Consider the following 72,089-nt stretch of genomic DNA (forward strand, 5'->3'; position numbering starts at 1 on the left):
ATCGGTCATGCTGCTGATCGCAAACTGGAACCATTTGCTAGTATTTTTTTTTCGTTTTTCAAGCAAAGAATGAAAACGTAATTTTATTTCAGCCTGGTATTCCTTACAGTTAATTTTTTTTTTATTGAGAAAGAAAACTATCTATCAGATCGATGATACAAAAGCATCATGAAGTAAACGCCTGAAAGTTTACTTCCTCACGAGCGTACTTGCATGATCGCACTTAAAAGACTTGAAAGATACATTGAAGCTGCCGGTACGTGGTCACTTGACTTGATACCAGTGCAGTGGTGCCCAAAATCATTTGGAAACTATTCGTTTATTTTTAAAAGGTTTCTTTTCGCCAATTAAAAAATTTTAAAAAAAATTAAGATGATTTGATATTTAAAGTGATCAACGTGTTTATTTTTTTTTCTTTCTTACGTTACAAAGAGTAACAACCAATGAAAAATTATGTGTTTCATTTCAAAATGGGGTGGAATGATCGATATAAATCAGCCAAAGTGTGAGGGATTATTTTGAATGATTCTGTTTCGATTGTAAAAGTGTGTGTACATTATTTTCTCAGATAACCAGATTTTGTTTTCAATAATCTGTAACGCCGTTTACTGGACGGGATCAAAGCAGTCAGCGATAAAGATCAAAGTATTCAAGATCGTAAAATTAATCGAAAATTGATCAAGTAATTTCAAATTTTGTCAAGAAGATTGAAGGAATGCGAGAATTTGTTGGTGCTACATCGTTGAAAGGCTTGATTAACAATACTAAGCAAAGTGGAATCCAAATAACCGCCAAAAATGTCCTACTAGAAGAGATAAAAAATAATGAGACTTATTTGGGAAGCAAAACGTTTAAACCATGACCAACTTGGTGTGGCCCGCGAATCTCTTTTAGAGAAAACCATTTTTTGAACGATTTTGTTGGTCTGCATGTATCGTTTGGATAAATGTCTCTGAATCTACACTAACTAAATTCAAAACAAAGATCTGAAAATCTCCTTGAATTTATATAAGTAAAAGGGGTAAGGGTGTATAAAACCTCATTTCTAGAGAACACGCTTTTAATTTGTTGTGTTTGGTTATTTTCTATACATTTTTCGAACATTTGAAATTTCCTTTCGAACGTAAAAGTATGGGAATATAATTTAAAAAATCTGAAAAAAATCACCAAATGTAATTTGAAATATGGAGAATTGTTTGGCATTATTGACTCAAAATCGATCTTTTTTGCTTTTATAACCCTTGGCTCTGAGGGCCTTAAATATAAAACAATTATAATTGAATTATGATAATCCTAATAAAAGTTTGAATATTGAGGAGTTTGGATAGCCTCAGAAAGATAGTAAGACCGTATCAAAATCGTTTGAAAATCGTAAAAAAAATCATCGAATCATATCAACATCACAATTAAAATTATACTTTTACAACAACCTCAACCATTTGTAGCTTGAATTCTATTTCAAAAACTTCGTTCATCCATCAAAATTTTATTACTTTTGTAAATTATGTAAAATATAGAAAGATGTAAATTTTCTCAATTTGTTACTTTTTGCTAAGGTTTAAAAGGAAAGGGTATTTTTATGGAAATTAAACTAAATCCAAGTATATAATAACAACAATAACAAAAATGATTTATCTAACTAAACATTAAGATTTCTTGATTTAATGTATCAAATTTGAGCATCTCAGCGAAGCGCGCTCATGTCATGCGAAAAAACGAGATATATTTTTTATAGCGGTTTGAAAAATCTGTTATCATTTGTTACCACAGTTATCATTGAATAAGGGAGATAAGAGCATAACGAGCACCCCTTTTTTTTACAAAAGTACGTATTTTCTTAAACAAATTTTCATGAGGATTTGCTTCGTACTACCTATAGTATTAATTTTTCACCAAAAAAGAAATATCCTTTTCATCTTTTCAGAAATATTAAATAATAACCAGCTAGGTTCTCAAGTGACGAAAATATTATAATTTTTGAGCACCACCCAATAAGCTCATCTTGATCTGAAATGTACGCACTGCAACATGATTTACACCTTGCACGCTAACTTTTGGCTACCCCTTAAAGGCGTAAAAATGACCCGTTATTGAGAACCCCCATGATCTGTCAAATAACGGGTTATTTTATCGGATCAATATTACCCCTTATTTAGAAAAGCTCGATTCCCTTCAAAAAGGGTTGTTTTAGATGCGTTACATTAAAATCGTTGAATTTGGCATGCGAGAGAGGTTGTGGTAAGTTGTAATTGCAAAAATTGTTTGAATTGTATTCTTCCAGAATACATTCATTTTATTTCAGAAGCCCAGCAAACTTCCGGACGAACACCAAAAAAAAAATAAAAGAAAACACGCACCGCGGCGGACTTACATTGGAGGTAAGGTTGATGGTTTTTGTGAAAAGAAATTTAAAAAATAAATTAAAATGTAACTCTTTGTTTGTTTTATTTCAGGATTCACCTTAAGATGATAATTTAGGGGATGAATAACGCGACAGCGTTAAAATCCTAGAAAAAAAGAATTATAAACTTAAGATGATAATAGAATTCAAGCGGGGAAACCGGAATACTCGGAATATAGGAAGAAAAATATAAAAAAAAATAATGAAAGTTTATCCAAATCCAAAAATTATTGGGATTTCAATAAACAAAATAAAACAAAACGTTTAGTTTTGATTTATTTTTCAGGAAACAAATTTTCTATAAGCAGTAAACCTTAATTTCCACCATACGGAAGCTTTTGAAATAAGGGGTAATTTCTGCTAAAAGCGTTTGAAATAAGGGGTAATTTTCATCCGCTGCAAGCGTTATCAAGCCGAGTACCCCTTAAAGGGTACAGCGGCTGTATCCTTTAAAAGGAGTTCTCCCAGTCTTATTGAATAACGGGTCAAAAGTATTCGTTAAGGGGTAGCCAAAAGTTAGCGTGTGTTTCTCAATTTTCACCATCATAAAATTTTTGATTTTCACTTTAATCAATTTTAAAACGCGTTTTTACTTAAATTTGTTGTCCTGAGGCGGACAGAGCACAATTAATCAGGGCAATTCGATGAAGTTAACTGAATAATAGAGCTACAGCTTGACATGTTTCATCTGTCGATTTGGCCTATTTGTAAGGTGCCGGAGGGGTAATCAGTAGACTCGAGTCGAGTTCGATTCCTGTGGCCATTGTGCCCTTATCTCCCCTACTCTAGAACAATTTTTTTTTTGGCCCACCAGCCAATCTCATTTCAGTAATTTGGCCAGTCTGGTGAAAATGTTGGCCATCCATGTTCTAAAAAGTTAAGATGGTTCCTCGGAAGATAAGTTAGAGAAAGCTAGTGAACACGTTTTGTTAGAATCTGCAGAGTTGATGTGTTTGATAAGTTAGCCTCCTCGGTGGCCAACCGGGTTAAGGGAACGTTTCCGTCAACTTAAGCCAAAACTATTCACGCGCCAAGCTATTTTAGAAGGACCGTTTCTAGCGTTTGCTAGAACAAAATTTACAAAACCCACCACGAGATGGCACTTTTTCATCGCGCTACTTGTATTTAAATGATCCGTTTGGATACTTTAAATAGACCGTTACAGTAAGGTCGGTCTCACGTCGTGTTTGCACAACGGAGATGATCTGGCTGGGGCGTCCCCGTCCAGGGACACGATTTAGTGTCATACTAATGCCTTGTCCTCCGGTCCGATCCGATTGACATGATACGGCCTCCTCCGTGGTCCGATATTGCAAACATGACGTGATTCTGTGTCTTTGGTTACCCTAGCTCCTTTCTTACCATTCGAACTCAACAACCAGGAGCTTCCAATTCTATCGCCGAGTACAACATGACAGCTGGAAACTGAATCGGGCGAAGTTTGGAGAGTAGCAGGCTGAAAAGGAAAAGTAAGAAAGGTAGTCGGCATTCAGTGCTGAACGCTCGAACAAAGGAGTCGCCTCGAATGAAAAAGAGCAATGCGTATAGATCCGGAGTTTTTTAGCTCAAGGTCTGTACCGTCTATACTCGCAACTTTTCCAGTCTAACCGAATTCCTTTTCTGGCCAAGACTTCGGATGCCAGCCAACCAGGAGGAACATCGAAAAGACGTTTCCAAAACCAAGCTTTCTCGAAGAAAGCACGTGGCCGGAAGGACTACCGGGTAATCTATATTACTTCGAGTCGGAAAGTTCGTTCTGGAAGCAGTCTGCAAGAGTTGATCGATTATGGTCAGCACTGTCAAGACCCTCTGACAAACCTCAGGGTCAGCCCTCCACTCTCTATCGCGTCAGTAGCCAAGAAAACACATAAATTTCCCCCAATCAAACTTCCCACCTAGCAAGTCTCTAGTGAAAGTTCGTCAACAATGTGCCTCACTAGTTAATTGCCCCACACGTCCCAGCCACGTTCACATACAAATTCACCTACCTCAAGTCTCGGATACACTGCTCGCTGATGATGTTGTAGATATCGAAGATGACGACGATATCGTTGGTCATAGCAGGAGGGCCTTCCGATGAGTGTACGCCGAGTGACGCGTGATGTGACACCGGAACTATGGTATTGCTTATATTAAGCCAAAGATCGAGGGGTCCTATCGACGTTGGGAGCAACAAAATGGAGGGTTACCACTTGGAATTTTCCTTGATACGGTTGATACGGAGTGCACGGTAGATAGTATTGTCATACCTGGATCTCTTTGTGCAGCTTTATCAATGTGATCAGCACTCTACGGGTTGGGATTCACTGCTGCGAATATGATCTTATCCGACAGCCTTATTCACAATATCACACGTCCACGGCACCCTTAACAATGGCGATTTAGGGTTTTGTCCTCTGCTAAGAACCTCCGCTAGTCACTTTCTCTCCATTTTGCTCCCTTTGTGATAACTCATAATCTAGCGGCGATGAGCAAATAGCGCCGGCGAATTGTGGTGAATATTGCTTAGTGCGTCTCGCATCTAAGCTTGCATCGCATTTGTAGGTTGGCTAGCAATACGTAACTGTGGTACCGTGGTCGATTGTGTTAAGTCTTTAAGTTGGTTCAACTATCCTCTTGGCATCATAGGGTGTTTATCGAATGATACTGCGAAGATCTTACCAATCTTGACCACTGATCGATCTTGCTCGTTACAAGTCGTGGACCGTTTGAGGACGTCAAGGGGGCGAAAAAGGGACACTACGAGCAACCGAGCCATTTGTACGGCCCTTTCGGGCTCTGGACAACCAGGATTTCAACACGTGGCATAAAAGGAAGACAGTTAAAATTGACAAACATTTTATGATGTGTGGCTCCGCTCGTAATTAGGCCACCCTCCCCCCTCCACGTCATCAATCGGTCAGCAAACCACCATCAAACTATTCCGTTTGCCAAAACAAATTTCTTTATGCCCAGACAATGATTTCTTTATGCTCCAGAACACCGTCTTCAACCATCTCAAGATTTATGCCTGTCTTTAAGCAACGCAAGCCCTCTGCCGGTCTTCAATACCTAACCTCAAACTACTACAGCCGAAATCATGGGAATCCTCTCCGGGACCAGTAACAAGGTTGCCGAAATCACAGAAAAATCTGTAATTTCACAGAATTTTGAGCAAATTTTCATCACAGAATCTGTGTCACAGAACACAGAATTTTGAAAAATTCACAGATTTTACAGAATTTTTCTGATTCTGATTTTTTAGCCAATAGAAAATTTAGATTTTTTTTTACTTTGAATTAAAAAAGTATTATGGGATATGTAATTTTATTTGATTTTGCCACACTTAAATGTAAAAAAGACTCAATTTATCATGAATTTTCTTTGAAAATAAAGGAAAAGGCATCACAGAAAACCATCACAGAATTTTTGGGTAAAATCACAGAAATTCAAATTCTTTTTCTCAAAAACACAGAATTTTTTTCGGCAACCTTGACCAGTACATCAACGGCCGCAACGCACTCTAATTCCTTATGTTGTGATGTCTTGTGACTAGTTTCTCTGGGACTCCTCGTCACCTTGGAGCAGCCCAGATGTTTTCGTGGTCCAGTCGTTCGAATGTTTATTTCAAAATCAATGAACAACAGCAGAAAAAAGTCCTGAAATTCGTTGATTTGTACCAGTATGATTCGTAGCGTTGTGATGTGGTCCACACATGATCGTCCGGATCGGAATCCAGCTTGTTGCCGTCGGAGTGTAGCGTCGATTTTCTCCTGAATCCTGTTCAGGATTACTTTGCAGAGTACTTTGAGAGTTGTACAGATCAACGTTTTGCCACGCCAGTTACCGCACTTCGTCAGGTCTCCTTTCTTCGGGACCTTTACGAGGATACCCTGCATCCAGTCGGCCGGGAATGATGCAGTATCCCAAATGTCAGCGAAAAAAACGGTGCAACATTTGTGCTGACAGGATAGGGTCGGCTTTGAGCATCTCAGCAGGAATGCAATCGAATACAGGCGCTTTGTTGGACTTTATGTCTTTGACATCCGCTTCTATTCCGAGTTTACGCCATTTATGCGATACTGTTGGCGCTTCGAGCTGCGGGATCTGTTGGCGTTCGCTATCTGTGACTCGGAAGAGTTGTTCAAAATACTCAGTCCAACGCTTGAGCTGATCTGTTCAATCTGTCAACAACTGACCTGCTCGGTCTTTCAGCGGCATTCTTGGATTGGTTCTTGCGCCACTAAGGCGTCGAAAAATGTCATATAGTAAACAAATATCTCCATTTTACATTAGTGCAAATGGGATGTAGCTATAGTTCCATCCAACTTTTGACAGTTCTAAAGGGTTTTTCTTGAGGAGAGAAAGAATAACTTTTCGCTTCCATCTCCCATGGCTCTTTCTTCCTCTTCGGCTAGGGAGTATGTCCAGGCTCTGTCTCGTCTACAAACTCTTTTAACTGCCATTTCCAGCTCTGCATATCGTAAGCGGGTGGCTGCTTTGGCTGACCCGGTACATGCCTGCTCAATTTCGGCTTTTGCCTTTCTTCGATCATCAACCAACCTTCTTGCCATCTCGGGATACCTAATTGACCTTATTTGCTGGTCGATGGAGGAAGAGCGATCGATCTATCACCATGGTTTTGTTGCCACAAAACTCTACATGCAGCTCTCCGTTTTCGTTCATCTGTCCTAGACCATGGCGCCCCATGATGCGCTGAAGGTCCTGATTGTCGGAGTCACCTAAGTGGATTTGAATGTCACCCTTCGGAATTTTCTCTACCACGCTGTTCAGTTGACTGTAAAACTGCTCTTTCTCCTGCAAATCGGCAACGTCTAAGGTTTCCAACCCGTGTTCTAAATCTGGATACGCTTATTCTTTCGTTTATCGGTTCCCATCTTATGAGGGCTGTATGGACCTCCGGGCTTAACAGGAAACCAACTCTTCGTTCCCGAGAAGCGTGTTTTCCTCTTATGTCAGAGTAAAGCTTAAATTATCCATCCCACGATGGGGCTGCTATTTTGGATTTCATAAATTCAGCCGCTCGCTGCGAGACAGACGCTGTTTGAACTGCCTTTGATTTGGAGAACAGGCGCTCGGTTGATGTAGCACGCCGCTCCTGACCTGGAGAACGGACCACCTTTTCAGTCATCATGCGACCAAGGCGTCAACCGGGGTTGGGTACCTGATCTCCGCTAAGGTTACTTGCATCCCAGCCGGCACCACGGGGAGGTTGAGATAGGAGTTGTGAATAAGAGCTGAGATGATATGACGTCTAGAGGGCCTCGTTTTTCCGCATTAACTATCATTCGCCATCCGATAAGGGATCGAGCTTGTGTGAAAATGTCATGAAACCTTATAAACTGCGATAGAAATGGCAGCGTGTTAACATTGGAAGGATATTCATGACTGCGCCAGATTTCATTCTTTCATGAACGCTATTGTTATTTCTAATACGCTTAAAGGACCTTAATTTTTGGAATTAAAAGTCTCGTTAACAAGATTTCAACACGCTGAGGACCGCTGACACCATAACGCGTAACATGAGTAAACAGTTCAACAAAATCATCTTGAGGGCACACGCGCCACAAGAAACGAAGAGCGTCTGATCATACAGTCCTTAACATGAGCCAAACGAACAGGTTGCACACTCGAAAGCAATTGATTGTCACCACTCGAGCCAGACACCCTCGCCTGGCTCCTTTGACTTCGGTTGTCCGGATCCGGATTTATAGCGCTTATTTTTAGCTTGCACCACCAAAATATAATTCTGTTTGAGGCACACACCAGTTCTGATTGGCTGCGGACTCAATTCCTCTTCAATACAAACAATGTATTGAAGCTTCAAGAAGCTTCTAAGGCCCCTCAAGGCTTATTCAACTTGAAGTTTATTTTTAAATTTTTGATTTTTTTAATAGTCCTGGAGAAAAGTAACAAAATGACTTGATTTTACTCACTGGAACAGTGGGATGCTGTTGAATTCTTGTTTTTAGAGCGGATCTTGTTTGGGAACAGCGTCGTTTATGATATGTCGTTGAGCTTGATTTTTTTCCTCTCAATCGGGGCGGCGCGCGATTTATGGCGTATGCCGGCATCGAGGCAGACACACTGGTAGCTCTAGCTTTCATCCCCCGGTGTGGTTTTGTTTATTTTTATTTTTGCTGTTTGGAGTGCGTCGCGCAGCAGGCGTCTCGGGAACCTAACGGCGACGCCTTGCGCTTTGCGACGCCTGTGTCGCGTGGCGGCGGCATTCCCCCCATTCTTATAAAAGATGCCCGGTTGCACAATCTTGCAAACAGTCAGCGTTCGTCGGTTTGTCGGCCAAGAATATTTGAAATCTCGAAGAAGTGGCGGTTGAGGAAACCTGTCCAGTCCAGAAAAATAAAAGAACATCGATCCTGAAGAAAGGACCTTTCGGTGTCTGTTTGTGAAAAGTGAAGATTGTTCTCTCGAGACGACATAGCATAATCTGTGCTCAGGTGAAGAGGTGCTGAAAGAAGAAGTTAATTAACCTTTGCCAAGGATAGCGATAAACCGGTTCGAAGAAAGTGAAGCCCACAGCTGTCGAACCCTTTCGAGCAGGAAGTGCACATTTGAAATTTCTCAGTGTTTAAGTGCGAGAGATACACCGGAAGACCAACCCAGTTCAAGTTCATGGTCAACTGTAATTGATCGTGAAAGTTGCAGGAACGATTAAATTCACTGAAAAGAAAGAAAAGAAACGTGATAAATCGCTTAGAAAAGATTTAACAATGAAATCAATCACCGCCTTTCTGATTTTCGTTGTTATCCTCAGGATAGATAGCACATTCAGTGCATTACGTAAGTATATTATCTTGGAGCAGAAAAATAAATATTTCTTTTAAAGACTTGTTTTGAGCTTTGAAATTTCAAAATTTGAAATTTTTTAAAATATTCAATACCCTAAAATTGGATCCTTTACATCATTTTACAAATTTTGCGATGAATTTATGAATGAAAAGGTAGAACAAAAAATATATACCTATATTTCAATAAATTTAACCTGAATATTAAAAGTAACAAAAAAACGGATTCGGATGAGGTATTTGGACCTGTTATTGCCTGTTTGATGTTGAATTTGGAGATCCCACTTCGTACGCCTGAATATGGAAGTGTTATAAATATACTTACTTTAATTCTATTTTGGAAACGGCTTTCTGAAGTTTTCAAGAGCCATTTGATGATTTGTGCTCAATGTATGGCTTGTTTTTTAAGTGAAAGTAGCAGATAATTCTCGTATTCAATCAAACTGTTTAGAGCATTCGAAAACATGAAGTTTTTTTTGTTTTATTTTCGTAATTCACTAGAACTCGATCATTTTCAAATTTATACATTTGCATCATCCGCCAAACAAAGCACCAGAAACATCATGTATGAGTTTTGCTTAGACACGAATGCCACAAAATGGTAAAGTGTCATGAATGAACCAAAATAAAGTATGAGTGTGTGTGTTGTTATTGCTTTGTTTGATGGATCTTCGAATCACCGTTTAAGGCAAAATGCATGGATCAAGAATGGTAAATGAAAAAAAAAAATCGCCTCGATCCGGAGTCGAACTCGAGTCTTCTGATTATCTCTCCGACACCTTATCAATAGGCCAAAGCTGTAGCTCTATCATTCTGTTGACTTCATCCATTTGAATTCGCTGCGAGATTCTACGGCAGAAAACGCTAATCTTCCCTATGTAGAAAAAAGATTTTGTAAACGTAAAAACCTTATCACACAGTTAATACAATAAGTATTTTATTACAGGATACGATACTCAACGTTCTTATTCTCGAAAGAGGAGGGAAGAAGTATCTATAGCATCGAGGCGTTGGGGCGTTGTTTTTTTACTGGTCAAAACTTTACTGAGTTAACAAACAGACAGGACACTTAATTTTCATAATGATAGCCTTCTGTTTTTTTCGTTTTTATTTATCTTCCCGTGACAACCAAAAAAGGCTTTAAAAACATTTTTTTTTACTAAGGAACGATTTGCTATCTTCAAAAAAGTTTGAAAATTATCTTTAAGCACGGATAAACAAATGTACAACTTAGCCAGGAAAAGTGTGTTAAGTAAAAGCGGCCATTTTGAAACAATTTGATGTTTTTTTGTTACGCCACCAGATTTCTCCAAGGACATTGGAGAGAACTGTCTAAAAGAAAGGGCACAGTGAACAACACAAAATTACAAAAATCATGTCAGTTTTGAATGGGTCGTATTACTATTCGACTAGTATCGAGTAAATTGATGTTGAAGTTTCGACACAAATTTGCGATTTGCATAATGAAAATATTTTTAGCTTAAAGCAGTTATTCTAATTGCTTCTAACAAGCATTAAGCACTATATAGAAACAAATATGATTCGTGAAAATACCCGCTTAAAGAAGCCTTGAATCGGTATTGCTGCGAGGGATCTTAAATTTAAAATCCAACTGGATAAAATAACTGGTTCTCCTGGCTTGCCTTCAGGGTTGCCGAAATCACAGAAAAATCTATAATTCCACAGAATTTTGAGCAAATTTTCATCGCACATTCTGTGTCACAGTACTTAGAATTTTGGAAATATTCACAGATTTCACAGATTTTTTGAATTTTGTACATTTGTCAATAATTATATTATTTTAAAAATATTCATTCGTTTGAAATATCATGATAATATAGTTTATTTTAATTTATTTTTCTCAAGTAAATTGTAAAAAAAAAACCAACATTACATGAATTTTCAATTAAATTAATGCCTTCTCCATCACAGAAAACCATCACAGAATTTCTGGGTTGAATCACAGAAAATCAGATTTTTTTTGGCAAAAACACAGAATTTTTTTCGGCAACCTTGCTTGTCTTAAGTTGTTAGTTAGCTCCTATAGTAAAAAAAATGGAGGTAACATAAACCAGATAAGTTTACTAACGCAAAAAATTTAATAAATTGCAGCAGTCTTTTCGACTACAATGTTTATTTATTTATGTTTGAGAAATATACAAGTGCGCCCTTGCGAGTATGAGGTACTGGTAACGAGTATGAGGTAACTATTGTAATTGAGCTTGTTTAGAAAATAAATAAAAGTAGATTTGTTCTAAAATAGTATATGTACAAGTACAACTACACAAAATTTGGTTGAAAAATATTGTTTTTTGAAAAAATTATAAGACAAATAAAATTGGCCCATTCTTACCCCTTAGTGGGGATGGCTAGGGGCCACGTTTGTAATAGTTGTCTGTTTGAAAAAAATGTGTTACCAAAAATTTAAAAAAAATACATGTGTTTAAATGAAGAATGATCCCGTAGAGAGTAAAAATTTTATCTGTCATGAATTTTGGCTTACAGTTTCATGTAATGATGATCAATACATATTAAATAGTCAGTTCCTTCACTTCAACCGAGGTTATTCATTCAACAGGAGCAGATAAGATTATTTTACGTTCTCTATGCCATATTGTGCCGTTGTATTTTTATATTAATTGCTGGTAAACATGTGCTTCCTGTTATAATTTGTTATCGTGGTAAATGGATGGCCCTTTTTAATGTTCTCTCACGCTGGTCCTTGCTAAATTTTTTATTAAAAAAAACAATTTTTTTGAAAAATAAATGTTATTGGAATTTACCATAATCTTATAAAAAGGCTGGTAGTTGAAAAACGTTCATAATTATTTGGATTTTCGTTTTTTCTTTGGTTTTATTGTTTTTTCTATCACTGATTGCAATTTTCTCGGCTATAATGCTGGTTCCGGCTCAAACAGCTCGTTTTGTATGTATGTATGTATGTATGTATGGGCCCCCCATCGGTAGCAAGGTCCTGCCTATGTCTGTGTGGTTGGCCCAAAGGCTTCCACGGCCGATGGTTCGTCGAGAGAAGGCATCCAACCTTCAGAAACCTACAATGGTTGGCTATCACTCCGCTTGTAAAAGTTTCTTCAGGTTATCCCCAGATGCATTCTCTCTAGAAAATATATAACAATATTGAATACAATGATCAAATAAAACGATAAATTGTCTATATACTTAATAAAAATAAAATGAAAAAATCAGCAATAGGTGAAAAAATCTATTTAATTATTATACAGTTATAACAAGTGGGAGTGAAGCAGAAGCTACTTCTTAATAAACGCTTATGGAAATATAACTAAATGAATAAAAAATTACCGTTGGTTTACCTGAAAATGAAATAAAACATTATTATGATTGCATCTCGATTGGAATAAAATATTTAGGTTTAATTGAACAGATTCCCTACGTTAAGATCCTTGTAAAACTAGTGGAATACCATATTTCACATTTACATTTTGATTAAAAAAAAAAAATTATTTAAATCGATAACCAATTGATGAAACACATATTTTGTTATATTTGATCTTTCTATTCCACCTCTTTTATTTAAACACTGTCAAATCATAAAGTTGCGATGGATTTAAAAATTTGAATTAAAAAATGTAAATTTTGGAAGGAAACATATGTTCATCATAAAAATTCTTTAATTAAATAAACTTATTTCCGATTTCAAAACCTTCATAGGAATTTTTTTATCATTTGTATCATCGTCATATCAAATCCAACACATCAACTTAATGCATTTATTACCAGCCCGCCCAAGCACATTCACCTTATCACTGATCCCCTTTAAATCCCTTTAAACGACAATCAGAACGCACTGCACAATCAAAATAATTTTCTCTCCCGAGACCATAAAACTGGAAACACATCCTTCGTTTATAAGGAAAATTTTATGCTTAGGATCCATCACTAATCATCATGATATTCCACTCGCACCAACAATACCCCACATGAAACACGTAACAACTGCCCACCAATTTAATTTTCAAAGATTTAATTCGAAATTCCGAACTACACAGTAGGCCCTGACTTTGCCCATTCAGCTCTTCGTTGCCACACACACATGTACGCATGAACCCCAGGGCGAAGCCCGACTTCTGCGTACGATAAAGCCCCGTCTTCTCCACTCCATGGAAGCGCACCACAGATCGAACACAAAATCACTGCAAAGAACTCAAACACTATCCTCCCCAACAAAAACTCCGTCACTTTACAAAAATTTCACATTACTACAACTTGGTGTACTAAATAGGAATTCAAATCTGCATCGAACCAAACACCATCATCAATGTCATAACTTCAAACACCCGCGGAAGAAAAAATAAAAGCTACCATAGGCGACGAGCGTTCGTTACAGACTGGCTCAAACAGCTCGTTTTGTGTTGATAAAATCTTGGAAGGTATTTTCATTTTTTCCAGTCCAATTCGGTGCATACGAAATTGATCTTAGTAGTGGTTCCACACTTGTTGCAAAGATACCACTTTTCAAAACCAAAATTCTAGCTTTTTTTCTATTTTTTCTCTAGTCTTTCCATCAAGGCCTTTAACAGTGCTGAGAAATGTGGCTTCTGTAGAGTTTTCGCTGAAGACATGCTTTTTTTCTTTATAAGTCCGAAGCACTTATCTCGCTTCATATTGGCTTCATGGGACGAAAAAAAGCAACGTCTAAAGTCTGCGTAATATTTATGTGTTGAGTTCGAAGGGAGACATTTAAAAGAAATGCTGTGTCGCAGCCGCAGCCCGATGTATTTTCGCGACAATATTGCATAAACTGCAATGAACTACTGCAATGAAAGAACCTTTTGATTGTCTATCAAACCAAGCAAATGGCACTGTTTTTGTCAATTTTTAACGACGAGAGCACGTGAAATTTTACACAAGTTTCTGAGGATATTTTGTTTGAGCTAGTACATTTGTTCATCTGTGCTTAAAGTCTCAGATTGTAAGTAGATTTAAAATATCAACAAATCATAATTATTAATTTAAATCGTGAATTTTTTTAGTAAAATCAAAAAATGGGGAATTGAAAAGCCTGAAACAGGAAAAAGGCCAACCAGCTTAAACTGAATGATATCTAAATGCTTTTGTTTGGAATAGTCAAGACGCAGTTTATACCCAACACGATCATCGACATAAAAGATAATTAAAAAGTTTAAAAACTTGGACACTATTGATCGCTAGCCTAATACTTGATAACAGGAATCGCTTTGAACTACTCTAGAAATGCTTTTATTGATTATGTAAATCATAACTTACATTTGTAATTAGTACAAAAGTGAAATCAAGCGCAAACAAGTTGTTATTTTCAAAGGTTGCTTTGCTCATTAGCGATTTGCAGCAAAACTTTTTGACAAGCAGCGCCCACTGCTTTCTGGTTCTTTCTTATGGAACTAACAAAAGGGTGATGATAGCTGTGTTTTAACACGGCTGGGAAAACGAATTGTTTCTGTTATTGCGAATTCAGGGAAAACTGTAAAATTCAAAGCATTTATAATGACTGAAGCTTGTAAGAATTTTTTTTAAATTTACATTTTATAAAGCTTTTGGCGTAAACAACTGAACTTTTTGATGGTTTTGTTCTCAAAATTCTATTTTTAAATTTTTAAATTTTAACCCTATAGGAGTTGTTTCGATTGAGATCAATTTTGGTGATTTTGCTACGTTGGTGATTCTGTCTGATCAATTTGAGAAGGATCCTGATGTATAATTTAAAGACATTTTTTTTTTAAATAATTAGGTACAATTATGTTCTCAAGTTGAAATTTGTTCTCAAGTTGTGTTTAATTAGCGGTCACTGCACTTTTCAACTTCAAATTTTTCGAGAGGACGCTGCTCCAAACACTTTCTTTAAGTTTTCCACTCTGAAAAATCAGATTTTTTATAATTTCTATTTCAGATTTGTTGCTTTTTTGTGTATATTGAATTAAAGTTTTGGTCCTTTACAGAAGAATCTGTAATTTCATAGAATTTATTTGTAGATAACAGTTTAATAGTTTCACATTGAACTTTTACATCAATAACAATTCATTTTATTTTGCTTGTTTACGTGTGGTTTTGATTAAACAGTCTAAGTCAGGCTTCACAACTTTCTGCAAGACTAGCTGGATTGCTGATTCTCTGTCGAGGTTTAGTAAATCATTGAATCCGGATTCTAGATCTCAGGTTCATCTACTAGATGTTTTGGGTCACTTTCTCATTCAGTTGCAATGCATTCTGACAAACTTCTGTTTGTTAGTAAGTCACGCGTTTTAGACGTAAAATCCGAATCCTAATTTCTGATTCTCATTCACAGTTTTCTAGACTGTACCTTTGTGGTATTGTTGTATTCTTTCTTATTTCTGAATCTCAAGATAAAAGCTGTTATGTACAGTAAAGTAAATTTGTAAAGTAAATTTGGATAAACTCATATACTCATATTAAACGAATATTCAATACAATTTTAATACAAGCAAAAATTCGCGATATTATTTAAAATAACGTAAATTTTTTATTCAGTTTTTTTCTACAATATGTTTCCTTATTTCCAGCAACAGTGATAAAAAAAATCTTTTTAAAGCAAACGCGAATTTCATTCCATAATCTCATTTAAAAATATTCAGAATTATTCACTGAGAAGTTTCATTTCAGTCCCTCAGGGAACCAACAAGTTCGTGAACAGTTCCTCATCGAACCAAAACGGTTCATAGAAAGTTCATCAAAAAGCACAATTGTCACAAATGTACTTTTATCGTTTATAAGCTCTTAGAACGTACATAAATGTTTTATAATACTTCAATGTTCGTTCGAAGTTCGATAAAAGGCACTCGAGAGAAACTCTACCGAGTACCTTTTATTCAACCAAATGTGAACTTCAAAATAAAGTAGTTATGTGACTTTTGGTAACTTAGGTTTCTACGGAAACTTGCATTTTCACCACCTTATCTGATTCAATCGTGCCTTAAAAAGTATAAACAGACAATAAAACCGTTAGCTCCGACAGGTTTTGCAAGGAATTGAATCCTTTTAGACTAAGGTTGCCAGAATTTTTTTCACTACCATCCGGGCCTAGCAATTCCGGGCATTTTTTCAAAAAAACCTGGCAAAATCCGGGCATAGATTTCAATTTTTCAAATCCAAAAACCGGGCAAAAACCGGACAAAATTTAGGTGTTATTATATATAAAAGCAAAGTAAAAGTGCAAAAAAAAAAATCGAAATTAATATTTTATTAATGTAATTGCAGACTTCCAACAACTTTTTGAAACACTTAAATTTTAAAGGTTTATAAAAGTAAATCAGCGAAATTATTTGAAACAACCGTTGAAAATTTCCATACCGATAATCGATTTTACTCAAAAACTTTGATTTTTTTTTTGGTTTCTTTTTGAAAATTGTTAAAAAATCCGGGCAATGTCCGGACTTTTTTCACGATATCCGGGCAACCGGACCGGACCGGACTTTCTCGAAATTTTGCATCAAATATCCGGGCAAACCCGGATAAAACCGGGCAATCTGGCACGCTTATTTTAGACTTATAAGAAAACGAAACAAGTTTTCAATGCAGAGAAAAAGCGATCTGTAAATGCTTTTGAGAGTACAAACTTATTTTGTCCATGCGAAAATTGACTTTCACTACCACTTTGCTTAAATGTATTATATTAAATGTTTTGTTTATGAAAAATTCACCAGTAATGAATCAAAAATACTACAATTCATCAAAATATTTTGAGTTGATGTACCTTATGTCAAAAGAGATACATGAATTTGATAATTTTGATCGCAAGTGTAAACTTTAATTTGACTGTATGATGAATTAATGAAACCTACACCGAAATATTTTAAATCGTAATGTTTCAGTTCCGCTTATTAATATTAAACGACGGAAAGCGAATGTTTGTTACTTAACAATCGTCTGATTCGCTGCATACATAAGTAATGCGCAGGAAAAGAAAATCCAGACAGCTGAATGGAAATCAGTTGACATAACTGAATTTCCACTTAACGTCGTTCAATCTCATCTGGCATTTTCCAGCACGAGCATGCCACCTGCTTATTTGGCTGACTTAAGTGTTTCGATAATTTTCTTACAATGATAAGCTTATACTCTACCAGCAACAAATTTTTCCCCACTTTATATGAATACATGTAATCTACGGCAATGATTTTTCCGATGAACCGTTCATGTTTGAGCTCACATATGACTTATGATTGTTGAAAGTGGAGAAAATTAAAGATGAATGTAAAATTTGGAATGATTGATAAAAACTATTTATCATCATTCACTATCACACTTGTGATAAACATTTTTGTTTAATGTCATTATAATTACACGGTTAAAATCGTGTTGTAAAATAATTTCCTAGTTAATCTACTGAGTGAGCTCAACCCTTTATCATCAACTTCAAATTATGATCTACATCCACCGGACAAAAATTCCATCGGGAACTAACAACCGGGTAAAAGCGCGTGGAGAACCACGTGATCTATTCTTATCGAAAGTTACACAATTCAAGCCAATTTAAAACGAAACACAGATGCTAATTTAGGGTGTGCAAATTGACAATCATTGATAGGAAAATGACAACCTGAACTTTTTCTAATCAAAGATTTGCGTAAGAAAAAGTAAAGGCGTGAAGCTACTGATTACCTAGCTAAAGCTACTCTCGGTAGTAAACTGTCATAAGACCGATACTCCTTGATAATGGTCACTAGCCGGGGTGCACATCATCGGTAATTTTAAGCACGTGCCCGTTTCACGGTTATTACACACACCTAAGTTGAAGCCGCTTGAAATAGAACGCGCGAAACTTCTTACAGTTCCTCCGGATTAGAGGCTGCAAGCGTTCGGTTAAGTGTGCCAGTTTCTTGAACAGATCTTCGTCAATAGCTACTCCCAAATTAATATTCTGATCAGGTGCCTGCTGCAAAACTGTCGATTGACTTCGATCGGTTTCGATCAGGCCACTGTAAGGGTGAGCGTTGATATTTCCGATCGCATTTGTATGGTCATTTTTAAGGGTCAAGATCGAATTTCAATTGCGATGTAAAAATGTTTAGCTTGACTTGCCTCACTTAACACCTTTTTTCCAGGAAAAACTAAGCTCCGGCTATTATTGTAGGTATAACATGAGTTTTTTTGGTTCTGTTATCAATGCAGATATGAACCAAACCAAATCTTTTGATTCATGCCATGATGTATCGTTTAGATTTAAATTGTAACCTGTTGATGCAAATGATGAGGGTTCTTACGCGTATGTTAGACGGATCCAATCATTCCAATCTATTTCATATGAGCTATTTCTATTATATAATGATAAATAAATAAATCAAGATAAAGATTCTGTAGCTCAAACTAAAAAACCAATGTCTAAAAATTTAGTTTGATTCTTATTTCAATTTAAGTGCTAAAATAATGAAAGGAAAATATGAAAAAAAAAATCTCGAAAGAATGCTTTTTGAACCGATTAAGAGAAAATGCATTGTTATTTGAGTTTTTTCATCATTAGAAATCATTTTTAATTTTATTTTTCTATTTGGAACAGATATTGTAAACAGGCAAAAACTAACCCTGGTGATTCACATAAAAATCTAGATTACCGATAGGGTTTTGTGAAAATTGACTGAAAATTTATTGTTTTGACTTTTGACCGTGAAAATGTCGAGAATGAAGAAAATATGTTGTAGCCAAAAACCAATAATCTTTGAGCAGAAAAATACAATTTAATGAGCTATTTGAAACATTTTTTCGGAAAACAAGCTAAATTAGTAGAAAACTAGATATTTTATCCTACCTACTTTCTTTTAAATCAAGTTTCAATAATATCAACGCAGAGAATAGACAACGAGCCCAGTACAAAAAAGTTTTGAGTTCGTATGAATTTGAATGGTCGTCCATTTTAAACCCGTGTTTTTGCTGTCAGTATCATAGGCCGAGGTGCCAGATGATTTTGTTGAAATGCAATCAATTTCATTTAAAAAAAAACTTTCACATTTCATTGCCGAAACTAGTGATGCGCGACAGCTCAAAAGCCGCTCATTTCAACCGGTTTTTCAAAAAGAGCGAACGAACTGTGGCTTTTAAAAAATTGAACCACGGTTGGTTCAAAAACGAGCCGATCATTGATTTGAGCGAGCTGCTCCGAGCTGCTAATTCTAATCTCATAATCTCTAGCCGAAACGGAGCACTATCGTCGAGATTGCCTATATCCATTAAAATTGGGCAAATACTGTGAGGCAGCTTTGCCAGATTGCAAACCGCTCAAGACCGGATTTGGATTTGACGAAAAATCAAAAATGTACTGATTTTGGCAAAATGAAACTTGATGACCTTTTTTTTTTGGTCGTCAGGTAAAATTTTCGTTTTTCCGCAGAATCCCGTTAATTTTTTCGATAATCCGTAGAAATTCCGTAGGAAATGCTGAAAGTCCATAGATTCTGAGCATCGATTCAGAGCTCCGTAGAAATGCTTGAAATCCGTAGATCTGACAACGCTGCTGTGAAGTCTCAGAACGGCCCATTCTCAGGGTTCATTATAGACTAAGCACAAATGGAAATATCGATAACTAGATACTTTATGTTATGCTGGCAACTGCTATCGCTAATGTCGTGGATGGAATCTACTTAAGAGAGTCAGAGGCATATCCAGGATGCCACAAGTACGAGGTTCCGCAACTTTGAAAAAAACATAGCCAGTGTACATTTTCTATCCGTGAGTTTTTTTTTAACAAAATTGATGGTTAATAAAACGCACTCTCCTTTTCATCAGGATGTTTGTTTATACATTTTCAAGCTCACAGGGTGTGCTCAGGCAAGATCGACCTTAAATGAAAAATAAGAAACAAACCCTATTTCGACGGTTGTGATCAGTTTTTTTTTCGGAAAGGTTGATCATATTCACCAGAAAAACAAATCTTTCTAAGCCTCGCAGTCCTCTTTGAACATACATACATAAAACATAAAACAGATCAACTGTCAATTTAAATGAACATTGACTATTTTATAAACTGGTTTTAATACACTTGAGATAATCTGATTAGACTTACCGGCTAAATTTTTATTCAGGGGCTCCTACGCTCGATGGACTAGTGGGGCCAACTTTGTTTGGTCTGATGGTTCTCGGGGAGCGGGTTTTGATGATCACTAGTAACTTGGTGGAGAACACTTTGAAGTTCTCACACGACCTTTTTTAAACAATTATAGTTTTTTGTCTGGGCCGCCAGTTGTCTCCAAAAATACAAAAAAGGGCTGCCAAAACAAACCTTAGAAAAACAAAAGTTTTGTCAGTTTTGAATACGCCGTATGAGTTGTTTTGCATGTAGCATAGCATAGCATAGCATAGGGTGACTACACACATCTTGCATTGGCTGATACACGAGGAACAACTGATAATCAAGAGCAACGCAAGATGCCAAAATGAGTATCTGGATTCAATATTCATTGCAAGTGCTGCTCTTGAATATCAGTGTGGTACCATCATGCACACCGTGACAAGTTAATGTAATCATAGAAGGGATTATCTGAAACAGCAAAAATAACTCTTTATGTGCAGAGAACTCATACGACCCATAAAGCTGTTTCAGAAAGGAATGGGAAAGGATGTTTAAGTGGAAAATCCTACATGGCAAATAGGATTGACGAAATATCTATAAATATAATTAAAATAAAATGAAACAATCTCACCAAAGTTCATTGATAGGCGATGAGAGAAGGAGGCAGATTTATATTTGATGGTCCTGTTGTACTAATGGCGATCATCCCTGCACCTTCCAGTCACTGTTGCTTGATTATCCAGCAAGTGTTTATGAATCATTTTTCGGGATTTCTTTTCTTCTGCTGATATTTTGTATAGCACAATCGTCACTGCTATCCTTACACATATTTCGAAAAAGAAACTCGAAAACAGATAAGGATTATTGTATTTTCACGAAAACAAATGAGGACATTGCGAGGTCGAAAAAAAAACTCCTTCAAAAATCTAGATCTCGTTCAGACATAAAATTGACACCGGTTCTTGTAAGACAAAACAGATATTCACAACACTCGGGTCGGTTCACTGCAATTAATGATCAAAAAAATTTCCACAACAATATTCCTCTTTTGAGCTTTAAACTTTAAAAAATCCAATCAATTTCTTTCTATTTGAGAACATTTTCCGCAGCACGAAGAAAAAACGCGTGTTGACGCTTCAGCACACGCCTACTCTTTTCCACTTCGTGAGTTATTTTGCATGTTACAAGAAAATCGCTTATAAACTTTCTTAACACATTCGTCATGTTGCATTATTAAAAAAAAAATCTTAAATTGAGAAGTAACCCGCTTTGGGATGGCTACAATTAGAACTAATCATCAAGAATATTCCTATTTGACTGGACATAACCGATGCGTCCTCTGACCCCAATAATCGTTCAAGAAGTGCAAAAACTTATTTCAAAAGTGTTAGTAACTTTGACTGTCTCAGTAGTTATTTATAAGTTGTTATAGGATTAGGCCTTTTCGAAAACTGAGCTATTTTAACCAACCAAATTGCGTCAATTTCACTTTTTCTTGCCCTTACCAATTATCTTCTCACTTTTTCCAATTCACCAATATCATAATGATAATTTCAAACTCTTTCACTTTCACAGCACTTTTCCAACCGAGTTCGGACGCGCCCGTTTTTCATTTTCGTAAAAAACGAAAAAACGCGTGCGCCTGGTACAACTCTTCTATCTATATGAAAATAACAGATGCCCTCAGAATGCATGCTTCGTTTATATCAAAATGTAAATGAATGATTTTTTAATGTAAACCAGTGCTTAGTATGATTTATAACGTTAGGTATTTGTTTGTCAAAAAAAGGTCAAATTCAAGCTCTTCATGGTTAACAATTTTTCAACACAAAGTTTCAGGAATACCGTGAAGGCGCAACATCGCGAAATTGTTTGTCTCACTAGATCTGGACATTTCATTTCCGTGCCAAAAGTGTACGTGTTCCAGTTATGTGTGTTGTTTTATTGTATGTTTTATTTTGTAATATGGGGTAGACGATTCAACTCAAAATTTATTATGCAAACTCGCAAACAGGACTTATTATCATTTATCACAATATTCCCTCATCCAAAGCCCTTAATATAAGCTTCTTTGATATTTTGTCTTAATTTAAAATATTTTCTTTCTTTTTTTCTTTTAAAATTTTTTAAATAACATACAATAAATAGTGAACAACCAAAATTTAAAACGATTGAGGATATCTCAAACTTATTGACACAAGCTGTTATAAATAAAAAAATATTAAAATCTGACACATCTGAAGGTTAACTGCTACAACAAAACCATTGAACTAATTTCTGCATTAATTTCTTAAAATTTTAGCTTTCAAACTATGATTGAGCAAGTTACGATAGTGTTTCGATTCAACAGTTTTATTTTTACAGAAAATATGAAATCAAGGTTCATCGCTTTTGCATTTTGCAAAATTGAAATTTATACTCAAAATGCAGAATTAAAAAAATCATTATGTTGATTTCATTCTTGTTCTTTTGTATTGTGTAATTCGACGTAGGTGGTTTGTCGAACGGTTAGAATTCCTATGCACAATCGTACCAGAAATTTCCAAGAAATAATCAAGAGGAAACGATCGATAATCCCTCCATAATAATGGACTATTGATGATTACCTGTTTAAGATTGTCAATAGGTGATTACAGTATTACCAGTATGGAATACTAATCACTTGGTTACATTTGTGGTGCATGGGGGTTGAATTTTGTTTTTAGAAGAAGAGTTTTTTTTTGCATTGATCGAAAAGCTTTATTGAGTGTACTGATATTTATGAGGATGTGTTTTCTTTTCCTTTACAGCTCCCAGCATAAAGGTGTGCTCCCGGAACGATCCCAATCTGAACAAGTGCGTCACCGATTCGGTGATCTCGCTGCGACCCCTCCTAGCAACCGGGAAGATCAGCGATGACTTCACCATCCCGCCGCTGGAACCACTTGCCCTGGCCACCGTCAACATGGACCGCGGGGCAGAATTTAAGGCCACCTTCAGCGACCTGCTCGTCAGCGGCCCGAGCAACTTCCAGATCGACAATTTGAAGTGAGTCTAAAGTCTAAGTGTACCTGTGCTTGGAGACTAGGGAGAGAGAATGAGCTCCATAATTACTTACAACGACTTAACTCTCGCCTTACCACTTAATTACAGGGTAAACCTCGACAAGCTGACCTTCGACTTCAACGTGTACCTGCCGAAGCTTTCCTTCCGTGGAAAGTACGACCTCAAGATCAAGCTGCTTCTGTTGAACATTGCCGGCGTCGGAGATCTCAAGGGAACTATCGGTGAGTTACGAGTAGTGGGCTTACGAGAGGTTGCGTGTTGATTAATGAATCATTAACGGTGATCGATTTGAGCATGCGTCGGAATTAACTGTGCATGCAATTATTAGATCTAGATTCTGACTGTCTCGATCGCGGTAAGATGTTTTGAATTGATTTTTTTCATTCTATTTCTTCTCCAGAAAACAATCGTGCCCGCGTCAAGTTGTTCAACGAGCTGTACGAGAAGGACGGCAAACAGTATATGCGAGTCAAGCGGCTTGCCGTCAAGATCCAGATCGAGAAGGGTCACTTCGACATGAAGGACCTGTTCAACGGAGATCCGGTTCTGAGCCAGGTCGGCAACCAATTCATCAACGAAAACTCGCGCCTCTTCCTGGATGAGTTAACGCCCGGTCTTGAGCGATCGCTGTCCGAAACCTTCAAGAACACTGCCAACGAAATTCTCCAGACGTCCACCCTCGACGACATCTTCCCGGCCAAGTAAATGTGTCCAGTGTTGCCAGTCAACTCCTTTTATTTTCCTGCTCTACGGTCGGGAAAACTTTAAACCAAAAATTTGTTGAAACTTAACAAACACTAGGTAGCGTGACCTTCTTCTGGTGAAATCTTTTCTAGTTTCAATTAACCCTCCGATCCCCATCCTCAAACCGTCAAACGGAAGCAAACGTTTGTGATAGTCATGATAATTAATCCCCCCTCTCCTCCTCCCTTAAATAAGCTATAAGACAAAACTTGAGGAAAGCGGACACGTTCAAACCCAAAATAAGTCAACGCAATTGGCGAAATGTGATAGAAATCGGTTCAGGTTTAATCCTACAAACGAAGTTTCAAGTTTTGGTGATACAATCTGATCCATCTCGCAAAAGTTAGTTAGAATCTATCTAGAGAATTGATTGAATTCAATTTTTAACCATATCTGAGATACCATCCTACAACTTAATCGAGAAATCTAGCAGATTGAGATTCCAAAAGTGGCTTTAACTGGATTGAACCTTCCGATTTCGTCCGGATATGACGGTGTCGGTGACGTGTCTTTTTCGGATTGTTTTCGTACGATCTTGTTCAGATTTTTACTGAAACTTGTTAACAGAATTAACTATATAATGATAATAGAAATATCGAATCTGTACCAGTGATGACGCTGAAATGTGAAGTAGAATTAAGTCTTTTTTTAGGGTAGAGTTTACTCTGGAAATGTAACATTAAATAATCAAAACGAAAGAGGTTGTTTTGCTTTAAAAAATCCGAAAATTCATTCAATGGTGAGAGAAATTGGTGATGATTTTCCGACACTCTTATGTGTTTTTTTTTTTTTTGGCAAGGTAATTAACCTCCGCACCGAATTTGAAAATATTCGAAATAATGGTATTTAGAAAAACATCTGATAACCTCAACACTGTTTGACGGCTAAAACAACAGGATCAATAGAATGAAGAAACCCCTAGCAGTTTTGTGTCTAGTTTAGCTTAGTTGACTATTCATTTCAGCGCTACCTCGCCAATGGTCGCTGCTCCGTTTTGTGCTAGGGTGAAAATAATGGTGCTTGGGACTAACAGTTCATTCACAATGCACAAAACTCATGCTCTCCCTTTGAAAATGACGGCGCCGGCCAAGTCCTATTAGTTAATGAGGAATGAAGGAAGGTTTGTAAGTAGGAAACTTCATAGGATGGATTAAAAACCTTTTGTCCTCTTATATTCCAAACATTAATTTTGAAAAAATCAGAAACAAAGATAAGTCAATATCTCCAACTATAGAAACCGTTTAAACGTTTGCAAATCTATATTTAAATATACAAGGAAAGGGTTGTGTTAGTAGAGGAATGGTTTAAGATCAGGATCCATTTTGGAGTATGGGGCGAAATTTTTCTTGAGGAAACTCCAAAACTCCTCCTCACCCTCCTCATTATCTCCTATTCATCCTGCATACAATGTGTTTTCAAAATTGACCCTTGAGAGTAAAGTTACTTTTATCATACTTCGAAGAATTTTTATAAGAAGATATTTAAAATAGAAACAATTTTTGATGGATGAAATGAATCTCATTTTTATTCTTTTTAATTTTTAACTTGTTATGTAGGCTTGCTTAGATAACTTAATCGCTTAGATTACTTCAAAATTTCCAATCGTTACCGATGCAACCACAGTAACGACGCTGTTTAGCATTTACTCGCGAATGATTCAAAATATGCAACAGAAGAGCGCCGTCTTAGTGAACTATGTACGATGATTTTTCGTTCTGTTTCTGTTGCCTAGGGTTCCTTGTTGATTTTCTCATCCCGATTTTCAGTCATTCATTACTCCAGCAATCATTTGCTTCGCAACTGAATCCATTCGTCGGCGAGTTGATACGGCGCGAATTGATGACGATGATGTTGATTATGGCCCAGAATCAGACCCTTAAGGAAGAATGATACTAGGAGGACAATTCCCGGGATAACGAATAAGACCCATACAATTGACACAACTTGAGGGGAAAATAAGCCAAAATTGGCCTAGATTTAGTTTTTGGGTACCTGTTGCGTTCCTAGAATTAAATCATTTTGCTTAACGAAGCATTCGTGGAGAAGCATGATACGATGTCGTTTTCACGCAATGTTTTCATCAAGAGCGAATGATGATTGTTTGATGGTTACCGATAGTAACTCAGAAAATAACCGATCTAGTGATCGGTGAGAGGGGAAGAAAAACAAACTAGGTATGCGTCGTTCGATGCGTCGTTTGTTAAGAAAACAGACTTTTTATGTTGAGAAGTAAAATCGTTGGTGACTAGGATGGGGAAAAAAATCAATCATAAGTCACAAAATTCTAGGAAGCGTACCTGTTTTTAAAGCAGCGATTCTTGGGCACCAAGCATACTCAAATATTTCCAAAATTTGAACATTTTCGCACAAAAAAATTTCTGAAATTATCCTTTGTTAAATTTACGCATAATCTAATCATGGAACGGACTCACCAAATAAGCTCTAGTCCATGCTGGTTGAGAAGCATTTCACTTTCTAAGCTGTCCTCGAAGAATTCTTTCTCTGTACAGCGCTGAGAGGAACGCCGTTCAAATCCTTTATTTTGCCACAGGGAAAACTGTAACTTTTTGACGATCTCACTGATCGAACAATAACACAAGGTAGATAGATGTGTTAAACGTTTTTTGTTGCAATTTTATCACTTTAATACTAAGAATATTAAATTTTCACCGACGAAGCAAAAAAAAACAAACGCGTCCATTGCTGAAAAATCAAGGCTTACTCCTCCGAATTGAACTTAAGCATTTTGAAACTCTACTTATACTAGTTTACAAAATTTGAAAAAAATCGTGAACTTTATTGACCGATCTAAATTTTGAATGTGAAATCGAGCGCTGAATCCGAAAATGAAATTAAAAAAATCACAGTAGAACTGTTTTTAAGTTGTGCTCCAAATATAAAATTTTGGAAAAATAAAAAAAGTACTTGTACTCAGAATCAAATATCTCGGAATGCATGACATTAATTTGAAATCTCTTTTTTGCATATTAAAGATGAACAAATTTGCTATCGATCATTTGAACGCCATTTTTGCGTGAAATCAACAGTATTGTTGATATTTATGATTTAATGATAGAAAAAATAATAAAAACGCATTTTTTAGAGAAAGATTTGTTTCAGCGAATGTTTTAGACTTGATTGTAACATTTAAAAAAAATTGACTTTCTATGGCCCTTTCATGTCAATTCAAAACAAAGATTTATTCACCATTAATATTCAAAAAAGGGATTTCAAATTACTGTTATGTAGTCCGAGATATTTTAATCTAAGTACAAGTACTTTTTTTATTTTTCAAAAATTGTATATTTAAAGCATAACTCAAACACTGTTCTACTGAGATTTTTTTGGAATTCATTTTCAGATTCAGCGCCCGATTTCACATTAAAAATGACCTTCAGTTTACCTAGTTCAAAAATACTGTAAACTAGTGTTATAGTGGTCGATTGTGTGTTGCCAAAAGCAATTTTAGTCAATTGAGAAATATATTCTGCATTCAACTTGAAATGAAAACAAATTAAAACATGACTCTTTTGTATGATCATATTGCTCTATTTTTTTAATGTCTTTGTTATAGAGATTTTCAGCTTTCAGCTGGTTCATCTTGGTCAATTTTATTTACTCAATAATTCAGTGGTTTCTCTATAAATGTGACTTTCAGTAGTTTTAAAGAAGAATGAATCATGATAAATTTAATTTTTTTACAAACTAGAATTTTGAGACTATGGCTAGAATAGAATTTTGAAGCCAACGGTTCATTCATAAATTAGATTATCTCAGGAGCGAGCAATTGCCTGTCAGTTATTGTCTTTTTCGTTTTCAAAACATAATTTAATTTAGCAAACATTAATCATAAATGGGTTTATTTTTCAAAAAGCTGCAAGAAAATTATAATTTTTTTTTATTCGATGCTTTTTTTATTTGAAAAACAATGTTTCTTTTCAAAATGTTACTTTTGTGATATGACCCTATTATTTTTTATACTAAGCTTATCATAAAGAAACAACTCATTAGTCCATTACTACAAAAAGTAAGATTCAAGTTTTAGATGTGTCACAGATGTTGTTTGTTACAATGTTTTTTTTCGAAGAAATTACATTAATTTAGGCGAAATTGGGGTGGTTGATGCTCTTCTCGTCAACTTATAGCTTAGTAGTTTACATCACTTGATTCAGTAATAAGTTTTACACAATAAGTGTTTTTGCGTCTGTTAAATTGCATTCTGTTTAATACAATGTATTTTTCGAAGAAATTGTATCAATTTAGCCGTTTCTATTTATTCTAGTGCAAAAAAGCGACACGATCAGCTCGAGGATGAACAAATCTACCAAAAATGATCATTCATGATGAAAAGTTGTTGGATTACACTTTGTTGACTGCATTTCTTTGAATTTTTTTTTTAAGTTTCGGGGAAAAGAGGCAAAATGAGCCACTTGTCGCAGTAAAAACAAGAATTGGAGTACACCAATCGATTCAGCCGACATTTTTTAATAAATAAGCATAGTTTATTTGACTTTTTAGCAACAAGGCAGAATGCCACAAACGGAATTCTACCTCAATATCCAAAAATAGGGGAAATCGGGCCAAATCAGACGTTTAGAAAAAAGCTGGACATTTCACGAAAAAAAAGCGGGACATCGTCGAAAAATGCGAGACATTTAAAAAACGCTTAAAAACCTTATTTAAATATATAAATAGCCGTTTTTGATCATCTACCAAGTTTCTCGTCCATTCATTCATTGTTTGATTTGTGTTTTTTTTTGTTTTCGTTCGGTAGTCCTGCTCTATTTTATCCAGATTTATTCACTTTATTCAAAAACTGAACAAAGAAACTCAAATTGAGTTATAATATCTTTTTATTTTTGCGTCCAAAAACGATTTTTTCAGGGAGCGTAAAATACGATTTAAAATCTGCTGTTTTGATGTAAAAATGTATTTTCGAATGTATTCTTTTTGATTTTTAATTGAATAATTCCGTAGTTTTGATTAAGTTTACTCGGATATTGCTCGGGTTTTAAGATAAAATTGCCCGGTTGTTTGGTAAATATTCTGACAATCATAAATGCTAATAACTAAACAAGTTATTTCATCTTGTCTGTGCTGCTAAGTTTGAGGAAAAAAAACACCAAACACCAACACCAAATTTTTTGAATGATTTTCTGTTTTGAACCAATGAATATAAATAGAGGCTAAATTAAGGTTTTTCCGTTGTAATTCAGTGAAACTTCATAAAAAAGTGACCTTTTTAATTTTCCAGCCTTATCGATGAATGTCATGATCTTTAAGTTAGACAATTTCTACTTTTCAAAATCATAAATTATATAAAATAGATTAGAAAAAATGACAGCAGTTGAGATTTTATAAGATTTTTTTTCCATGCGGGACGGATGGCAACCCTAGGTTAATCTCCAATATATATTTTCAATTAAATCGGTTCGAGTATGTTACAAAATAAGCTACAAAACAATATCAATGCAATGCCTTTTTCAGTATGTAGGGCTGTTAGAGCAATAAAGTAACGTATTCATCCAAGAAAAGACAAGTTTATTGAAATTTCCTGAGAAATCATAGAGAAAAGCATCGTCCTTCCTTACCCCATAAATCGAAATAAGCCACCAGCAGTTCATAACAATTCACGAAATATTTTTTTTTTAAATTTCTTTAGCAAATTTTTTAAATGATTTTTCAAAGTTAAATTAATCCATATACGGTCTCCACCTATTTTAATGAAACATGTAAGAGAGTTGTGAGTGAGCGCCGATTTGGTCTAGGAGATAGGATGGCGCGAGTCTGCTTTTGATATGCTAGGCCTACTGGGTTCAGCAAGAAGCTTTTGGGTTTGAAACCCATAAGCAAGGTTGTCAAAATCACAGAAAAATCTGTGATTTCACAGAATTTTGAGCAAATTTTTATCACAGAATCTGTGTCACAGAAAACAGAATTTTGAAATTTTCCCAGATTTCACAGAATCTTTTAAATTTTGAATGGATTTCCGAAATTGTAATTTTTTGGACGGTATCAAATTAAGATTTTTTACTTTGAATTAGAAAAGTATGATAAGATTGGTAATGGTAATTGATTTTGCCCAACTAAAATGTGAAAAAGACCCAATTTATCATGATTTTTTTTATGAAATTCAAGGAAATTGCTTCACAGAAATCCATCACAGAATTTTTGGGTAAAATCACAGAAATTTTTTTTTCTCAAAAACACAGAATTTTTTTCGGCAACCTTGCCCATAAGCCCATAGCCCATAAACACATCGTGCACATACACTTGGGCAGAAACTGCGGTGAATCCATGCACCCATGGTGGATAACCAACATACATACAACATATATGAGAGTTGTAAGTGACATGTTTTGCATAATCTTTCTTATTTGGCCATCTCAACAAGTACTGTTACAAGAATAGTTTATGGGTTGAACTGTAAAACGATATTTAAATCTCTTATCTTTCGATGCCATGTTATGTAAATAGTTCCCTCAAAGTTAGTCGATCTAAACTTGAGTAAACTTCACCCTGAATTAGGAGAGGTTAAAAAAGTCTACAATTTCAGAAAATCCTCAGAAGTCATTAGCTATTACCGAGCCGAGATAATCCATTACTCGGAAGCCACCGACCGACCACCCGGTTCCATAAATTGGCCAACGCCAGGCGGCCCAGGCAGTTGTTACACTTACTTGAACCGGTTGATCAAATCATACCAATTTACACGTCAATTTCAATCTAGCAAGCGTTGACGCGCACGCTCATGGGACCACACGGAAGGAGCGAGCCGCTGAATTTCCACGCGGCGAGTGACCGATGATCATCGCCAACTGCGATTAGACGCATATGCTGCGACGCAAGTGCATCGCGTCACGTCACATTTTGTATTCTTTTGTTTTTGTTTTTTTTAACAATCTTTGCAGGAAGAAGGAGTTTGTGCAAATTTGATTGACATGTCAACTCACTTGGGTAGACTTTGTGGACGACGATCACTCGCTGTTATGACTATATTTAGATGTAAACTACACGCCGTTCGGTTCAAAGAAGATTGAATTAATCAGCGGGAGTGCAATGATCAAGCAATAGAGGCTCATATGGGGTGTAACAACAATTTGGTCTGACCTTGCATGACTCACCTGCTACAGATTAGGGTCGTTGGAATTCCGATGGAATGCTCTTCGGGTTGCTATGATGATAATGCACATGGACCGCAACGCCTTCTATGACCAACCGGTTTTTTCCTGCTTATGTTTCGTTCTACCTCACAGAACATGGACCTCATCGGGTGAAACGCAAAAACAGAAATAATGAAATGAAAAAAACGCTAGATAAGAAGCCGTAAAAATAAATTCCATTTGCCATTATCGTCAATGGGTTCTGGAATTCGTTGTTTGGCGATGACTGAGCGCCATTTGAATGATCCCGGCGGCTGCCTGAGTGCGTTCAATATGCTCGCAATCCGGCAATCCTCCTCTCGTACCTATAGATGTTATGAATGACCGGCATCTTTCTTTATTGCGGTGGAGAGATCATAATGGTGGTCGGGCTGGTGGTGGCGAAGATGATCGTCATCATCATCAGCATCATTCAGAGCATCTGAACTATTACGATTCTCTCGAACTCGGCTCCGCTTCTTAACAGAGGAACTTGGATGGACGTTAGAAGAAATACTTTCAGATTACTCTCTCCTTGGGGCCAGCCTGGAGGATCTCATTCGTAAGTTTACTTTCGCCGCAATCGGTCGGAAGGAAGAGTGTTTGTCGCGTCATTAGAACAACGTAGATCGTCGTTGCTTCGTTGTCAAAGGCTTTGTTACAAGAACTAGTGATAGATCCGGTTCTAGGATGATACCAACCAGGAAGTTGGGACTCCAGGCAGTTGCCACTTTACTAGGAGTTCTCACCTTAGTGCCCGTAGTCGTTCAAGGATTTCCGCGTAAGTTTACCATCAATGCCAGTCGGGATTGCCGCAAAGTCAATAAGTGAGTGATCCTCACTCACCTTGCTGGGACCAAAACGAAGCTATACCGAAAAAAAAAACTTTTGCCCGAGGGCGACAGGTTGTCGTTGAACTCGTTCCGGAGTAACTTTTACAAGAGCACTCCACAACAATATGTTTCGCGTTTCTCACGTCGTTGCCCGTGCAATAAATCGCGTTCCAGTAAGAAATGATCGATGTGTGAAGCGAAACCACAAAAAAAAAAATCTTCCATCCACTCGACGTCTATAGCTGCGTACATATGAAGATAAGAAAATAGGGACACTGGACACAGATTGCTTGGATTGGGCTGAGCAAAACAGCACAACGCCACAATCAATGGGTGGAGTAGTTAAATCGCGGAAACGCAGCAGGCGCTTCGCTGGGCAGAGTTATTCACACTTGACATTGGCCTTGAAAGTTCGAAGCGCGTGCCACTACACTGTATAATCGGCCGACAGCATAAGTGGGTACACTCGGAAGAAAGGAACAATAAAAAGGTAGTGTAAAGTGGTTAAAAAACGATGGTGAAAACTTGGTATCCATGGCGAGTGAAAGGTTTCTGGAATGATTTCAGAAAGAACGAAGGGATAGTCTTTGAACGGCCACAAATTAACTCAATCTGACAACAAGTTTCATAACTTCGAATGCAGTATAGATGATATGAATTCAAATTATTCATCAACATTAACATTTTTGAGATTGAATTATATAAATAATTGTAGCAGCGGAAAACATTGTGCGATAATGTTTTGATTTTCGTTCCATAAGTTTGATTTGATAAATTCGGTAAGCTTGCATCTCTACTGTCTGAGCAATATGTGCCTGAGTCTAAGGTTTTATGATTATTTTCAACTATGATTCATGGAGCCTGACGTTTGAATGCTGTTATGGATTGCGAGAATTTTAGTTATAGATTATTTTTAATTTGTTTTTTGTGATTTAAATGTTTTGAATCTTGAATCTCAACGAGTTTTATCCATTTGCTAAATTGACCGTATAGTACAAGTTTGTCTAAGGAAAGTATGGAAAATCAGACACTGTAGATCAAATACCAATAGCCCAGTATTTCTCAATTGGGCGGAGCTCTGGCGTGTTGGAAGGGTTTTTGTCCTTGGGAACCACCTGCACGTTGTTGGCGGCGTACTACTCCATGGGCTTTTTATCGTAATGGAAAGATGCCAAATCCGGCCGAAACAGTACGGATCAACCGTGTTTCTTCAGGAAAGGCAGCAGACGTTTATTCAAACACTCTTTCACGTAAGATTCTTGGTTGACAGTCCCGGAAGCTATGAAAATGCTGCTTTTCAAGCCACAGGTACAGATGGCTTGCCAAACCAGATATTTCATCGCGACCTTTGACAGTTTCATGTGCTTAAAATTATCTGCTACCTTCCCCCTTCCTTTTGCCGTATAAAACTCCTGTCCCGGAAGCTGCTTGTAGTCGGCTTTGACGTAGGTTTCGTCGTCCATTACCACGCAATCAAACTTCGCCAGCATCGTCGTGTACACCCTCCGGGATCGCGCTTTGGCCGTCGTATTTTGTTTATAATCGCGATTTGGAGTCACTACCTTCTTGTATAACTAGAGGCCCGACACGCTTCCGGTTTTAAGTAGGTGGCTTAAGCGCCACTTTCGTTTGGCAGACTACCTACCCTTTCTTATCTTGCCCAGCTGATGAGACTCGGTCGCGAGTTCCTTTTGATTCCCGATTTTGGGAAAGAAGCGGAAGGGACTCTAAAAAGGGATCCGTACTTCGACCCTTAAGGGCCGCCCCGAAGTCGAGACAAAACCTGGGAAAAATCCTTGGAAATGGGAGTTAGCTGTTCGTTACGAAAGCAAGCTAGGGGTGCTAATCATCGGACAAGACCAAACCCCTTACCTGGATCAGAAGAGACTCAGCGTGTGACTCCCTTTCCAGTTATCCCAATCAGATTATCATCGTGAAAACATTCGCCTTTTGCTTACAATAATTGGTTCGATTTATTGTATTTTTATGTGTGTTGTGTTGTGTTTACCTCGTACTGTTTAGGCCTAAACTCTTTTTTCCCTCTTTCGAAATTCTACCTAGCAGTGCATTTTGATGGAGACGCTTGGCTTCTCGCAAAAATTCTTAGCGATTTTGCGCCAAATAAATCATTTCATTTTCATCGGCTCGCCAGTCCGAAGAACGCGAACGCGAAAATCACTTCGTTCCTCCGGCTCAACAGAGACGGTTAAAGCTGCGAAAATATAGCAGATTGTATAACAATCGCTAGAGAATATGGGTGGGCTGATTATCACCCAGACAACCATTTGGTGGGTATTTCGAATTTGCAACGCAAATATACGTGCAAATATACATACGTTTAAACATATCGTATATAATGTAGCAAAACCAGTATATACGTATCATTTTGGAGGCCATATAAGTACAATAGCAAACATATTCTTGATTTGGATTGCATTAAATTACGATTTGCACGACTTGTCATGCGCATCATTTACGACTACCCTGATTCTTTTTGGAATATACTATGACAATTTACATCATCATATAGATGATTGAGGTTGTAATATACGACATTTTTCGTAACAATATGTTTGACGACTTATTTGGTCGTCTTTTGCGACTTGAGTGCAGAGCTCTCATTTTCCGTCAGTTGAATAAAAATAAGATTAATATTTTTTTTTTGTACTCTAAACCAATTGGTTTATTCATTCCCAAAAATAATAAAAATAAGATTATTTCAAATAAATACGTTTTTTGCTGTTAAATTCAAGTTTATATCGTACAAATTCATTATTTGCCTGATTGCTTATTTTTTCAACGTTCATGAAGTTATTGTTAGTACCTGGACTTGATCCCCTGACCATACGATCTGCAGCTCATGATTGTTCCTCGACGCTATCTGGAGTATATAAATTAAAGGGGATTTGCTTCAAAGGCATTAAACCAAAAGCAAATCGTATATTTCTATAACTTAAATCTTTTAAATCGTAGAACACGTCATCGATGATCTAAAAATAGACCAACATTTTGAAGCCTCCTTTAATACGATTCCAATCATCGATGTCCCATTATCATAAATGATTTAATTGAACTTTCTTGTATTCTTTTACGATTGCCAGCAAATACGTTTTACGAAAATCAGACATGCGAATTAATTTGCAAAGGTATACGATTGCATGCACATTATTACGAATCAATGCAGTTATATACGTTTTTTATTTCGAATTATTTTATGCATAGCACGACAAAATCTCTCAGTCACGGCTGATCACCGTATATCGGTCGTTTCACGGATTTTTTACGAATTGTCGTACACAAAGGTCGAGTTCATATGTACATAAATACGAGTCTCTCTTCTTGTCGTAATAAAATCATGCAATGCTTTCAAACACGATAAAGAATATGCATGGACCGCACATCGTAGGTGCAGATATACGAAAATGAGTATAAATAACATTCTATACGATGTAATCTGTAAAAGAAAATACGACTTCTGGTTGTCTGGGCAGTACTCACTCAGACCGCTAGCTGTTGGCGGTATTTGATGGAAGTCTCGTCGAGTTCGAATGTTCCCTCACGGCTACCTAACGTCCTTCTGGCTGCTGTTCGCTGGTCGAGGCTTATGCAGGTAGCTAAGACGAGGGATCTGAACATTTTGCCCGATCGGTCACCGCATAGCAATTGCGCAGTTATGTGGCGTGACTGGTTGGGGATTAAAATTGATTTCCGATGATGGATTGTATGACGACTGCTGGTGTGGCTATCAGCCGCTAACCCGCCTGCTGTCGGCCACGCATGGTGCAAGCAGCTGTGGTGCCGCGTTTTACCGTGGCTGGCTGGGAGCTTAGCGAAACTGGCGGGAGTTGATGTTGTGGGAACCCGCTGAGGTTCGCGACATGCCCGGTACCCGGCTTCTAGGGTGGATGCTGGATGCTGGGTGTGCGTACCTGTGACTGATGGTCGGGTTAAGTATGTGTCGGGGTTGCATAATGACGGTTCGCGTTGTAAATTTGGCCCATTTGGATCTCCACCTACCTACTATTCAAATACACCACTTTTTGCACTGCACTACCCTAAACTGTCCTTTAATTTTACCTATCACGGACTAAAACGAGGAAGAGGGCTGATTATATCAGGGCACCTAGTCGCGGAACCACACCCTGCACTTTTAAATACCTATCCGAGTAAAAGTAACTGAGCTACAAGATCCTAACTCTTCTGATCACCGAACGTAAGTGAGTTTGGAGTCTCGATGTCCCTCTGATCGACCTGATCTAGCTTGACTTCGCAACCGGAACTACCCGATACGAACAAGTCTAATCGCGAAGTCAAACAACTACATCCCAATTCGCGAATTCTTCGAGTAGTCCTCGTCTTCCCCTTCTGGACCTTAATCATAGAGGCCCAACTTTTGCTTTGCCAGAATAGTTGCACAAAAGCCCCCGAAAGAGGTCATCCACCTGACGCCAAAATAAGAATGTGGTCGGTGGCCTACAGAAGATAGCATCTCAAGTCACGTGCTTTCCGCCAGAATTGTGTCGGTCACTCAGATGTGTTTTGATGATTGATGATCGTTCATTTGGGGTGGTGCTTCAAATGATATTGAGTGTTTGTTTCATTCTTTTCTTTGAATGTTTTGCTTAGGGCAACATTTCTATGGGCATGTTTGAAAACGTTGTTTTATTATTATCGAATTTATATTAGGCTTATTATTAACGTTAAAAGAAATGAATGAATCGTTTGATTGAATTTAAGGAAGTAAAAAAAAGGAATTAATGTTGCTTCGACTTCATGTACCCGTTACACTTGTCCAGCTCGTTTTTTGACTCGATGCATGGTTGTAGACGATACACCCAGTCTATTTGCGGCATCTCGGAGAGAGAGGTTAGGGTTTCGCTTGAAACTACCGGCAACTCTCTCTTTGTCGTCTCAGCGGCTTCCGGTTTTCGATTTCCCCCCGATCCAGACTTCCTGGCTGTCGACAAACGTTCCCCATTCACTTTAATTACATTTGTAATGGTTGATTTGGTAACTTTTAGCGATTTTGCCAGCTTTGCGTTCGAGTAGCTCGGATTTTCGCGATGCGCGAGCAAAATTTTGATACGCTGCTCTTCTTCCTTGGTCGGCATTTTGACAACTGAAGAGTGAATTCCAAAATCAAAATAGGAGCAACATTCTACACACACAGACACCTTCAAAATGAAGGGTGTTCAGGTTTTCAAATGCAAAATTGAAAGAAATACGTCAAGTTGATATTGACCAGTGTTTGGCATCGCTAACTGAAAAGAACTTTCACTCAAATATGTGTAATAAGCCTACTTGGAATGATAATTCTTCTGAATCAAAACAGTCAAACGGTAGAATGTGGTTGTATTTAAACAAATCTTTCGATTGTTTTGATTCTGAAGCTTCCACTTTGTTTGGCACAGCTTACTCCTCCTTTTTATCATTCACGAAAAAGTCCATTGAAGGAATAAAAAATATTTGTTTATTATTTTGTTTTTCAATCACTTAAGTCTGCTATCATTTCAAACATTTGATTTTATTTCTTTGTTGCAGGTTATGAAACCAGTGGCTGCATTCGACACTCCCCTTCGCTCAACAAATGCATCGAACGGGCTGTCCAGTACTACATTTCCTATCTGGCCAACGGGAAAATATCCGACAGGACGCACGTCCTCTCACTCGATCCACTGACCCTGCCCAACACAACGCTCGTCCGGAACCGGAACACCCACACCTACTTCCTGAATCGCGAAATGCGTGGCTTCCGGAACTCCTTTGTCACCGATGTCAAGTTTGTGTTTTTGAAGTTATTGTTTTTATTAGACGAATTTATCAAAAAAATTTTTTTTTCGCAGGTCGGATTTCAACAAGCTGGAGTTTGTACTGCAGTTTCACATGCCTGCAGTTGACGTGTTTGGAACCTACAGGGCAGAGCTTGCCCATGATAGACAGATCGCGGAATGGTCAAAGATGTTCTCCTCTCTAAGTGAGTCTCCTTTCGATGGTTTTGAATATAGTGAATCTTATCAAATTACTTACGTTTTCTAGGAAATTCAACTCTCCGGATGCACATGAAGGGTCAAACGTACGAGCATGAGGATCTCATCTACGTGCGAGTCAACGTTACGGACTTCGATCTGTCCTTCGGGGATCACACGGTCGGATTTGGATGGTTCACCATGAGTGGAAACTACTCGGAACACGCAACTCAATTCGATCAGGAACGAGGGAGGAGCATTTTGGCCACCGTAGAATCGGAATTCGGCCAGAGTTTCCGGGAGCGGGTTCAGAAACTTTTGAATGAAATTCTGAGGCTGGCGCCATTCGAACGATTCTTTCCTAGCCAGTAGTAGCAGAAATTAAAATCTGGATAAGATCAACTAGCGGCGGCCGCTAGCTGTTTGTTGGGATCAAGCTAGTCGAAAGGTTATCTCTCATCTCAGGCCTGAATGGAAGAGTGCAAATCGAAACCGAACCGAACGATGTAAATATAGCTTTATTTATGAATTATGCGTTAACAATAAACATATTTATTAAGCTTGGACGAGATGTTTCAATCAGGAGAATTTGAAACAAAGATCCCAACATAATCCTAAAATGTTATTTTTTGGTCATTTTTGTAATTTTTATAATTTTTGTCATTTTTGTAATTTTTGTAATTTTTGTAATTTTTGTCATTTTTGTCATTTTTGTCATTTTTGTCATTTTTGTCATTTTTGCCATTTTTGTCATTTTTGTCTTTTTTGTCATTTTTGTCATTTTTGTAATTTTTGTCATTTTTGTCATTTTTGTCATTTTTGTCATTTTTGTCATTTTTGTCATTTTTGTCATTTTTGTCATTTTTGTCATTTTTGTCATTTTTGTCATTTTTGTCATTTTTGTCATTTTTGTCATTTTTGTCATTTTTGTCATTTTTGTCATTTTTGTCATTTTTGTCATTTTTGTCATTTTTGTCATTTTTGTCATTTTTGTCATTTTTGTCATTTTTGTCATTTTTGTCATTTTTGTCATTTTTGTCATTTTTGTCATTTTTGTCATTTTTGTCATTTTTGTCATTTTTGTCATTTTTGTCATTTTTGTCATTTTTGTCATTTTTGTCATTTTTGTCATTTTTGTCATTTTTGTCATTTTTGTCATTTTTGTCATTTTTGTCATTTTTGTCATTTTTGTCATTTTTGTCATTTTTGTCATTTTTGTCATTTTTGTCATTTTTGTCATTTTTGTCATTTTTGTCATTTTTGTCATTTTTGTCATTTTTGTCATTTTTGTCATTTTTGTCATTTTTGTCATTTTTGTCATTTTTGTCATTTTTGTCATTTTTTTTTGTCATTTCTAAAATTTCTAAAATTTTTAAAATTTCTAAAATTTTCAAAATTTCGAAAATTTCCGAAATTTCTAAAATTGCTCAACTTTCTAAAATTTCTAAAATTTCTAAAATTTCTAAAATTTTTAAAATTTTTAAAATTTTCAAAATTTCTAAAATTTCTAAAATTCTTAAAAATTTCTTAAATTCCTAAAATTTTTAAAATTCCTTAAATTTCTAAAATTTCTATGATTTCTCAAATTTTTATAATTTCGGAAATTTTTATAACTTCTAAAATTTCTATAAATTCTGAAATTAAGCTTTGAATACTTCGAAACATTTCAAATTCCGAAATAATTTAAAAATATAAAATCTCGTCAATTTCTTATTTATAAACTGTAAAATCTATAAAATTTATAAAATCTTAAAAAAATCTTAAATTTGTAATATATAGAAAATTTCTTATATTTAGAAAATTTCTTTAATTTTAAAAATCAAAAATTTCTATAATTTCTGAAAAATTTGAATTTCTAAAATTTCTTAACGATTCGGGTTGTTCACAAAATTTCTTTAATTTGTAAAATTTCTAATATTTGTAGAGTTTCTAAAATTTCTAAACTTTCTTAAATTTGTAGAATTTCTTAAATTTTTTAAATTTTCTTTAATTTCAAAATATTTTCAAATTTAGAAATGATTAAAAAAAATGGAAATCTTGTCAAATTTTTAAATATCTAAAATTTCCAAAATTTCTAAAATTTTTAAATTTCTTAAGTTTTTTAAATTTTTAAAATTTCTTCAATTTCTAAAATTTAAAATATTTCTATAACTCCCGAAATATTTAATATTCCTTTATTTCTAAAATTTCGAAAATTTCTTTTATTTCAAAAATTTATAAAATATCTAAAATTTCTAAAAAATTTTTAAATTTCTAAAATTTCTACAACTTCTTAAATTTCTAAAATTTCTTAAATTTTTAAAATTTATAAAATTTCTAAAATTTCTAAAATTTTTAAAAATTTCTAAAATTTCTAAAATTGCTAGTATTTCTTGAATTTCTAAAACTTTTATAATTTTTAAAATTTCTAAAATCTCTAAAAGTTCTAAAATTTCTAAAATTTTTAAAATTTCTATAATTTTTTATACACCTTTAAAAATTTCTTCAATTTAAAAAAAAATCTAAAATTTCTAAAATTCAGGAATTTCTGAAATTTTTAAAATTTCTAAATTTCCTTAAGTTCTAAAATATCTTAAATTGCTAAAATTTCTAAAATTTCTAAAATTTCTAAAATTTCTAAAATTTCTAAAATTTCTAAAATTTCTAAAATTTCTAAAATTTCTAAAATTTCTAAAATTTCTAAAATTTCTAAAATTTCTAAAATTTCTAAAATTTCTAAAATTTCTAAAATTTCTAAAATTTCTAAAATTTCAAAAATTTCTAAAATTTCTAAAATTTCTAAAATTTCTAAAATTTCTAAAATTTCTAAAATTTCTAAAATTCTAAAATTTCTAAAAATTTTAAAATTTCTAAAATTTCTAAAGTTTCCAAAATTTAAAAAATTTCTATAATTTCTAAAATTTCTATAATTTCTAAAAATTCTAAAATTCTAAAATTTCAAATTTTTTTTAAAATATCCAAAATTTCTAAAATTTTAATTTTCTATAATTTCTAAAATTTCTAAAAAAAAATTTCAAAAATTTCAAAAATTTTAAAAATTTCAAAAATTTCAAAAATTTCAAAAATTTCAAAAATTTCAAAAAAATTCAAAAATTTCAAAAATTTCAAAAATTTCATAAATTTCAAAAATTTCAAAAATTTCAAAAATTTCAAAAATTTCAAAAATTTCAAAAATTTCAAAAATTTCAAAAATTTCAGAAATTTCAAAAATTTTAAAAATTTTGAAAATTTCAAACATTTTAAAAATTTCTAAAATTTTTAAAATTCCTAAAATTTCTAAAATTTCTAAAATTTCTAAAATTTCTAAAATTTCTAAAATTTCTAAAATTTCTAAAATTTCTAAAATTTCTAAAATTTCTAAAATTTCTAAAATTTCTAAAATTTCTAAAATTTCTAAAATTTCTAAAATTTCTAAAATTTCTAAAATTTCTAAAATTTCTAAAATTTCTAAAATTTCTAAAATTTCTAAAATTTCTAAAATTTCTAAAATTTCTAAAATTTCTAAAATTTCTAAAATTTCTAAAATTTCTAAAATTTCTAAAATTTCTAAAATTTCTAAAATTTCTAAAATTTCTAAAATTTCTTAAATTTCAAAAATTTCTACAAAAAAATTTTGTAAATTTTGTAACGGAAACAAGTGCGTCTTTTCGGTCTATATTCGAAGTTGTTATTTCGGGCGATATTAAATTCCTTGATAGCTGGTTGAACGCTGTAGCCATTCAACGGAACACGTAGTGTTATAGAAAGGTGGAGGAATTCCTCAGAGTGCGTGCTATTCACAGTATTCGGACAATTATATTTCTCGGCTAGTGACATCAGTTGTGCATTGTTTTTGTTATTCCGGCTGAATCCAAGACAACTAGAGAGCAGCTGCATGCAATATTGCTTGCAAGTAAAGCTTGCCTGGCTAAAGCTTTAGCCACCTAGTTGCGAGCGATAAGCTTCGCCATCAGCATCATCTCCTTGTCGCCAGTGAGACATCTGCTGGAAAACGGCGGAAGCTCTAACCAAATTTCGAATACGTAAGACACCATACGCCTCCATCGTAGAAACTGCCGGGTAGAGCGTGGTAGATCGCATCGATCATATTATTCGAATTGATTATTTCCGTACCGAGCTTGCTTGTACCTTTCGGACGTCTTGGGCAAGTCTTGGAGAAAAAGGGTAAAACGTCCTCTACTTTAGGTTGTACCTTTAACGCTTGGCCAAAGTAGATTTTTTAAGGGAAAAGCGTAGTCGTTACCCGTCTAGGCGGAAACGCAATACCGGTCACTTGTACCTTTAACCCTTGGGTGAACCGAAGAACTGTAAGGTGAAAGGGTAGACGTTCCTCACTACGGTGAAAACGCACTGGTTTGTTTTCTTAATCATCGCTGAAAGAAACATTGATCTGAAGTTTACTTATAGACAACACTAGCTGGGCAGCCGTCATGGCGGCACCCAGTACCCCTGCGGGGGTAACCACGACAGGTGATCCTCCTGACCGAAATGACAGAACTCTGCCAGAATATTTGGATCCATTGGGATCATTCGGAAAGCTTATTATTCTGTCTTTAGTAGCAACCGATGAACAGCAGCCATTGCCGAAAAATCCCTTCATAATCAGCAAATCCCTTGACCAATCTGTAGGGAAAATTGAAGCCGCGTACACCGAAAATAACGGAACAAAGTACGTTATCAAAACGCGTAGCTCCAAGCTAGCTGCAAAACTGTTGCAATTGAGCGAATTGATTGATGGCACGAAAGTTTCGATAACCCCTCACCCCGTCCTGAACGTAAGCCGTTGTGTGATAAGCTGCAAAGAAGCCAAAGACCTTCCAGATCAAGAACTAGCAACAGAACTTTCTTCGAAAGGTGTGATAAAAGTTCGCCGAATAACGCGCATGGAAAATAACCGCAGAATTAATACTCCAACTGTTGTATTGACGATCTCTGGAACAGTTATTCCAAAGGAAATCCGTGTCGGAATCATAAACTGCAGAACTCGCTTGTTCTACCCATCCCCACTAGTATGCTTCCGATGCTGTACATATGGACATACCAAAGACAGATGTACCAACGAACCATCGTGTAGAAACTGCTCCAAAACTCATGATACCGCACCCCAAGATACGGAAACCCATGATACTGAAACACATGATACCGAAAAAGAGGAACAATGTCGAGAAAATCCCTTTTGCAAAAACTGCAAAGGAAGTCATTCTCCAATTTCGAGAAATTGCCCACTATACCGTAGAGAAGAAGAGATCGTCAAAATTAAAATTGATAGTGGAATAACGTATGGAGAAGCCAGAAAAGCGTATGCCCAAAAACACTCTGAAAACTCCTACGCAAATGTCTGCGGAGCACAACAGCGACTTGATCAAACACGTAGAGAACAGGAAAAAGATCTACAGATCACCAAATTGATTAAAGAAAACGCAGCGCTCAAAGAAAAGCTACCGCAGGTAAACGAAGTAGAGGAAATTGAAAACTTGCGAATCGAAATCGAAAAACTTCGGAAAATTGCAGAGGAATTCTATGAACTCAAAGCAAAGCTTAAATCTGCAGATAAAGATTTGGAAATTTCCGAAAGCGAATCCGATCAAGAAATGGAACTGGTTGAGGAACATCCTCCTCTTACCCAAACAAAATCGGGAACTTTCGAGGACACACAGAAGTTTAAGAAACAAAAACTTAGTTCTAAAAACTCGCTACAGCCAACTTTATCCGAATCTGAAGAAAATGTTGAAAGCCAATACCAACCCGTAGTTAAACGAAGAGGTCGACCCCCGAAGAATAAAAATGGTCAGCCAGCCACACGTTAATTGCATTACAAATGACCCCGCACTTGAATATGGACACGACTACGGAATACGGAACACAGAAATAGGAATATACGGCATCGAATCACGCAACCCAATAGGAAATTCTCAAGGAACGACTGGAATAACAAGACAACCCCAAAACACCCAGAACTGGTTGGGGACCGGTGAACAGATAGTAGCCCCCCCACTTCTGAATACAGGAGAAGACGATCGAGGAAGCGGGAGCGGGAGCGGGGATATCATCCCTCAACCTGTGTTTCGTCAGCCTACTCATCACTCTGCCAGTTCTGGATTAACCACAGCGTCAAACTCGCCACCGGCTCTTATTTCTTGGAACATTCAAGGATTAAGACCTAAGAAAGCCGAACTGGATCTTCTTATACAAGAAAACCAGCCACGAGTCTTATGCCTTCAGGAAACAATGTGCCAACCTCATCATCATCCACGCATTTCTGGATACAACATATATCATTGTCCACGTTTGACTGGTAATAGAGCAGCAGGGGGAGTTGTAGTTGCAGTGAAGGATAACATCGATAGCACAGAAATAGAGCTTGAAACAGCATTCGAAGCGGTAGCGATCAAAATCGGAGCGCCATTCAATGTGAATATTTTAAATATCTATCTTTCACCAAGTGAGAACATCGATTATGCGAATCTAACAACCCTTATCAACCAAATCCCAAAGCCGATGCTGCTAGTCGGAGACTTCAACGCCCACCACCCTCTGTGGGGCTCCAATCATGTTAGCGTGCGTGGCAGAATGATTGCCGAATTTATCGAGGAAAACAGCCTAGTTATGCTGAATAACGGAGAGCCAACTTACGTCGACCAAAGACACGGAAGTTCATCCTGCTTAGACCTAGCATTGTGCTCAGAGGAACTAGCCGGACAGCTGGAAATGAGCGTCTTACCAGATAGCTATGGCAGCGACCACATGCCGATATGTATTACATTTCCTGGAAGCATCAGACCACAAAACAGCCGACCGAGGTGGAAAATTGAAGACGCCAATTGGGAGCAGTATCAAACTGCGCTCAATTTCGAGCGAGATGATAATGTTGTTCGCCAGTTTGAAAAAATTATGAAAACAATCTTAGAGGCAGCCGAGCTATCCATCCCAAGGACGAAAGGATTTCAAGGAAAAAAGTGTGTTCCATGGTGGAGTGATGAAATTGCAAAACTTGTGAAAACCAGAAGAAAAGCGTTGAGACAGCTGAAATCCCATGGATCAAGCCAAGAGCAACTCAAAGAGGTCTATCGAACAGCTAATATAGCTGCGAAAGAAGCTATAACCAAAGCCAAAAGGAAATGTTGGGAAGAATTAGCTGAGACGTTCTCTTCTCAAACGCCGTTAAAGGAAATGTGGGGTAACTACCGGAAAATACAGGGCAAAAAGCGGAACAATCAAATTAACTGTATACAGTACGGAGGTGAAACGGCAACAGATCCTGAAGCCATCTGCCGCCTTTTAGGTGACGCATTTCAGAAAGTGTCCAGCATTCGATCATACGATAGAGCGTTCCTCAACTACAAACAGCAAATTGAGTCTAATGTGCTCACAGTACCCGAAGACTCAGGCGCACACAACCGGAAGTTCAGTAGTAACGAACTTGACGAGGTATTAGAAGGACTAAAAGGCTCTTACCCAGGACTTGATAATATTCACTACGCGATGATCACCCACCTTTCCATTGATGGTAAAGCACTGCTCTTGGATACATACAATCGTTTTTGGGACGAATGTATCTACCCGGAAGAATGGACCAAATCACTGGTTGTCCCCATTTTCAAAGGAAAGGGACAACGATCAGATCCCCTAAACTATCGCCCAATCTACCTCAACAGTTGCATGAGCAAGGTCTTCGAGAGAATGATTAATAATCGCCTCGTTCATCTCTTGGAAACAAGAGGACTGTTATATCACCACCAGTATGCGTTTCGAAAAGGAAGAAGTACGACCGACCACCTTTGTACACTAGAAGAAATCATACGAAAAGCTTTCAGTGAAAATAAAGTAGCCCAAGTAGCTTATCTGGATATCACCAAAGCTTACGACTCAACGTGGCGCAGACTGTGTTTACAACAGCTAGCAAGCAACAACATCGGTGGGAAAATGCTAAGTTTCCTACAAGAAATGCTGCGGAAAAGACTATTTCAAGTGTCAACTAACGGAAAAGTGTCAAGCAACAAGACAATGGAGACCGGACTGTGCCAAGGATCTGTGCTGAGCGTAACCATGTTTCTTTTGGCGATAAACACCCTCACCAATGACTTGCCACAAAATATCCAATGCTTGATATATGCCGATGATGTGATTTTGATAGCAACCGGCAATGACGCCAAGCACACCGAAGGCCAGCTGCAAAATGCTTTAAACTGTCTACAATCCTGGCAATCAAAAACCGGACTCAAGATATCTGCAGAAAAAAGCGCAACTGTCGTGTACCGTACGCCTCGACACAAGAAACCGTCGAATCAAAGCAACCTAAAATTGAACGGGATCCAAATACCTCGTAAAAACAGCCATAAATGCTTAGGAGTGACACTCGATCAACATTTGAAATACCGAGCCCATGTCGAAGAAGTGAGAGCAGCATGTCAACAGAAAGTCATTTTCATCCGGAGCATAGCTGCAAGGACTTGGGGTGGAGATCGGAACACCTTGCTAAAACTATACCGGGCAACAATTTTAGAGAAGCTTCTGTATGCAGCCCCAAGTTTATCAGCCATGGATGGGAAAGTTCTACAATCTCTAGAAACGGTACATAATGCTGGACTTAGAGCGATAGTAGGCGCTTTCAGAACCAGCCCAATTGCGAGTCTTCAGCCTGAAACTGGAATCCCAAGTTTAAAAGCACTGTTTGACCAACGTACTATGCTTTACACGGCCCGAAGCTTAGCTATTGGTCACACGGAGCCCAATAGTGAGACAGACGTCACCAGAGGAAGCGATTGTTCGAGCGACCATAGTAGTAGCAGCAACAGTGACGAAGACCCAAGCTCCAATGAAAGGTGGGGAGAACGACCCAGGATTCAACCAAATTCCTTCCTCATCCGAGGTCGAAGTATGATGACCGATATAGACTTGCATCTGCCTAGAACAGCTGTTTTCAAGATCCCGACATGTCCGCCATGGCTTCGAAGAAAATTCCACGTCGACAAAACCCTACAAGTTAAGCTATCCCAGGGAGCAACCTCTTTAGAGCTCAAACATCTGTTCAACGAACTACGGCAAACAAGATATCGCATCCATAGTACCATCTTTACAGATGGCTCCAAACAGAATTCGAAATGCGGCTATGCCATAGTGAGTGGAGACTTCGTGATTCGAAAAAGGCTGAAAGATATTTGCAGCATTTTTGCTGCAGAAAGTGAAGCAGTACAACAGGCACTCTCATGGATCATCGACCAACAAGTACCTCGGGCATACATGTTATGTACTGACTCGATGAGTGTAGTAACAAACTTAGAAAAGCGCAAGATCAACTCCAGGTGGAAAGATTGCATGCAAAACTTGCACAACCAGATTGTAGATATGGGTGCGGAAGTGGTTTTTTGTTGGATTCCTAGCCATATAGGAATTCTCGGAAATGAGAAGGCTGACCTTGAAGCAAAACGATCCCTACAGCTACCTGAGGATTCACAGCAAATAGTAGATTTGAAAGAAGTCCGAAAAATTATAAAGACAGCAATCGTAAACAAATGGCAGGCGCAGTGGCACGGAAGCCTGGACAACAAACTACGGGAGGTAAAAAATACGGTAATTCCATTCAAATCAGCGTTCTTAGGTAACCGGAGAGATGACGTTATCCTAGCCTGGTTACGAATTGGACATACCCAGCTGACGCATGCCTACTTGCTTGACAGAGTCGATCGCCCAATGTGCCCAAGGTGTAATGCAGTGATGACGGTAAAGCATATTATCGCAATGTGCCCTCAACTCGATGCTGAACGGAGGAACCATGGAGTCCCTGGAAATCTAAGAGAAGCACTTGCTGATAATGAAGAAGTGGCAGTGAAAGTAATTCAGTTCTTAAAATCAATCCAACTGTATGATAGAATTTAGAAACCATTTGTATATCTTCAATAATTGATTGGACCCGAATGAAAAAAAGGTCCTAAATAAAAAAAAAAAAAAAAAAAAAAAATTCTAAAATTTCCAAAATTTCTAAAATTTTTAAAATTTCTAAAATTTCTTAAATTTCTAAAATTTCTAAAATTTCTAAAATTTCTAAAATTTCTAAAATTTCTAAAATTTCTAAAATTTCTAAAATTTCTAAAATTTCTAAAATTTCTAAAATTTCTAAAATTTCTAAAATTTCTAAAATTTCTAAAATTTCTAAAATTTCTAAAATTTCTAAAATTTCTAAAATTTCTAAAATTTCAAAAATTTCAAAAATTTCAAAAATTTCAAAAATTTCAAAAATTTCTAAAATTTCTAAAATTTCTAAAATTTCTAAAATTTCTAAAATTTCTAAAATTTCTAAAATTTCTAAAATTTCTAAAATTTCTAAAATTTCTAAAATTTCTAAAATTTCTAAAATTTCTAAAATTTCTAAAATTTCTAAAATTTCTAAAATTTCTAAAATTTCTAAAATTTCTAAAATTTCTAAAATTTCTAAAATTTCTAAAATTTCTAAAATTTCTAAAATTTCTAAAATTTCTAAAATTTCTAAAATTTCTAAAATTTCTAAAATTTCTAAAATTTCTAAAATTTCTAAAATTTCTAAAATTTCTAAAATTTCTAAAATTTCTAAAATTTCTAAAATTTCTAAAATTTCTAAAATTTCTAAAATTTCTAAAAATTTCTAAAATTTTTAAAATTTCTAAAATTTCTAAAATTTCTAAAATTTCTAAAATTTCTAAAATTTCTAAAATTTCTAAAATTTCTAAAATTTCTAAAATTTCTAAAATTTCTAAAATTTCTAAAATTTCTAAAATTTCTAAAATTTCTGACATTTCTAAAATTCCTTAATTTTCTTAAATTTCTAAAATTTCTGAAATTTCTAAAATTTCTTAAATTTCTAAAATTTCCAAAATTTCTGAAATTTCTTAAATCTTAAAGCTTCTTAAATTTCTATTATTTCTAAAATTTCTAAAATTTCTTAAATTTCTCAAATTTCTAAAATTTCTAAAATTTCTAAAATTTCCTAAATTTCTTAAATTTCTAAAATTTGTAAAATTTGTAAAATTTGTAAAATTTCTAAAATTTCTAAAATTTCTAAAATTTCTAAAATTTTGAAAAATTTTAAAAATTTCCAAAATTTCTAAAATTCCTAAAATTTTCAAAATTTCTTCAATTTAAAAAAAAAAATTAAATTCTTAAAATATTTTTCATTTTTAAAATTTCTAAAATTTCGAAAAATTCCAAAAACTTTTTTTTCAATTTCTAAATATTTAATAATTTTCGAATTTTAAATTTCTCAAAAAAATTCAATGGTTAATATTTTAAGAATTTTAATTAATTTCAATATTTCTGAACTCGGTCAAATTTCTTGAAATTGTCAAACTTCTAAATTTTTAATTTTTGCTATCTTATCGAAATTCTTAATTTTTGAGAATCATTTCTGTTCTCTAAAATACCTCAAATTCCTGAAACATTTCATTTATTTCAAATTTTATTTATTCTATTTATTTCATGTTTCCAAAATCTCTAATTCCAAAAAACTGCACAAATTTTTACATGTTTCCTACATAACTCTTATTTATCTTAAGTATTCCTTCAAAAGAGCATCAAAGTGATAAAATATTTGAAAATCTAACGAGAAAAATCCTCCAATTTAACCCATTTTTTATTTAATTAACACACTTCTGAAATTTCTCGAATTCAATAAATATTTATCATTTTTAAAAAATTTACAAAACATTGGAGTTTTCAAAAAAATTCAAAAATTAATAGTTCAAACACTGAAAAAAAATTCAATAAATCATACAAAAATGATACCAAATTGATATGTTTTTAACAAAATGTTTTAGTCAGAAAAAGAATTTTAGCACCCTATTTTAAAGTTGCGTACAATGGAATATTTTGTTACACATTGTACGCTAGTTCACGGATTGATCTTGCATGCAAGTAAGCTCACAGCTTGTTTCTAGTTTTAAGGTGTAAGTTTTTTTTATCGCCTTTCACGAAGCTTTCTGTGATCCGACTTTCATGGATCTCAAAGACGATGTGAGCAAACAAAGATGAGCCTTTGATAGGACTCATCGTATTTGTTAGCTGTTTTTATGATTTTAAAAACTGAACTTTTTGAAAGATTTTTAAATTTTTTGTTTATTTTAATCCACTGAAAATACCTCGTCTTAATTTCCCGGTTTTAAACAACTTTAAAACTTCTCATCTTTGAATACCGTCAATATCTTTCAAGCCATGACCTATCGTAAGATCAATCGTAGCAGCCCTGGTCAGTTGTTATGAACAACTTCGATACGACAAGGGGAGGCCCATTGGCTACTTCGATGATGACGGTGGTACAGTAGATACAAACTTGATAGCTTTGTCCATTTCAAATCGACACAAGTGGAGACGAAATTATGAATGAAAGATGTCGTTCGAAATTGAGACTTTCGTCGGCAACCCAAGATTGGACGATTTGTCGCTTGGCTTACGCATGCGTAAGTGCGTTAAGATCGTACCGTCATAGAACGGTCCCCTATTTTAAGGCAAGCAAACAGCGTTGACGACGCAAATTGACGATGACGGCGTTGACGTTGCTCTTCTGAATGAAAAAACTTGATTGTTTCGTGTTGTCGTTGGGGCCAAAAATACCGAACGAGCAGATTGGGAACGGTCTTTTTTTGCGAGCACAAGTGGGTGCCCGCGATATCAATAAAAATAATTGAGGTGACTTGGAAATAGCAGCAGCAGCAGCTTCCAAAAAAAATCGGCGACCGGGTACTTTTGCTGCATTGTCGATTCGTAATGGAAGCAACAGCAGCATCAGTAACAGGGAGATGTGACGGGACTCGGTCAAGTGGACGCCATCTGTCATCACGGCGACAAATTGGGAACAATTGTGTCTGGGTTGGGTTGAGGTACAAGGAACAAGGAGGAGGAATACTTGGGGGAAATTGGGATGCCCCATTGTTGCATCCCGATTGAGATGTTGCATTTCGAGAGCGGGATCGTGTGCGATCGTGGACGATCTTTGCTCGAGCTGGAGTGAGATGGCGATTCATGCGGCTGCATAGCGCCATCATTTGATTAAATCAACGCGCGAATTTCAATTGATCGACGACGACGACAACTGACCAACTGTTCGGGTGAGGTTCGGGAGTGTTCTAGAGTTATCGTGACTTCTGCTTAGGGAAAGATCACTGTCCATAGACGATACTTCTAACTGGAGATGCTGAATTTTGGCAAACGATAAAATTTTGCAACATATTAGATGGGTTGATTGGTCGGGTCTGGCCAGTCGAGATCGATCTTTAGTACCGGTAGGAGTTCGATTCGTCTCTACGGATAGCTTGTGAACGGAAAGTCTGTGAATAATCTGTGATCTTCAGCCATGGTTTCCAGGAGCATATGTGTATTGCTAGCCGTGACAGCTCAATTAGTATTAGCTGCACCAACTAGTGAGTCATCTTTGAATGCATTGAGCCTACGAGATCAACTAATTGAGTGATGCGCTTTTTCTAGGACGGAAACAAGAAGCGGAAGGATGCTCCCGAAGTTCAACAGATCTAGACGATTGTGTAGCAAGTTCCATCCAACACTTTGTCAACTTCATGGCCAGTGGGAAGATTTCGCCTAAGGTCTCGATAACTCCATTTGACCCGCTCCTATTACCCAACATGACAATCAGTCACAAATCTACCAATACCAAGGCAGTCTTTGTCAACAGATATTTGATAGGTCTAAAGAACAGTTTTGTTCATGACACCAGGTAAGCCTTCGAAACTCATTTTTCCTCAACGAAATAGTCTTAAACACACCCCTCTTTCCTACAGTGTTGACCTGAACAAAATGGAAGTAAGCCTAACTCTACTGATGCCTGCTCTGGAACTTCTCGGAATGTACTCGGCCGAATCTCTGGACGATCTGGAAGCATCGGAAAATACGATCTTAACTATTTCCATTCGTAAGTATTCCAACCAAAAATCTTCCGAAAAAACCTCTAAATATTCTCAATATCCCCGCAGGTAGTTCAACGGCCAAGTTCCGCATCCAGGTATCCACGCAGAAACCTCCGAGCGGCATCGAGCAGCTCCGGATAAACGTCACCGACATTGACCTAGTGATGGGTCCGTACATGATCAACGATCTGGACCACAGCACCCACATACCGCGGGTCAATCGGCACCTCAACAGCATCCCGAGGGCCGAATTCGTGGCGCTTATCGAGAACGACCTGCGAGTGCAACTGGGCTCCCGACTGCAGTACATTGCTAATGAAGTGTTTTCACTGGCGCCGTACGAAAAATTGTTCCCCGTGTGATCACTGGAAAAGATTCTCATTGAACAAAAGACACAGAAAAAAAAATAAAACACTCCATCACAAAAGTCGCCAGCACAAACACCATAAAACATAACCAAATCCAACTATCAATTGAAAAACCGCACAGTGTATCACAGCCTGCTTCGATCCCCAATTCCAATCCTCTTCTCCGCCATTCAGTACCTATCATATGCAATTGTGTTCGCCTGCTTGGATGGACATTTCGCGACTTTCGTATACCTATTCATGTGTGCGGTTGATTGGTTCAATCAAAATGGCATTGATGCAGTTCAAAAGCCTTCACTCGGGATGACGGGACCGAATCGATCGATCCAATACATTCGCACATCTCGATTAATTTATGACCCTGCTTGGTTCGGGTTCGTTCGGGTCGGGTGCAATCGTGACGTTTAGCGCGAGTGCATTTCTCTAAACAAATGATCCACCGAAAATTGCCCCTCGAAGTGCGTCGACCTTTGATGAAAAATTCTTCTGTCGCCAAACTAAAACCCAAAAAAAAAACAAGAAACAAAAATATATTAATCACGGCGACCAGACATCTGGGTCGGTTATTGAACTGATCCGGTGTGGTGGGTTCGTTGAAGAAAAGTTTTTGGCGCGACATCGTTGAGCGCCCCTCGTCGTTGATCAATCGATCGCATCTCCTCATGAAAAGCACGCACGACACGGGAGAGTGTGCCGAATTGTGGGTTGTTTTTTTTTTTTTTTCGTTTTCATTTCTCCCCGAACTGAGCAGACAGCAGACTACCAGACTGTGCTCGTGGACCAAACTGGTGGAGCATAATTAGATTGTTTGGGTGCGACAATCGTAATGGTCAATTTTTTCGGCTTTTGAATTGCGCCTTGCGACTCTGTCTGCCATCGACTAAAGCATTGATAAGTTGTCCTATGTCTTAGCGATTGTCAATAGATATCATAAATCAATATGGATGATAATTTCAGCTTTCGAAGTAAATGTTGATCAAGGATATAAGAAGTTATCGTTGCAACTCTGTTCAAGTTACTAGAGAATGAAAATTAATAAATTAAATATAAGAACCGCTTGAATCATGGCACGCTGAGATGATGTTTCTGCGATGTTAAAGCGTTTCAATTTTTTAACATGCCGGTCTGAATCTCACCTCAACTGATACGTTCAGCAAAAATCCTTAAATTTGGCACCGTTTGTATTTTTCTTCATGAATTTCCCATGTACAAAACAATTATTCGTATTGGAAGTTTCTACGTCCGTCAGAATCGCCTGGACCTTGTTTACGGCATACCATTCCATGGCATTTTTCATTATGGCAAGAAGCAACAGTCGGAAAACATAAAATGGAAAAATTGTGTTTTGACTTAAGAGAAAGGTAGAACAAGTTTTTCCAGGCGTTTCTGCACATAAATTTTGCGTTTCATGTTCTTGACCGTTATGTTAATTTGGCTCTGCAATTCAGGATATCGCTACTTCCATCGTGTTGAAGATGTGCTCGATGGTGGATTTTCGAGTATCTGGATCTCCTCCCCAATCGGCATCCGCATAGCCTTTTACCAGCAGTATCGCTCGGCCATAGGATTTTCGTTAGCGCTTGGAAACCCATTTGTTTCGAATCGTCGTCCTGCCCAGATCCAAGGTCCCGTTTTTTTCACACGCCCCATAGCGTTGGTGCAGTTTATTGGCTCGTTCTCCTTTTCGTACTGTAAAAGACCAGGACCAGTAACAGGACTAAAACAAACAAAATCTTCATTCTTGCCTGGGAAAACGCGCTCCCCCGCGCTTGGCTCAGCTTCTGGATGATCATCCTGCAGTGTTTCGACTTTTGGCTCGCGCTCCGTAACCACACTTTGGTCGTCTGTTGCTCGTCTCGGTTGATTTGGAACCACATCGCAGAACAATTTCATTAGTTCCTCTGATGTTTCCTCTGGAATCGACTTAGCCGGTTTCCCTTGGTTCAGCCGGTATAGCCCATCTGTCTCGGATCCAGATGCAGTTACGTCACCATCTTCATCCAGGACCTCGCAACGACCGGCTCGGAACACCACCTACAACCCTTTGTGCAAATTTTGCTGATGGACAGAAGGTTGGTTGCTAGATCGGGAACTAGAAGAACCTCGCGTTTTTCGATTGGACCTTCTTCAAGCACCATGGTGACGTTGCCCCTGGCAACAGATTGTATCGTCTCGTTGTTAGCCGTGCTAATGAAGTGCACGAAATTTTCTTTCTTGGCGAAACCATCTTCGCACTTGGTCATGTGGGAACTCGCCGCTGAATCGAAGAACCACTCGTCTAGACATCTCGCCGACATCAACGCGCACAGGGCCTTACCATTCGAACCTCCCGGATTGTTCGAAGAACCTCGCTTTTGAGAGTAATTAGCTGCATAATGGCATCCCAAAACTTTTGCAGGTCACCTTCATCAGCTTGTCAATGGCCATCTAACGCCTTGAAGAGTCTTCATTTTGAGGGCATGGGACATCAGCTCCATTCCCGACACTTGAATGACCATTATCATCGGGGCATAGTAAACCGGAAGACCCTTCAGCAGCAAAGATGCCAGCCACTGATCGATTTCATGCAGGCTGTCGGTTGTCGTAACAAACTCATCAACGTAATCCTCCACACTCTCGAAGTCTTCTAATTTGACCGACGTCAGCTTGTCCAGTAGACTACACCATCAGCTCAGTCCATCGTTCTGGAATGCCCTCTCCAGCTTGTTCCAGGCCTCTTGAGCTGTTTCCTCGTTTCACACCAGACTAAAGTTGCTCTTCTCGATACTCAGGCAAATGGCAGCTAACGCTCGCTCGTCCTTTTCCGGATCCACAACGTCGCCATCTTCAGGTTTGACGGCACGTAACGTCCTTTCTCGGAAGAGATTCATTTTCATCGAAAAGGACCAAGAAGAGTAGTTGATTCGTCCCTTCAACTTTTCGATAGCCGGCAGGCTCACTGAGCTTCCATGAGAACGCGCACCGGCCGCTGGTTGCCTTCCGCCGTCGTCACCTTGACCGGATGAGACACCGCCTGTACTGCAACTGGTACTGCTTGGGCCTCTGACGCTTTCTCTTTGCTTCGGGGATCATCATCTCTGGGGAAAACCATCTTGCCAAACTTTTCTTCACTTTTCACTTCCAAACTATTCTTGGGCCATAACCACTTGTAAAGTGGAGTGGAATAAAAACTCGTGTAGCTTAGTTGAAGTAGAAACTTAGAATCCATTAATCCATTAACCCGTTCGAGACCGATTGCACACCGTGTGTTCAATGGAATTTTTGTGCCTTTGCCAGAACAATCATTCATTATGAGTTTACTATCGCTCGTAAAAATAATATTCTTATACCAATGGAATCCGCAAATTTCAGGCAAAATGTAGTGAAAAATGATTTTGATTAAAATCAAACGACATAAAAGTTATTTAAGAGGTAAATACTACAGGTTCAAATGTCGTGGAAAGGCCTCCGTCTCGAATAGGTTAAAACCGTACCTTCTCGTAACAACGTCGCGATCATTTTGCAACAGGATGCAGTCCAGCGGTGATGTAATTTATCTGAAAACTTCAGGTCGTCTGCATATGTTAAAATAGTTTATGCAACGTCAACATGTCACACAAATCGTTAACGAACAGTATGCATATTAACGGTCCATGATGACTGCCTTGGGGAACACCGGATAATATCAAAAACTTCGAAGAGAAGAAAGAGTTGACTCTAACATAGGCCAAGCGGGAATTCAAATACGAGGCAAGCCACTTTGTTATCGACTCAGGAAGTCAAAGGTGTCTAAGTATATCTATTACCAATATTTTAGGAACGCATTAAAAAGCTTTGGAGAAATCGATGTATACAGTGTGCACTAGACTGGCCCATAACCAAAAAAATCCTTATATTCCACGCGGCACCCCTTAGATTTGTGCCTTTAGGTGAAAAAATGACTTTCTGAAAGTTTCAGATCATTTGGCCGAAGCACGAGCTGGCGCAAAGGACTTAAAATTTGTATGGAGACTTTCGGCAAAATGTATGAAAAATCGACATACTTTCACTCTTTGTGTTCTAAAATATGTTTCCAGTATGCTAGAAAGCTCAGAATTTCAGGAATTGTAGTTCAAACTATGACAAACAAGTTTGTAGAAGATTGTGACGTGATACGAGTTGACTGATGTGTGATATTTTTTTTCGCATTTCTTTGATATATCGTGAACGGTGTATGGTCTTATAATCGCATTCACTTAATTGCATTGTCACACAATGCAGCAGTTCATAGTTTTTCAAACCTTTCTTTCTACTTTTTGCATAGATATTTGCAATATTTCTTATAAAATAAGCTACAACTTTGCCGAGGACTAAGACTTTCTATCTGTAATTCTTATTGTGTGACAATGCGATCAAGTTAGTACTTATAATCCACCTATACACCGTTCACGATATATCGATGAAATGCGAAAAAGATCACACATTCAATTGCGGATAACTCATCACAGTCAACTCGTATCGCGTCACAATCTTCTACAAACTTGTTTGTCATTGTTTGAACAACAATTCCTGAAATTCTGAGCTTTCTAGCATACTGGAAACACATTTTAGAATACAAAGAGTGAAAGTATGTCGATTTTTCATACATTTTGCCGAAAATCTTCATACAAATTTCAAGTCCTTTGCGCCAGCTCGTGCTTCGGCCAAATGACCTGTAACTTTCAGAAAGTCATTTTTTCAACTAAAGGCACCAATCCAGGGGGTGCCACGTTGAAAAAAATGTTGTAAAAATCATCCCATACAAATTTGGGCCAGTCTCGTGTGCACTTCTGACGTTTTTGGAGTTTTGGTACCACCAAATTTGTAAATGTCATAAGGTTGGAAGTTGTTGAACGTTTTTCCATGAATCCATTCTGAGCACCATCAATAAACGCATATATGTATAGCATCGTACACTAAAGATTCAAGCGATTCAAGAACTTTCGCAATACAGTTAAGGATTCAAATCGGACGGTAGTTTTCGACGGAATGTGCGCGGCCACTTTTATGCACAGGTGTGATCGATGCTATTTTCCACACCTACGGGAAAACTCCAGATGACAGGGACATATAAAAAATCCTTGTTAGAGGTATCGCTATCGCGGAGGCACAGTTTTTTACGAAAACCGGTGCAAATTGTTAGGTCCTGGTCCTTTCGAAACGTTCACTGCTATAAGTGCATTATAGACGTCAAACATCAGAAAGCGTAAGAGTAGGTACAAGGATATTGTATGACGGTAAAGATTCAAGTGATACAGCTGAAGTGAGTCCATCGTCACTCAGGAAAACTGACTGGAAGAGCTCAGCAAACAGGTTTGCGGAGTCGGTAAATGTTTCTGCTATCTTGCCAGAGAATGTCATGTCAACTAGGATACTGCAGTCAGTGATGCCACATTTCAATCGGTATTTTTGAACCCAAAAAAATCTTTTTTCGGTATGGAAATCCGAAAAATCGGTATGAAAATCGGTATTTTAAGGTGATTAAAAAAAATTTTCTTCTGAATTCTGAAGTCTGTTATTTAATACTCAGTGTTCGGCACAAAAGCGCTAATCCGCTAGTTAGTCCGCTAACTTTTTTTTAGCGGTTGTTTTTGGCGCTAAGTTTTGGTTGAGCTAGCGAATTAAAAAGCTCCGCTAATTTTTGGTTCCGCTTATTCATGACCGCTAACCTCCATATATTTGCATCAATATTTCGAATTATTACTGATAAAATACTTATTAAGTTAAGGTGACATTGGGTATCATTCTGACCCCAATATGCGCTGTTAATTCTAATGATCTCAGTGGAGGAATGAGAGAGAGAGTCAAAGGAAATATGTATTTTTGGCCATTTGTTCCCTCTGGCGTTAAACAATACAGAACGATTCTCAATATCCTCCAATCAGCTGTTTGCTTTTAAGTTGTGAGACGTTTATTTTTCACAATACAGTATTTTTTACTGATTACGTTTGGCAATGCGATGTTTGGAAAAAGTGAAACATTTAAAATGAGCAAATTAAAAAAAATAATAATACAAAAGAATACTATTGGAATAAATTTCACAAAAGATTTCGTGCAACAAAATTGCATAAAACCGAAAAACGATTTTTAATTTACCCCCTTGTGACAAATTTACTGCAAGTGACAAAAGAAGGATTTGAAATTTATTCCGGCCTTATTTTTGATCAACATTTAGCGCTTTACGCTTGAAGCGATAACTTTTTCGGCACATTTAGCGTTTTTAATTAGCGATCGCTAACTTTGAATGAGTTAGCGTTTGAACTAGCGGCGCTATTTTTCCAGTTAGCGATGCCGAACACTGTTAATACTATAATAATAAATGCCTTATAGTATTTTGTGTGTGCGTTTTTTTTTGTTATTATACATTTTTACTCGTTTTTTAAAGTTCTTAGAAGGTTTTTAGTGTTCTTTCTTCTCTATTATCATTTCTGGAAAAATTTTATAAACTTTGGATTTTCATAATTACTGCATTGATGCCAAAAAGCTTAAGTGCATAAAATCAAATATCGAGAAAAAAACATTTTTGGTAATTTTCCATACGTTTTAAAATAATTTGTATTTTTCTTCCGAACATAAAGGTATGAAAATAAATTTCTAAAAATCTGAAGAAATCACGAAATATAGTTTGAAACATGAAAAATCGTTCCGTATTATTAACTCATGGATCATTTGCTCTTATTCTCTTTTGGCTCTGTGGGTAATTTGGTAATTTAAAAAAAATCGCATACTGAAAGTTTTTGTGGACAAAAAAAAACCTTGAAGCTTCCTCGTAATATTCTCAATCATAAAATTTCTTCATGTTATCGATTAACACATGATTCCTTATAGGTGTAATCCTTATAGATTGTTTTACATTTTTTTAAGTGTTTCCAAAATTCTGAAACTCATACATATTCAACCTCATTAGATTAATTTCCGCTGGCTATCTTGGCGCAATTATAAATATCATAGAGTATGTTATAGAAAACGAGAGTTTTTCAACATTCTCAATGGAAAAATTACCTCCAAATTCCAACGGATAGTGAAAAATTTAATCGTAGACTTATCTTTTAAAATTCAATTATCAAAAACAAAATGCTTCTTTCCTTTAAAATTTGAGAGTTTCGATTGAAATATTGAAAAACGTGCACTTATCATGAAAGCTTCAACTGTTTCTTACTTAGCTAACGCCAAATAATATCATTTGGTCGTCTTCAATTTAACAGAAACCCAATATTTTCTATAGTCTTGCTTACACTGAAATATATTTTACAGTTTGTATCAAAATTCTCAAAAATCGATAGGAAATCGGTATGTTTTGCCAAAAATCGGTATTCGGTATATACCGATTCTTGGATAAAAATTTGCTCAAAAATCGGTATGAATACCGAAAAATCGGTAGGTGTGGCATCTATGACTGCAGTAGTTTTTTCGGTTACGGATATATGGCCAAAACGCAACGGTATTCGTTTCAAGCTCGCTTTGAGTGCGGTTTACGTACTCACGAAAGTAACTTTTCTGAGCGAGTTCGTAGTTTTTTTTCAACATCTAATAGTACTGAGCTATTTTCGTTAGATCTTGATCGGGAGAAACGCCTTCTTGCTTGCCTTAAGCGGTTACGTAAAAGCCGGAGATGCGGATTCCACCATGGCTTGCGGTTGTAAGATCAAATTTTAGGAACTATTTTGGGTACAACTGTATCCGGGGTAGTATAAATTTGTTCGTTAGCATTCAAATTATTTTTTATTTGATGTAGTCCAGAACACAGATTTTTTTTCAACCATCCACATTTCTTTTGGACTTGAGCAAACTACCCAAGTCACCTTAAGCACCAAAAATTAGCACCAATTATGCACCAATATGATGCTCTGTGTATATTAGCTTAGTGAGCCATGTTTGGCGAAATTAACTGCTTCTTAACTGCAGAAACTGGTATAACTCTATAAATGCAAATGGAGTTCAAATGAGGTTCGACTTTATGGCAATTTTTTTTTCGATTTTTGTTTGGCTTCATTTTTCTGCCATGCCACTGAATTTTTCCTTTTGTTCATATTCGCTTATGCATATTAGGAGGATCTCTTGGGTTGAATTTCCTTATTTAATTTTATTTTTATTTTTCGGCTGGAGATCACCTGGAATCAAATTTATGACATCTATGGCTCAAACATTTCCAGTGACTCTGTTTGTGGACCTTCCAGGTCCACGTTGAATCTTTGAAAAAAAAGCCCTATTTGAATCAAATTTCTAGCAACCAGTAGTGCTCTAGATTTGCTTTAATTCAGCATCAATCAATGCTAATGTGCTTTGGCTTAATGCCACTGTAGCGCTTACATAGTGCAAAAAAGCATTAAAGAAAGCTTGTGTGATGTCAATTTAATGCTTAGAAAATAAAGCATTTGTTATTCTGATTAATAGCGTTGCATTTCAAAAGAGTGGTATATTTCTTATATAGTACAGCATATCACTCGAAGGGCTGTTGTAATGCCAAATGGCACTTGATATGCTGATATAGTGTAATTTAGCACTTGAATGCTTCTATAAAGCTATAGAAATGCAAAGCATTAGTGCTTATGGTTGCTTGGGTTTTCTTCAGATTTGAATTTTCCTTTTCAAATAAAAATTTTTGGTAGTATAGCTTCCAAAAACATAGAATAAGTGATTACATAAGCTCCCGTCGCAACCTCTCCCCTACCTAAGGGTTCGGCGCCGATTGACCGACGCAAAGGGTCAAAAGATAAAAGATCTCCACTGTTCAAGGTTTTCGTCAACTATGCGGATTTCAGCGGCTAGACCACGCCGCACAGTGGGGCAGACCTGACCAATCGATGGTCAAAACCTCATAACTTTTTTGAATGAAATCCTACTGGTTTGAAGTCTTCTGAAAAATTGTTCATCTGATCAAAATCTTTTATTTGATGTAATTTTTTTTTTTCATCTAGATCACCTAGATACAATGAAATTTGATCTAGATAACTTTGTTTAGCAGATTTTCCTTATCAACTTGAAGGCTACTCAGTCGATCGGCGTGAAAATGATCATGAAAGGGTTTTTAGGACCGTTAATAAGTTAAATGATGCTTTAAGATCCCTCCCCTCACAAGAATGGGGGGTCTCCATACAAATGATACCTGAATATCTACAAAACTCTTGAATAAATAATGCAAATGGACCCAAATTTGCCAAGAAAGAAATGTATGTTATTTTAACGCTAGTTTAAGGCCAATCTCTTTTCTGGAAGAAGGAGATTTCATAGAAATGGTACCAAATTTCTACATTTCAAAAAACTAACCAAGCAACAACAAAAGATCTAACAACTGGTAGGAACTGACAAGAAACAAATCAACAAATTGAACCAAATTGAACCGAATTTGACCACTGTGGATTTCGGGGTACGACAAATCATTTATTATGATGGCTTAAAACTCATTCCATCTATGAAACGCATGCTTCCATACAAATTAAAAATGGAAAATATGAACGGAATTTTGTTCTAAGTGTCATGTCAGTGTGATCAGTGGTAACAGAACAAATAAGTTCAGATAATAAAGCCATAAACTCATGTTGGTACCTTATATAAGTAGCTAATGGATCAAGTAGGCTGTTACTCAATATGACAGCAAAAACATGGTTGCATTGTTTTTTTTAAATATCCAAACATTCAGTGTGTCAATAATTTCTATTTTTTTTTTTTTGAGTAAAACATTAATATCTCTAGATTTTATAGAAAAATGGTTGAATAAAAAATTAAGTTAGTTAACAGATAGGTACTAAACATCTGAACGAAAAGGATTTGAGAAGATTATAGAAAGTTCATATTCCAAAGAATCTTATCTGCTTGTCTGTAGATAAATATAACTTTCAAAAGCCGAAATAGTATTATCAAACTAAGAGGAAAATAAATTTTGTAAAAAAAATAAATTTAAAAATTTCAAATTCGATTGAGTTTAAGTTTTTCTAGCAAAAACCATTATCAAAAGCAATTCCAGTACGAAAATTGTACAAAAACATGTTTCACCAAAACGTGAATAACTTTTGAATAGGCAAAAAGTGACAACTAGTTTTAGTTTTGTTGGATAGCTGAGATATTCATTTAAATGTTCGAGTAGAAATGAGAGTGGGGTAACGTGGGGTAACATGTTTTCCAGATGTCCCAATATGATGAAAATTCGAATTTTTGGAACGTTATACGTTTATGCTCGTAAAAAAATTACGATTTTTTTTCAATTCTTCAACCTTAAATAAATATATTTCATATTATTCTGAACACATCCATGTTTTTTTTCATTTCTTCGAGAAATAAAATTTTAGTGGAGTATTGGAAATATTTTTTTGTTTTTGCGATAAAATGCAACAGCATTAAATCCCAACTTCAACTACGTAGATAATTGTATGAAACAACGATTTTTAAGTTTTGTTTGACAGATATGTGATCAGTGTAATGTCCAGTTTCTGAAAAGCATAAATTTATGATGAATTTTTGAAATTTTCTAAAAGGGGTTTTGGCCAAGCTTTCATAGGTCCTGCCGCACTGTGCGCCGCTACGGGCCTGCCTCCAGTCCTGGATTCCAGTCAAGCGCCTCTCTGCAAATCTCGTTTTCATCTCTTCTCAGTCGCAATAATCGGTTGAGACTAATTTCATATCATCTTAATCATCAATACAACATGAAAATTGAAGAAATTATTCAGAAAAATTGCTCCGGATTGCCCGTGTTTTCATTAACTTGATTCAACATGAAGGAGTAAATAAAAAAGAAAGATCTCACCAAATCCGGCCCTCAATAGTAAGATGCTAAACAGCACAAATTATCCCCCCTTAGTCTTAAACAACAACAATATTCAAATAGTCCGTTTCATCCACATCCTCGGTGTGCAAGTATCCGACAGTTTAAAGTTTATAGTAGTTGTGAGTTGTTATTTTTGTTTAAATTATTAATCTGTAATCTCTAAGTTGGCTTCATTTTCTTGACTAGTGTGGATATCATCCCATCAAAAGTGTTTACGTCAACAATGAAAATAAACCACTCAGTTCTACTTGATATCATGAATGGATGGATACTTGACCTTTGATCTTTTCATATTACTTGCAGTAAACAAAAGTCTCTTCAAAAGAACCTCATTATAGGATTGAGCCCCATCATGAGTAGAAGCTAGCTAGCTCACTTGACTTTTCTTAATCTTCGTAAACAGCTGATACGGTACGGTACCAAACCAAACTGATTACGTGAATTAACACATTGCTTGACCTGGCAGAAAGACCGTTGGCCCCACAAAAGCGAACAAAACAAAATCAACTGACGGCGCAGTGCTCCCCTATGAAGATCTGAACTCACTTTTAGAAAACGGCACGTTCTGCATCGATCGTCACGTCACGTCAATCACATTTTCCTACCCCACAAGAATACCAGCCATCTTTCCAATCGTCATCAGGAAATGGCCGATGATGCCACTGCTGCTGCTGCGTAGTTGTTTTTCTGCATCATCTGCATTTAAGCGGTTTGCCCGGTTTGCCTCTCTAGCGGTTCCGTACAGACAAAACATCGAATCCGAATGTTACGCTATACTTTTGTTTGATGTTGGGTAACATTTCTACAAAAATCGTAACTGCAATGCAACGAAATGAACAGAATCATAGAAAATCGGCATTGCAGGACGTCCATTCCGGGTGAATAGTTTCAGTTCCGTAATGCTGAATTTATCCAGCGTTGCTCGGGTCTACTTGAAATATAATTCGAAAAATATTGTTTTCCTTCTTCAAAATTGTGATGATTTTTATTTCATATGCCTGTTTGTCTTTGATTGACAATACAACACATGGCCGTAGGAACGGGGGGGGTTTTGGGGGTTAAACCCCCCCCCATGAGGATCCAAAAAAGCATGCGAGGTATTCTACTCTTCACACCAAATTTTAAATTCAGAACCAAATTATAATAATAGAGTAAGGTGAATCAAGATTATCAATCTCGAATAAAAACTAATGCCGAGACCTCAAAAATCCATCCCACTTTTTCAAAATTTTCTTACTTGTTCATATAAATTCAGGTCTGAATATTAAATTTTAAATTAAATTAAACCCATTTCGTAGGTTCTGATTCCATAATTCCCATAACCAAAATTGTATTCCTATTTTCGTATTTTGGATTCTGTATCCAGTTTAGAATTATGGATTTTCAGTTTGATAATCATAAGAAGTTAGAAATAAAAGCTGCTTTGAAATTCTGGTTCAAATTTGGTTTTGCATTTCACATCAAATTTGAATCACGCTTTTCGAGATTATATGCATTTTCACTATTTTGATAATAGTTTTCCGAATATGAAAAAAGAGAAATATTTAAATTCGAAGTTCTTAAACTTGATTCATACATAAAATTCAAACATTTAAAGCTTCAAAATGGCAATCCAAAATTAAAAAATCAGATTCAGATCATTGCAAATTAATATTTTAATGCTGATTCACAAAAATATAGATTAAACCTAAACTACAGAATATAAATTATAGATTCTTGAATGAGAGCTCAAAAACTAGGCTCATAAAATTCTGATCTGGAATTAGATTTGGAAAATCGAATTTTTTGTACATTTCAGAAATCGTATGGAAATTCGGATACAGATTCAAATTTTGCAATTTTTGAATTCAGGTTCAGAATTAAGATTCGGAATGCAGGTTAAAAATTCAGAAAAAAAACCAGTTGGTAAATAAATTTTACATTCAACATAAATTATTGAGGAATTCCATAGATCATGAATTTATCACATGGCGGACTAAATACGAGATATCTCGTTTTTTCACTTGCAAAAGTGTGCTTTTTACACTTTGAAGTAAAGCTCAAATGGACTGAATTTAATTGCAATTTTTTTTTTTTTTTAAACAGAAAACAAGATTTACCGTAACTTAAAAATGCTAAATTTGTAAAATTTAATCCAACGGTTTTTGAGATATAGAATGCTGAATTTCGGTGTTTCTCGTCATAGATTTCTTCGCGGTACTTAATGTGTTAAGATTGCTAGTCAATTCAATTTCGAGATTTCAAATTTTCAATCAAAATTATTTTCTAAGCACAGTTCAGCTGAAAATCACAAATAAAAGGTTCATTTTAAGTTATTTTTTTTATCCGAAAACCCCTAATTTCATTTTAAAAATCATCCACACGATTTTCATTATGGAATTGATTCTTCTTTATGAAAAATATTTGCTGTTAAAAAAACATTCTTACCTTATTAACATATTAAGGACGCCCAAAATTCGACATTTTATGTTTCAGAAACCAATAGTCAAAATTTTGCTAATTTCATATATTTGAGTAAGGGTCAGTGTTGTGTTAAATTTAGTAGAATGAGGTTTCATTATTAAATTTACGAACGCCAGCATCGAGGAGAGTGAAGTAGGCCTTGGTGCAATAAGCAGCGAAAAAATTTTTCTCCTGCCAAAATTCTTAAAATTTATTTAATGTGTTGTGATAAATTGTGTAAAAGGTAGATCGTGTAGAAATCAATATACATCACTAGCAACCTGCTATCGATCAGTTCTGACCATTTTATCAACGTTCCGGATTTGTGATAATCTCTAGAAGAAGATAGAGGAGAGGTTACGGCTCCCCAACTTCTGTCCGACAGAAGCTCTGCCATTCAAAGATGTCTAAGTATTTACGGAACATATTTTTTATCAAAAGCTAAGTATTTTAAATCTTTTTAAATCCTTTTCAATCTAATAATATTTATAATAAACATAACTAGACGCATTGGAGGAATAATCACATTCGCGTTACGTATCTGCTTGCGTGTTTTACCCATCATCAGCCGTAACTTTTTTTCTTATTAGCTGCTGAAAAATTGATCTTCTTAACTTTTTTTTGCTACTGACGATTGGAAAAGAAATGGGAGAATAGTTTTAAATAAATATAATGTATTTCACTTAGCGATTTGTGAAATATATAAAAAAAACAGCTGACAAAATTATTTTCATCAATTTAAATTTGATTGAAGTCGGAATGAAGTTCATTCCTAGCGCGCCTTTCCTTAAGCCCCGTTTTTAGTTGAAGTGAAAATAAACGTGAAATAATCTTATTTTGTCAATAAAAAAACCCAAAAACGCGATACAACAAGCAAGTCTAACATGGTGGAATCGATGGGGAATGATTGAAAGATGAAATTCCAGCCGGAATCGTTCCATAAAACCTTCTACAACTGTTTTTATTTCGATTCCCCCGGTTTTCCCCGCGGAAATTTCATAATGGGGGGAATCGGAATAAAAAAAAGTTCTTTAAGGTTTAAAGGAACGAGTCCGGCTGGAATTTCAACTTTCAACCATTCCCAATCGATTCCGCCATGTTACAAAATCTAGTTTAGTTGCGTTGTTGAGTTATTCAGGGTGGCCAGCGAACCGGGAAAACCGTGAAAACCGGGAAAAAACCGGGAATTGAAAATGGGACCGGGAAAACCGGGAAAAAACCTGGAATCTCAAATCAAAACCGGGAAAATTAGTTATCGAGTATTTTTTCCCATATAAAAATCCAACATATCCTAAAATACATTCAATTCATCATGACGAAACTTTTTCTCAGAAACTTTGTAAACCATTCGGGAAGAGCGGGAAAATGTCGGGATATTCATGAGTAAAAATCGCCGGGAAAAGTTGAGAATATCATTAAAAAAATTATTTTTAATCAAAGGGCATACATTTGTCTAGAAAAGATTCGTCGTAGAAAAATTTCTCGACCATAAACTATTTCTTAGCTTTCGCTTATTATGCACTACAATGAATGTAAAAAAATTGTTTAAATTATATAAACTTTTCACAATTGTGGAGATTTAATACGTTAAATCATGGTAGTTAATTTCTAAAGCGTAAATATTTAAAAAATCTCAATGCTTCGATTTTATAGTTCTGATGTGAATTGGTGAAATCAGACAGTTTTCGATCGAATTCACAACTCGAAAACTAACATTTAAGCTCAACATCTAACTTATAACTGGAATTATATACACTAGTCCAAAATTGAATCTGCATCAGGAGCTCTTTTTTCAGAAAAACACGTGTGCTGAAACGAAATTCGGAAAAGTTATAAGAAATCTAACAAACACTTTTAAACTGGAAGAGTTATTTTGAAGAGTTCGACAAAACTTCGAACTTATTTGGTGAAATATAAATCGATTGTTAATAGAACTTTAAAAGAAAGATAAGAACATAGTTATTCAACCTTACTCGGACAACTAATTTTCTGCTATTTTTTACAAAGATCTTATGATAAGTGGTTTTTTTTTTTTAAATAAAGCGAACTATGAGATTTTTTTTGAGTTGGGAAAAACTATGAGAACATATTTAAGTTTGATAGACAATATGCATTAAAATTTGCACTCAAAACAAAAAGCAATAAGAAACAAGAATTTTTAGAGTCCCTATATAGTAAATTTTGGTCGCTGTTAAACTTAACATACTCATGCCTTTTTATGAACTAATAGGATTTCGGAAAATAATTTTTGTGGTTCATCGTAACACTAGTCAAAAGTGTCTCCCAATCAATTCCTTAAACCCCTCTCCCAACCAAAATTGTTTTGCTAGGATGCAGAGGTAACCTCGGTCCTAAAGCACAAAATAGATCTTTCATCCTTTTCTCTTTCTTCCAATCTATCCATTGACTACTAGGACGTGGCCGGCGCCGTTATTGACGTTAAAAGAGAGAGCATCAGTTTTGTGCAGTGTGAATGAGCTGCTAATCCCAAGCACCATTCATTTGACCTCTGAACAAAATTGATGGCCTCGGTCAATCACGGAGTAGCAACCATTGGCGATGTGGAACTTGTTCTACTGAGCCACGCCAGCGATCGTGGAACTCGAAGTGATTGTTATCATAATATGTTTTTGGAACAAGCAATTCATAAATTTTCTACAACCATGCATTTCGAGTTTTACGGTTCAAGGTGGATGTGAGTAGTTAATCAAGCTAAGCTAAGCTAAGCTAAGCTAAGCTAAATTTACGAACGCCAGCATCGATACGAAAAAACACTTCAATAGATAAAATCAATTTACGAACACACCGTTAGGATCAGGTTTTTCATCAAGCAAATTTGATCCGAAAATCTAATGATAATTATTTCCTACTTTTTTTTTTTTTAATACAAAAATTTTTAATATCAGAGTACTTAAAAATAAATAATCATATAGTCACACACCTAATTTGTTTTTTTTTTGTTTTCGTGCAGTATTGGGCAATAAATCATAGATAAAAATAAGTCACCAAAACCCCCCCCATGAGTCGGTTCTTCCTACGGCCCTGATACAACAGGTATGTTGAGCTTGACCATTTCAGGAGTTATCAGGATAATGTTAATTCACGTACATTCAGGTAAGCCTAATTCGCTCTTGATAAATTCATATTCACCAGAAAGCCAATTTGATACCGATTCTAGTGGTGTAATTAAATAAGCACTGCGATACTTAACAAATAAAAATGTTTTATTTTTTAGGATAGAGGCATTTTTCAAACATGATGAGTACATACAGAAACACTCTCTTATTCTACTTTCCAATCATTATGAAACCATCATAATAGCTTAAATTTGTTTTACTTCTAAGATAAATTTGAATAAGAAACAAAAACCACCCAAATTTTTATTTTGAGCTTCTTTACGTATAATTTTCAAAAATAGGTATCAAAACCTTTTATGAATTTTTAATATGTTATATGGTTGTTGTCTTGTCATCCATTTCGTCAAACGGCCGTTGGCGCATTTAACCCGATAGGCCCATTTAGGAAACCTTTCCCCCATGTTTGTAGTAAACTATTTTTATGTTTAACTTCAATCATTTTCAACAAGACTAATATCCAAAACTATAACAGACATTTGCAAAATCGTTTTTTTAAGTTACATTTCACCCTTTTTTATTCAATTATATTCTTAAAACATCTTACAGGTATAAATGTTAACAACACAACATAAGCAGCCGTACAGGATAATAGTGACAATGTTAAAACTCAGGGTGGAAACAGATATAAACTATCTAGAAATTCATTTACAAAAATGCTTGTTTCAGGATATTTGGTGAATATGTTGTAAATGTTTTCACTTTTTTCGTTGAGCAAGGTAGGTAATTTTCATACAAAAAGGAAATCTTCAATCATTCAAAACTCTGCTAGTTCCACCGATTTCCACGCAAATTTCAGATGAAAATGGTTCCATTTCGCATCAAATATAATCACACAAAGGTTGTTATGCGATAATGTGCACTGTTTGAAAAAAGAAGCCCTCAAAAATCACTTTAAAAATACACTAAATGCTTTCTACAAAGCTTCAGAAACTTCTAAAATCATCATAATGAATATAGGAATTGTAGATATTGGCTTGTTCCAACTTTGTTTAGAAGACGGCGAACCATTTCATCCAATCTACTACATTTCAGATTTGAAAAAAAAAACTGTTTTTCAAGGCACTTTTTTTTTACTTCCATTGTAAGTTCTGAGAGTGAGGTAACAGAACTTTGACATATTCGTTATTGGACAGACTGCAGTTATTGGACAAATTTATGTATTTTGACCAGATGAACAACTTTGTCGATGACATCAAAGCCCTTATCTGAATAACAAAAAAAGTTAGCATGTATATCTCACTATGTAAAACCCTTGGCAAAAATTTTTATACCACTCCTTGTAGAATTGAAAAATGTTGCTGAAGACACCAAATGTCTATCTCTTCATTCCCGGGCGCTTTTAATTTAGTACAGTTAGATTGGTGTTCTGCACCACTACACTATGGGGCAGTTCCATACAATGAGGCAGCAAAAAGTATGATTGGGTGTTTTGGACTATTTTGTTATTTTAGAAAATTTTGTATGCAAATTACTATTTTAACTAACTTAAAAAAAATTCATACACATTTTTTTATAAACTACTTTTGAAGTAGGATGCTTGGTGTTATTTTTTACCCTTAATTTTATTTTTTTTTTAAACCGGGTGTAGGACCAATTGATCATTCAATGATGAATATCATGAAGACATTTCATAAAACTCAAGAGAAAAATTTGTGAAATGATTGATCAATCATGAAAAACATTTTTTTTTGACAAACCAACATAAACTTTGTTGAATTTATACTCATTTATGGGTAAAAATTACCCATTTGCATGATATTTTCAGTTTAATTTGACTATAACTCAAAAAACGGTGCTTTAAAGTGCCTGGAATCTCTTTCATTGTATTTTTAAGGATCATGAACTGGACTTTTAAAGTGAAAAGAGTATGGGGAAATGCGAGGATTTTTTTTTTTGGCTAGGCTTTAAAGTTTTAACTTTTGTTGAAAAAGTTTCTCGGCGATTTCAGTCTCAAAAAATCATAAAACGATGTTTATTTACTACATCCGACGTTTCGGCATGTTTATTTTGGCTTTATCAAGGAATCTGGCGAGTTGGAAAAAGTTTACAAAAATTTTAAATTAATTATTGTATCAGCTAATCTTATTCTTTACTAAAAGCTCATTCAATATTCTATGTTTTTCACACCACAGACAACGAGACGACTTTTTCTTCAGGACAGTTTCATAGATTCGAAAAACATTCTGGACAATTAAAACGAAAAATTACTGTAAGTAGATTTAAAAGTTTTTAACATACACATAGCTTTATATTATATCATTTTTTACTCCTTTGATCTGTATTGTCCTCAACATTTAATTATATAATATTTATTTTGTATTGTCCTCATAACATCAAAACAGTTAGAAGTAAGGAATAAGATTAGCTGATACAATAATTAATTTAAAATTTTTGTAAACTTTTTCCAACTCGCCAGATTCCTTGATAAAGGCAAAATAAACATGCCGAAACGTCGGATGTAGTAAATAAACATCGTTTTATGATTTTTTGAGACTGAAATCGCCGAGAAACTTTTTCAACATTACCGGACCAGTCGATAGGAAATTTAAATATTTTTAACTTTTGAAAAAAATAATTATTTACTCATGGATGGTTCAAATGATAGCTTTTAATATAAGCTTTCATATGGTGTACTTCAAATTTAAAAAAAAAAAAACGTTTTCCATAGAAATAAATATGATTTAAATTTTGTTCTTCATAATATAAATTTTCCAATTTTTCAAAGTCTGATGTGTGCGGTGCGTTCAGTATCCAAGATAATGAGTTGAAAAACAGGAAATATCTTAGTCAAATATTAAGTTACTAGCAGGCCCGGTAAACTTCGTGTTACCATGTTCAACTTGGCGTCCATTTTTTATTTTTCCTAGTTTTTTACATTTCCCTCCTTTCCCTTTACTCGAGTCGTCCCGCTTAATTCTATCAAAATAAAACCTAAGAATTTTAGCTCAATTCTACGGGTCTTTTAAAATCCACTTTTTGTTACTTGTTCCATAAATAACTGTATGTTGATAATATGTATGTTTCATTTGTTGTATTCCTTTTAGTAGTTTTATTCCGTTTTGTTCGAGTTCACATTAAGGTTAAAATCGAAATAAAAAGTTTCTCTTTTATTGGAATATATTGCGTATGAATCTTTTTTAAAATTTAATTTTGAATATCGGGACAGTTTTTGGAGTATTTGCCGAATATTTTGCCTAACGCAGCGCTTTCATCTCCCAATTAGCTTTGGATTTATAGCTGATGAAATTTAAAAACATAACCAAAGAGTAAGTTATTAACTCGTAAAAATAAAAAAGCTATCATATAAAGTTCAGTTTTTGACGTTTTGCCGCCTCAAACCCCATAGTGCACTAGGCAGTGGTAGATACTAACGAGCCTATAGTAAACAAAGAGACGAAATGTCACGATTGGAATTTTTGATTTTCTGTCAGTGTCATTCCAATCGAGCAAAACCAAGCAGTCTTGAAGGTAGCCCTATAGCAGGGTTGCAAGCTCATTATTTCAAAAGGGATCAGATTGCGCTTC

General features: G+C 36.0%; 3 protein-coding genes across 3 annotated transcripts; all 3 read left to right on the forward strand.

The window, feature by feature from the left end:
* Window positions 1-8,687: 8,687 nt before the first annotated feature.
* Window positions 8,688-24,672, forward strand: LOC129746454 (protein takeout-like). The gene is made up of 4 exons (XM_055740104.1): window positions 8,688-9,202; window positions 23,032-23,269; window positions 23,375-23,508; window positions 23,688-24,672. The coding sequence occupies exons 1-4, from the start codon at window positions 9,133-9,135 to the stop codon at window positions 23,990-23,992; spliced, it is 747 nt and encodes a 248-aa protein (XP_055596079.1). The 5' UTR covers window positions 8,688-9,132; the 3' UTR covers window positions 23,993-24,672.
* A 7,077-nt stretch (window positions 24,673-31,749) lies between these two features.
* LOC129748777 (uncharacterized) lies at window positions 31,750-38,538 on the forward strand. Its single transcript, XM_055743520.1, has 4 exons — window positions 31,750-31,954; window positions 37,548-37,785; window positions 37,850-37,980; window positions 38,043-38,538. Exons 1-4 carry the CDS (start codon window positions 31,864-31,866, stop codon window positions 38,342-38,344), a joined length of 762 nt encoding a protein of 253 aa, XP_055599495.1. The 5' UTR covers window positions 31,750-31,863; the 3' UTR covers window positions 38,345-38,538.
* A 12,483-nt stretch (window positions 38,539-51,021) lies between these two features.
* LOC129748068 (uncharacterized) lies at window positions 51,022-52,313 on the forward strand. The gene is made up of 4 exons (XM_055742538.1): window positions 51,022-51,357; window positions 51,422-51,668; window positions 51,733-51,863; window positions 51,925-52,313. Exons 1-4 carry the CDS (start codon window positions 51,291-51,293, stop codon window positions 52,218-52,220), a joined length of 741 nt encoding a protein of 246 aa, XP_055598513.1. The 5' UTR covers window positions 51,022-51,290; the 3' UTR covers window positions 52,221-52,313.
* Window positions 52,314-72,089: the final 19,776 nt, after the last annotated feature.

This window comes from Uranotaenia lowii, chromosome 2, assembly GCF_029784155.1.
Source record: "Uranotaenia lowii strain MFRU-FL chromosome 2, ASM2978415v1, whole genome shotgun sequence".
NCBI lineage: Eukaryota > Metazoa > Arthropoda > Insecta > Diptera > Culicidae > Uranotaenia > Uranotaenia lowii.

Coding starts and splice junctions, on each gene's coding strand:
- LOC129748777 (XM_055743520.1), top strand. CDS start 31,864: ATGATACCAACCAGGAAGTTGGGACTCCAGGCAGTTGCCACTTTACTA. Junction 31,955..37,547: donor AGTCGTTCAAGGATTTCCGC/GTAAGTTTACCA, acceptor TCTTTGTTGCAG/GTTATGAAACCAGTGGCTGC. Junction 37,786..37,849: donor TCCTTTGTCACCGATGTCAA/GTTTGTGTTTTT, acceptor TTTTTTTCGCAG/GTCGGATTTCAACAAGCTGG.
- LOC129746454 (XM_055740104.1), top strand. CDS start 9,133: ATGAAATCAATCACCGCCTTTCTGATTTTCGTTGTTATCCTCAGGATA. Junction 9,203..23,031: donor TAGCACATTCAGTGCATTAC/GTAAGTATATTA, acceptor TTTCCTTTACAG/CTCCCAGCATAAAGGTGTGC. Junction 23,270..23,374: donor TTCCAGATCGACAATTTGAA/GTGAGTCTAAAG, acceptor ACTTAATTACAG/GGTAAACCTCGACAAGCTGA.
- LOC129748068 (XM_055742538.1), top strand. CDS start 51,291: ATGGTTTCCAGGAGCATATGTGTATTGCTAGCCGTGACAGCTCAATTA. Junction 51,358..51,421: donor AGTATTAGCTGCACCAACTA/GTGAGTCATCTT, acceptor CGCTTTTTCTAG/GACGGAAACAAGAAGCGGAA. Junction 51,864..51,924: donor GATCTTAACTATTTCCATTC/GTAAGTATTCCA, acceptor ATATCCCCGCAG/GTAGTTCAACGGCCAAGTTC.